Raw genomic sequence first — 72,089 nt, forward strand, 5'->3', positions numbered from 1 at the left:
AGGCGATGCTTTAATAATGGCAGATCCAGGCTCGAACTTCTTAACAATTGTTTTCTCCATAACTGTTGGGCATTTCTTTACTTTGTCTTCAATCTTTGCTGATGATTTAATAATGGAACGTTCGACAGATTTTACCTTTAAGTCTTTCTGAACTATTGTTTTCTTTAAAGCTTCAATATTAACCGATTCTAAATTTGATTCTTTTTCTTGTATTGTTTTCTTTAAAGCTTTAATATTAGCCGATTCTAAATTTTGTTCTTTTTCTTGTATTGTTTTCTTTAAAGCTTCAATATTAACAGATTCTACCTTTTTATCTTTTAAAGCTTCAATATTAACTTTCTTAGATTTTCTTGGTTTCCCTGTAATTTCCTTTTTTCCATTGCTTGTTTTTATATTTTTGCGTTTTCTCTCATTTCGTTCAATTGGTAATTTATTTTTCTTCATTTTTTTCTTTGTAATCGATAATTTTGGCGTTACTCTTTCGTTTTTATCTTTAGTCATTTTGCTTTTTTGATTAACTTTGATTAACTTTTCTTGCTTTTCATTTTTCTTTGAACACTTTTCAGGAATTTCCACACTTTCATTATATTCTAGTTCTTCGGTTTCTTTTCGCACACGCTTGCGTACCTTTCTAACTGGACTTACACTAGTAAGAAGCTTCTCATCACTCTTTTTTGAAGGCTCTTCTTTTAAATTTTTCTTCTTTTTCACATATTGGCGCCCTTTTGCCGTTTTTTTATTTTGTATCTCTTCTTTATACAACTTTTCTGGCATTGAAGACCTAATAAGTGTTTTATTTTTTTTAATAGGTGATATGCGTCCTTTCGTCATTTTTTTAAGTAATCTATCAGCACTTTTTTCTACAGTTTCAACTCTTCTGACTTTTTTACCCATTTCGACACCTTTTCACATACGACCTCACAGACATTTCAAGCGCGACTGACGAAGTAACTCGATTTCCAATCGTTTTCTGGTTTCATTGACTACGCCATAATTTAACAATTTATATTTTTGATCTTTCTTATTGGATTTCCCTATTGCGATTTCTTTCCTTTGCAGGCGATTGCTTGGAAACGACTATACTGCCGAACTTTTCTAACTTTCATTAGTTCTATTTTTTTTACAGATTTTTGTGTATTTAGAATTTCCTATTTAGTATGTCCAAATCAACGGTAGTTGCCTCATACATCTTACTCTTTCTCACCTAAGTATATGATTTATGTGATTCAACTATACTACCAATATCTCCTTTTCGCTGTTTTTTTCGTTGACTGTGTTTCTTTTTTAAATATTTCATTTTAACACTGTTCCTTACATTTAATTATTATTGTTTATATTTGAACATTTTCATTTAAATAATGTTTTTGTTTAAGAATATTATGAAATGCAGAAAGAACTTTTCGTTTAACCTAAAGTAATGTTTATATATGTACGAGTGCATATTATTTTAATACTTACTTACTGCTGTCCTTCTCTCCTTAATGGAGCATAGGGCCTCGAATTTGATGCTTCGATTTCAGTCATCTGGATACTCAAATGTGATACTCAAATGTGAGCCGTAAACCGGTTGCCCCATATAGATATAGTTTCGCTGTGCTTTTTATTTATGTTTGTTACAAGCATATGTAAAGATTAGTCAATGGGTGATAGACTCAAAGATCGCTTTCTTTGTGAGTTATAGAAGGGTTTTTCTGGTCTCCCCTACTTCATGCGACGCTATGATGTTCAAAAAAAACCATTTAGATTAGGTGGTCACATTTCCTCCTCCTTTTTCAACCGGGCTTGGTGTGGGCTACGGAGTAATTAATAGCAATTTTAATAGCATATTTAAAATATATTATATGTACTTTTATTCAAATAGCTACCACCGAAATTATGTAAACAATATTATATTGAAAGTGCTTTGCATAATTGGTCTCAATGATTGCCACAACAAATGTTATTAATCAATGTTGATATTTTCACGAATCTGCGCAAATTACTACGATTAATAACCTAAGGCAGCAGTATATATTATTGGGCTTAAGTATATAAGATTACTAAGCACGGATTTGTGAAGTTACTTTCCGTTCCGTTGTTCATATATGGGCTGATCTTTTTACAAGCGGACAGTTTTCTCCTGATTTCCTCCACTTTTGATGAAATTTTTTTTATGAACTGTCTTTTAAAGAAAAATATCTCCCTCTCAGGAACATATTTTAAATTTTTTTTTTTGAGAGATACAGACCCATTGGTTGTTTAGAATTTGTATTTAAAACTTATTTGGAAATGATCACATCTCAGATTCTGTGACTGATATGCATCAAAACTTTTTATTGTATAAATAACAAATTGAAGTTTTTAGAAGTAATATATAGTATATAACTTTAATTGTTTATATTTAGTTACTATCATTATCATTTTCTTTCAATATACCTACAAATCGAAAATTTTTATTTTTGTTTTCGATTTATCATTAAATTGTGTCAAAAACATAAACCTTCCCCGATGCTATTATTTTTAAAAATATTTAAAAAATAATTATTGATATTGTGTTATTGATATTAAATGTTTGTTTCTGATTCAAATTGATTTGATTTAGAAATTAAAATTCTCAAATTGATATTAGTTTTAGAAGTGTTTTTAATCAAAATTTACCACTAATGTACCACTAAATTTTAGTTAAATTAAGTTTAAAAATTCATATCACGAAAAAGATTTACTTCTTATTTTCAATTATAATCATTCCTAATTAAGTAATCATTAAGTTCTACTTAAAGAATATTTTTTCAAAATAATATTAATTTAGAAGTTTTTTAAAAGAATTTTAAACTTGCATTTCACATACTATATATAGGCACTAAATCAAATTTTGAAATACATGCCATCAACTATAAAGATTTTTAATATTTAATTCGGACTTAGCATTAAGTCCTCCTAGTAAATCCAAAAGTACAAAACTACATGGTATTCTTCATGACGAAGATTAAAATGTTTGTAATTCTTCATACAATTTTATTTTTATTACTATTGTAACGATCATAAAAAAAAATTTACAGCCAAATATATATCGAAATTAGTTATATACCTATATATTCTTTTAATTTATTGAGTTATGTGCAAATGTCTTCAATCAGATCATCATGTAGACTATCACTACTTGACTATCAGTGCTTATATTTTACTCCATTATCTTTCTTTAACTTATTGAGTTAATTCCTAAGATAAAGACAGTGTCGTTATCTTTCTTTAACTTATTGAGTTAATTCCTAAGATAAAGACAGTGTCTGTTGTAAGGAATGACACTTGGTAAGATTCTTGGCAATCTTATTATATATAATTTTTGAATGTTTTAATTTCAATACTTATATTAAAAAGCAAAGTGGCTTGCGAAATGGATCTAAATGAATTATTTTTTAGCAAAATAATACTTTGTAATCTTTTAATGTACTTGAACCATGAGATCGCTGCTCCGCTATCGGGTCGAGTGTTCCCAGTTAAAATGAAGAATGATCAAGAAATTCTAATGAGACTAAGAAAGGGAAACAAATTATTATTGCAATTAAATATAAATTATTTAGTGAGGAATATTAACATATATATTTAATTAATATCAAAGATAACAAAAGAAATATCAAATAGTTATTATCAATGAAAACAAATAGTTTTTATTTCCTTCCAAAAAATTTAATTACTTCTCTTCCATCTAAATAAAAATACGAATAATTTAATAAAATATATTTAATTTAAAATGAATAAATAAAATAATTTGTCTTTGTAGTGCGTTGAAGAATTTTTCACATCAATGACAGAACAGTACAGGAGGAGCTTTATCACATCAGCGAATCTGGGGAGCACCTTTAGGATTGGATTAATTTCTGTACATAGTTTGCGAATGGGCTAGAAATAAAACAAATTAAAATGTAATAATGTATAAGTAATTTCAACAAATATTACATATATTTATTTAGGCTTATGCAGAAATAATGACTCCAACACATATTCAAGAAGATATCATTGTTTGTGCATTACAGCGATTGGATGAGCTTCTGCAGCCTGCAAGGCTACCTACGTATTCGAAATCCGGGGTTGCAGCGTAGAATAAAAACGGCATCAAATACAATAAAGCGTGATATGGTTTTTACAGCTAGTTTTTATACTTACTGAATTCTAATATAATATTTAATATTTCATAAAAAGTTATTTATACAATTTTTATTTAATTTCATGTTCAAATCAAATTTGTAAAAAATGTATATTTGAGATTTACATAATAATGTACTAAAATTTTTGTAAGACGGTCTCTGAATTTGTCTTCTTTGCCATAGTTTCAAAAGTGGTGTTTTTTAATAAGTGTATATCCTAATGAAATTATAAAATGTTGTGTGTTTCATTATATAATATTATAAACGAATTTATCTGGTTTCTGGTTTATGTTTTGGTGGTAACAATTTCCGACCCATATGTTTTGACTGAAAATCATGCCAACTATCAACGCGACTTTGGCGAGATTCTTCATAATTCTTTTGCCATTCTGTTTCATACTCTTGTATATCCTCCTCTTCAATTTCAGCTTCACGTTTTCTTTTCCGATCCTCTTGATCACGTTGTTCAAGTTGTTGTTGTTTTCGTTCCACATCTGCGAAAAGCTTCATAACCATGACATGGAGAGCATGTTTGTAGTTCTCCGGATCATCCTCGGGAATATCCTCAAAACGTTTATGTTCCTTTTTCTGTTTTTTACGCTTCTTTGCAATCTAATATAAAACACACAAGATGTAAATAAATTGCTTTTTTTTTTATATACTATCATTAATTACCATATGATTGGTACGCTCTTTAGCTTCTTCGTAGATGTCCAAACATTTCTTACGTGTGACTTCATTTTCCAATGTTCTCCAAGAACGATTTACAATATCGAACGCCATTCGTGCGCGATCTTTGTTATCTGGATTTCTATCTGGATGAACTAGTTTAGTCATTGTATGATAACGCTTCTTTATGACGTCCATTGTAGCTTCTGGTTCCACTTGCAGTACCTCGAATGGATTGAGATTGAAATAAGTCGAACCTGGTCTTAGTAGATGATCAATTTGTTGAGTAGAAGTTAGTGCAGAATCGCGTTTTTCTATTTCTTTAACCTGTAATATATCCGTATGGAACCCAAATTTCAACATTTTGAACATATATATGTACAAATATATTCATTTATTTATAAATGCAGAATCCGAACGAACTTACTTCAATATAAAATGTATTAAACGATTTTTTTGAAGTAGACATATCATCTGAATTATTCGACATTTTTTAAAAATTTAGTGTTTAATTATTAACTTAGAAAAGTTTTGAAACTTTTATTTGATAGTAGAAAAAAAAATCACTAAATGTTGCAGACGTCAAAATTGGTACAAAAATCAAAACATAAAATCGACACCTCCTTTGTCAAATTTGAGTGACACAGACCTGTCAGTTTAGCTTTATTTAAATAAATATGTAACTCGGTTAAATTGAACGTTTTTCCATAAATGTATATATATATATATTTGATATACATGATTTATGACCTCATCACCTCCGATTTTGCAGACATTTTTTTTTGGTAGCTCATTTTTTTAAGAAAATTATGTGTCTCGGGAAGAAATATTTAAATTTCTATTCTAGGAGATACGGACCCATTGAATTTCAAAACCTTCCATTGTATACCAATTTTTAAATGGTCATATCTTAGGTTATGTTAATGATAACGAATTGAAGTTTTTGCAAATACACATAACTAAAATATAATTATAATTTTATTTTATATAATTTTATTTTGCTTTTTTATTCAGAAAGGTCTTGCAAGACTTAAAAAACGAGGCGATGTAATATGTCCGTATTCCTAACAATTTCGCGTACTTTTACTCTGAAATATCGCCGATTCTCTCTTTGATTTCTAACGTAAAATTTTTAATTGAAGTCAAATCAGAATGTAATCTGCTGCTACATATCTGATAAAACTTTACTCAAATCGTGAATACCGTGAATGTAGTCACAAGTCTTTCACTGTTAAGTATCTGTAAACTCTGCTTGAGTCTAAGAGACGATGCACGATATATATTAAGTTAATCACTAGATTCATACGTTCTACCAATACGTTTAAAACAGCTGATAGCGACAACATATGCTTTTTAACGAAAGTAGGAATTTGAAAATGTGGTGTTGCCACAGCGCAAAATTCAAATATCTGTTAAATAATTTTTATACATAATTAAATCAGGTATCAGTGATCAGCATACTAGATCTGTTCCACAAACTACTCGTAGTAACTTTGAGTAACAGAGAGAGCGTAACATTCCTGTCGTAATTTGAAAATGCTACACAGACTTTACTCGTACATTTTATTTCAAGTAAAATTTGTGTGATGTATGAATCAGCTGTTTTGGTTTGAATTTAAATTTTTGTATTGTTTATTTGCGCAGTACTGGTTTTCTCACCAGATTTTACGAAAAGCTGACACGCGTAGACCATCAAGGTCCATCACAATACCAAAAGAGAGTCTAAAATTTTTTTTTTTAGCGATAGCGTGCATCGCTTTATTAGGATTTCAACAAAAACCTCAGGTATGAACTCTGGTTCTGTAGAACTGACAGCCCCCAAGTATTTTTGTCGAGTTCTCAAGAAAGCCGAGCAGTTACACGGCAGATGCTTCAGCGTTTTCTTTGCATGCGGCTCGTTGCATTTCCTACTGATTTAGTTTGTGCACCAACTAATGTTCTACAGTTCCTTCTTGTGTAACATTCTTGCTGTACTTTTCCTCGTATATGTGTCTACACATAATCCTAGCTATTCTACAGGTGGCTGCGTTTCGCAACCTTTCCTTTACTCTCCTTGTCATGTGCTCGTCCAGAAGTTTATATATTTATTTCAGAGGTACTTCGAGTACTTCCCTCGTTTGTTTCTCTGAAAGTTTTGCGCCAATTTTAGCAATAGCGTTGTCTGTCCAATTTCTCTCTATGCTTTTATCACCAAGAATCCACTACAAACAAAATCTGCGGTTGTAGGCTAGTCTGACTATAGCTTCCTTGCATTCTAGAACATTTTTGGATGATGACCTGTAAGATTTGATTGCCTTAATGACTGCAAACATAACATATATAAAAAAAATTTCTCGAAAGTATATTACTAGATTCCTAAAATGTATGGTAAGTATTGAGGTGATCAATACTCATATAATTTTTGCTGACCGTATATCTCCTTTATATGTTACTTAAAGTCTGCGTAATACTGAAAATACTAATTAATAACATTGGGTTTAAATATATTAAAATTTGATTATTTAAATTCAAATTTCTTAATAATTAAATAATGTTTATGAAGCTGTTTGGTATAAGTGACTGAAGCGGGACACATATGTACGTGATATTTAATGCACGCAAATGGCTGTGTAATTATTACTCATTGAAGGTAATTGCATTGTGAATAAAGTAAATTGTTTAATTTTATTAATAATTACGTTAATTGTCTGCAAAGACCACAAACGCAGTGCGTTAAACATTTTCAGGTAATGGCAAAGCGAAATGAAGCAACTAACCGCAAAATGCTTTGCCTTAGTGATGATTGTAGTTGGCAACGCAAAGCGTGGCAGTGAGTAAATATTTAACAAATTCAAATTTAATTTTAATAAGGAACAGATATTTCAGGTTAAGGCTATACTTATTAAATCAAGAAAATTGTATTTGGATGTAAAAATAATGTTGTCAAAATATTTTTAAATCTTTTTATATGGTATGTCATGTTCTCCAAGGTATTAAGTTACGAACGAGACATTCAGTGACATTTAAGACTCTCTCATTACCATGACGCAAATACATATAACTAAGCAGTTGCCTATAGGACCCACATTATTTAAGAAACTTATACTTAATTGAATTGAAGCAATAAACAAATCTGGAAACTTAATATCTAATCGAGAGTGTGGTTTCAGGCGCAAACTGAGGCCTTCCTAGTGCCTTTTACCTTCTGCACACAAATTTAAATTTTATTCCAAATTTTTTTTATCTCCTTCAAAATATGCTCCTTCTGAAGCGATACACATATGTCAATGCTTAACCCAATCTTCCATACACTTTTCGTAGGCCCGTGCAGGTGTGACTTTTAGTTCCTTCGGCGAATTCTATTTTACCGATTCAATCGACTCAAAACGCTTACCACGGAGGGGCAATTTGAGTTTCAGGAACAGGAAAAAGTCGCACGAATCCAGATCTGGCGAATATGGTGCCTGAGCGATGACAGTGGTGCCGTGTTTGGATGTTTGGTCAAAAAATCGCGTATAACAAGAATTTTCCGTAGTAAAAATCGCTAAATGCACTTGAGGTAGTCTCACAATTATAGCTGCTGTAATTAGTACCATATGTCAAGAAAAAGTGTACCAACATAACAAAAAATTTAATAATATTTTTGAAAAAGGTCTATTACTTAAGGAGTAGTTAACAAACAAAATCCGGATACTTTTTGAGCAGAAGATGCTGATATATGTACTTCAATCTAAGAAGAAAACATGCTACTTACTTGAAGGTGAACCCCAAAGCAGTATACTGAGGCCTTTGGCGAATGCCCAATTTTTAAAGAACACAGAATGTTGTACTTTGTTGTGCTTTTATTAAAAATGCGTTAAAATACACGCTGAACATAATAAATGGAGATTTCTAAATTAGTTAATATGAAATTTTTCACTTTTATTAAAGTGGTTTAATTTAATACTTAAATTGTACAATTAAATTTATTAGTAATAATTTTTATTTAAATTTCAAGATTAGTTGTTAAAAGATTAATCTAAACTTCCGGCAGACGGCTACGCTGCAACCTCAATTTCGAATACGTACAGAGGTAGTCTTAACATTCTGCTGGCTCATCCAATTGCTATATAACACGAACAATATATCTTCTTAGACATGTCTTGGACATACGTAGGCAGTTGCAATATTAACAATGTAATTTGATAAGGACTCAGCTTAGCGTATTAATTAGCGCTCAACACAATCAAACATAAGTAACCTCCCCTTACTATTATTTTACACATATAGTTTCTTAATTATTTATATGTAACAGTAAATAAAAGGAGTAACATTTTTTCAATCTATCCTAATGATAGGACTTATTTCTAACATTTGAATGAAGCTTCAAAAAATATAGTTTTTACCCCGTGGTCGCCCGAGTGCTCAGCCCGTATTTATTTTTATATGTTGTCAGTTACTGGTTACATTCAAAATCATTGACTTTAATAAAATCTGTATTAATCCAAGTGCCGCATCCTAAAATCAATAGGAAATATATAGGAGTAGAGAGAGTAGAGTATGTAGAATTTGTAGCACTTGAATTTTATGTTCCACACAATATTTTCTAAAATCAATTGTTTTTTAGCTCACATAATATAGAATTTAATGCCAAAAAAGCGAACCTTTTTGTATTATGTATTGAAGAGACTGATTTAGACATTTCATAGGATTCACCAAAGTTGTCAAATATCAACACTTAATTGAAGTGCCCAACTTTGCCCGAAGTTGGTAGTTTTTTGATATAATTAACCATAAATTATATATAAAAATAATGTCATTTAGTGAAAGAGAAGTATATGCCATACAAAATAAAGCACGTACTTAGTTAAATGTCAACACATTTTCACTCCTAACAAACCCAACATTTATCTTAAGCAAAAATTTTGTCAGTGTCACATTTTTTGAGTAAAATTTGAAGTTTTAAAACAAAAAACATTGGTCAAATGCTTCAGTTTATATATTATATCCTTGACTATTTTAAACAAAAATTTTTTTTTATTTTTACAAAACATTTTGCATTTCTAAAAACGTTGCTAAATTGCGTTAGTTTCATCATTAATCAGCATTTATTTCGAATGAATTTTCTCCCATGCCTACAAATAAGCAAATTTATACGAGTCACAAAGCCCACTTTAGCCACAATCGATGGCAGTCATTTAAAGTAAATCCCATAGATTACAATCATCACTGGTGGACACGTACACGTGCTGCAATTTTTAAGACACATGCCAATAAATATTCCACATGTCTCACACAATGCTTCATTCTGATGCTGACACTTAACAGTAGAGAACGATATTCGATATGTAAGAGAATATGCTCGTATGTAAGATAGTGTGATAAAGATTAGATGATTTATTAGTTTTGGTAAGGCAAAGAGTCGAGGTTGAAACCTTCTTCTTCTTCTAATTCTTCTGTTCATTTAAATGGACTGCAAAAAGATTGTTTGATATTAAACATTTTTAAAGCAAAATTACTTAGAAACTATTATTGAAATTTTAATTTAGAACATTTATTCAATTGAGGTTATTAAATCAAAACACATGCAGATTACAATTTTAAGGACCTCTGTCTATTTATTTACAATAATACATCTTCATCCACGCAACTGTAGGTTAAATTAGGTTCAAAAGCCGCGTGCTGACAGTTGTTAGCACAACCACTCGGAGGCATATATTGCTCATTGTGTTGCCCTCAAAAATTTTGACAGGACTCTAGTAAGTTGCTGAAGATAATCTTTATTATCCTTGTTAAATCATTTGGTTTTCCAGATGAAGTTAAAGAGATCCGACAAGTATGCTTTCGTTATCTCTTCCAAACCAGTGAAAAAACGATCCCCAAGACATTGAAGTTGCCTTGTCTGCAATCCTGGATAGAGATACAGGAAGTAGTTGATGAATTCTACCTCCTCTTCATTTTGACAAATCCTGCATAATCCACTTGCTGGAGCTCGCCACCATTGGAGCATAGGCGCAATGGAACTGTGTTCCGTTAGTACTCCAGTGAGCACACGAACTGCAGGTTTGCTAAAGCCTAAAAGGCTTTCACGCAACTGTAGCAAGAATTACAAATATAATCTGTCGTTTAAATAAATTATAAAATAGTAAAGACTCCTTCATCCAAAGTTCTTAAACTTTATTTATTGGTAAGTTGAAAACATCGTCCTTATATATGACTTGTACTCATTAAAATCACCTTTTAAAAATGGATAAAGAAGCTTTCAGTTATCAGACCGGAAAGTGTCCAAAGTGATTGGGATGACATTTAAAAATTAGTATTAATCTGTCACAAAGTGCGAACACGATAGTGAAAAGAGAATGATCGACCCGTAAGGGAGATAAAGTAATAGTGAAAAACACAGATAAGCTGTCGGATATATACTCTATGTTTAGGGTGACGTTAACTAAGGTTTTCTAAAAAAGTTATGAAAGTATTCTACCCAATGGAGAAAAAAGGTGAAAGGTATTTGAGAGGTATACTGTCAAATAGAATAAACAAAGATTTCATTTTTGTTTTTCGGTCTTCACTAAACATTAAAATATCATCAATTTAAACGTCAACATCTACTTGTTATTAATTAACCATACTGATCACAAACCATCCCACATATTCAACGTTCTAGATAATAGCAACAAATTTTTTTAATCTTCACTAAACACTACTGAACAAAAGATATCGATAGAATAACTACTTGTTTTAGTAAATCATAATCATATTTAAAAATCTATGTATTCCAAGTTATCACTGTATTAGATAGATATACTTAACATTCTTTAACCCTTATTAAATACTTGAATGATTGCAATTAAGTCGACAATACCTATTCATCAATTAATCCTATTGATGATGTATTTTTATCCTCTCAAGTCGTTTTCCCCCAAGTCATTTCTAGCACCTTATAAATTTAATCACAATATTTCTATTCAATATTTTGAGAGTGTACCTCTATTTTGACTAACTCGAGCTCTCAGATCTGTATTGTATATTCTCTGGTATCAACAGATTACAAATTTACTCTTTAACGTTTTTCTTTCGTAAAATACTAATTTTATATTTGTATTGGATAAACTTTCATATTGTCTTATTCCTCTTCAAACAAGAAGAATGAGCATTATCGGAATGAACTATTAAGAATGATGAAGTCTTTCCAAAATTCTCATAGCTCTGCAGCGGCAATAAAAAGTTTTGGTGAAGAATAATAAGTTATCCACTCTGCCACGGCAATAAGGAAGTGTGACAAACTTCCTTATTATCTTATTTCTATTCAAACAAGAAGAATGAGCATTATCGGGATGAGCTATAAAAAGTGTTGAAGTCTTTCCAAAATCCTCATAGCTCTGCAACGACAATAAAAGCTTAAAGATTAATAAAAAAGGTAAAGATTAATAAATTGTCCTCTCTGTGCCATGGCAATAAGGAGTTGTTAGACTTCCCTATTGCCTTATTCCTCTTTGAGGAAGAAGAATGAGCATTAGCGAGATTTTTTTTCTGATGTTTTCATTGCTTTGTAAATTTAATAAAAATGCAATTACAATACACATTTAATTATTAATACAAGAATATAATAAAATTTAAAGTTCATGTGTTCTGTATTAAATTTCTCCAATTTATTAGATATCCAATTTACACCAATTAAGTACAGCCCAGCATCGTTGATTAGCTATAATTAGATTTTCCTCGTTAATAATAAATAAAATAAATGATTATATTTCCATAGAAATGGTAAACAGCACGAACACATAACATATTGATTGACTTTGTGCTGTTGTATTTATGTCATGTTGTTGTCATTTTTGTTCTGGTATTAATATAAATAGCATTGTGTATCTTTTCATTCTCACTATTTCTATTTCCCAGCATCAAAAATAGCTTTTAATAGTCATAAATTATTTGCATTTGTCATTTAGCCTAAGGTTTGACCTTAGAGATTAACAAGCTGCCTTGTTGTTTTCCGTCTGACTTGACTGGCTGCACACAATCTTACACAATCTTACACAATCTCGCAGCAATTGTTAACAGTTCTTCTAACAAGCGTCTGCGTCTCGCATTGCCTCGCATTGCCTCGCATTGCCTCGCAATGTCGTCCTTTTATCCTGTATTCGGAACTGATGTTTTGATATATACTAATTTCTGAATAGCTTTTGTTACTGTGTTTATTTGTATCTTGTTTTGTTCGCTTGTCAATCAATTTGAACATTTGTCGCCTTGAGGTACTCGTATGCGGGGGTTTCTCGTAATTCCACACAAAAGGATTTTTATTGAAAACAACACAATGGCGAAATATATATACATATGCCGAAATGAAAGAAATAAAAAAAAAACTGAAACTGGGTATTGTTTATTTTTGTATTGTCTTAGTAAATTAATGTATAATTTTTCTCCTATTTGTGTTTTTGTTTATGGCTTAGTGACTTTTACTAGATATTAATAATAGAAAGTATCATAATAAGAAAAATTTTAAGAAATTTTCTATTCACATATGGTCTAAAGGTCATGGAAGATATATAAAGGAACCATAGATAGTATTTCATGCTATGTTTAAATCACAATTAAATAATATGAACTCTTACCTTTGACTTTTTTTCTTCTTTATTTATTGTTAATATTTTATAACACTGTTATGATAATAAACATAAACATACTCATACACTATATAAGTGTGTCAAAACATAACAAAGTATCTTCCAAATATGGTACAATATATTTACGCTTCTATGCAGACTACAACAACAAAATGATGAACAGGAAATGGCAATTAATAAATATCCTGCGCGTTCAGCTGACGTGGAACAGTACAAAGCTTCTGGTTTAATTTGTCATTGGAAATGTATGACTTTTTGGCGGCAATTGGCTTGATAATAAATAGGGCAATGATTAAGTTGTTGGTAAATCGGCATTGGAGAATATATGTATCATAGTAGCAGTCAAATGATTTGATTAATTCATGTATATTAATTATTAATATACAGTTGAGCAGATATAAATTAATGATCCATGAAAGTATATTAATAAAGTATCTCGTTTGTTGCCAAATTGCACAAAAGCCAAAAATCAATATTGAATTTAAAATAAACTGTAATTAAGTGTAAGTGATAAAGAAGCCAAAGAAAAAACTTCTTCATTTACTAAAGTAATTAAATCAGACATGACATATGTGCTGTTTACAAAGCCTCTGATTCAAATGCGCCAACTTTACCCTTCAGCTAAAACTTTTTTTTGTCAAAATTTTTTCAATTAAAAAAAATTTTTTTTTTTTAATTTTAATTTTTTAAAAAGGTTTTTCGAACAGTAGTGAACTACAACAACAAAAATTCATTTCATATTATTTTAATTAATTAAATTTTTGGCTGACCACATAGCTGTTACGAGTATTACAAGAATTATTAAAAATAATTGTTGTTTTTAATTATTCGTAAATAATATTAACAGACCGCAGGTACCAGAAAACGAACTCATGCCCTGCCAAAATTGAAGCGCAGAGTCAGCGCTCCTTAATCAACTGACCCAAAGCCATACTTGACTTTTATGTTCGCACATTTTTCTAAAGTTTTGTTAATTTGCTGTACAAGTGTTATTAACAAATTTACTTAATGTGTTTATATTAGAACGAAATCATAAATAGCATAGAATAATTAAATTAAATAATTACATTTTCATTATTAATTATTAAACTTCAATACTATTCTGTTTGTAGAAGCATTATATTAGAGGTACCTATGTATTATATGTATGTTATGTATCAACGTTTGTAACATATGTGCATAGTGTGTTCTATACGAGTATTAAAAATTATATTTATATATTATTAAATATATATATATATATATATATATATAATATATATTATATATATATATATATATATAATGTATAAATATATTAACAATATTATATGATGTATTAATATCATATAAATATAACAATCTCCATATTGTTATTTATAATCTTATGTTGAGATTTTTTGTACTTAGTACAATTGGGTACTTATACTCTTTCTTAACTGGGGGTTTCTACAGAGTCGCTCTCTTCTCTTTAACTAGTTTATATATTCCTCATAAGCTTAACTGATTATTCGATGACTGATCAAAGATCCGCATACCACCCCGTACGGCTGGTGACTGCTCTGAGATTAGATAGTGCTATGTATGGCAGCTTGTCAGTTTTCGCAAATTTTTCACTTCAGGGTACTGTCCCTTATGTATTTTATTAACCGGGTCTATTCTAGGGTCTCTTAGCATGTCAGGAGATGTACCATAGCACTTTGAAGAGTCTTTAGAGACCCTAACTTTGAACAAGTTGTAGCTTCTGGATAGTAGAGTTGACATATGTTACATATTTCAAATCATATAATAACATATCTTAAATAATATCACGTCACATAGAAATTGATTTGTGTTTCTAAAATGTTCTAGTTAGAGCAATCTAAAGTCAGTTTCTTGATTCAGAAGTAAGCTCTTGAACATTTTAGGTGTAATATTATTCCAAAATAAATATATTAATAAAAGTTCAAAGTCTTTTAAACTATAAAATATATTCCTTCTTAAGCTAAACCACTTTAAAAACCGAACTGTTTTATCTACACAAATTTATTTTGAAAAAATATTTAAAGCAACGAATGAAAAGATCTAAACATATGTGACACAATCTGATTTATCGAATACAGAGTCTTGAAAGAAACCAATTATACAATATTATATTTGACAGTCAAACACATTGAAGTCAATCTTTCTTACTAGAGGTGGGCGCCTTTGCATTTTCACAATAAAAAAAGACATAGCGAATACGAACCATATCCGGATGTTGTACGTGTATTTGGCAACAGTTGTGCTCATCATATCTGGCAAGATAATACTCGGGCTTTTCTATAAATTCACATAATGCGACTGCCTGGAAGGAGTCACCGAATGAACACTTTCCCCAACATGGTGTGCTGGGCGTGTCATTTAATACAAGTAAACTCTGATTATTAAATGGTATGCCATAGTTGCTATTATTTTGGTGCTTATAAACTTTAAATCCTCTTATTAGAATTTCAAATAAATTGCTAGCAGGGCAACCGAAAAAACAAAACTTAGTTGGATATTGAGAGCTTCGGGTTATAAATAATTGTTCTTCAGAATTTTCATTATAGTCTACGTTGAAGATGTACGTGGGCTTAATAACGGTGCGAGTTTCCTTTAAAGTAGCGACCAATTTATCAACCTCTTGGCGAGTTAGTGTTTCAAATGTTGGCATTTTTAATTCAAAGAGGACCCAATAAACTAACAGTATAGATAATTTGTCACTACATTCATCTGGTTCTATCCATTCGCGACGCATCTCACGCAAATGCGGAGTGTTCTGAATCAATACCAATAAATGTTCACGGTTTTTAACAAACTTGGGCAGATATGGTAACATAGGCTTAATATTATCATAGCTTTTAGTCGCGCTTATGAATAGCTCCCATAACGCCTCACATGAACTCAAATCTTTTGTTAGTTTTTGTGTTAACTCGTTACATATTGTGGAAAATTCCTCTGCTGTTTTTACACCATCCTGTGGTTCACATGGTAATTCCTCATGATCTCCGCTCTCGACGACATTTTCTTCCAAATTTTGATTAGATGTATTTTTGTCAGTGTCAGACATTTTCGTAAAATAAATACCAAAAAATAAGACTGTTAACGAAACTGCCTCTACGTACTGAACACGTAGAGTATAATTTGTTGCTTTAAATTGTGAGACAAAATTTTTGAAATCAATTCTGTTATAGAAATTTTTTTATAAAATCTAAAATAAAATCATTTTTCAAGTATATTAACATTAGACAAATAAAATGACTACATACTTTGTTTTGTGAATATAAGTTGTAATTTAACGTCAAATTTTTCAGACGAAAGTGACGATTATATTTAATAGAAACTTAGTATATTTCATAAAGAGGTTCCAAGACAGTAGTTCTCTTGGAATAGTGAAATAGTTGTTTCACGTTGCTTGTGAAAATTGCATATATGTATGTCGATTTTGTTAATTTAACAAATTTAACAAATTTTTTTAATAACTTTTATTTCTATATCTCGAGAAGTAAGCAATATCAAGTTACTTGGTGGAAAAAATTGTTGAAATAGTTAGCTGCTTTCCTAAAATCCGTTTGAAAGTCCTTATGGCCGGAAAATCGAAACCACACCCAAAAACAACTCATAATGGATATTAATTCAGTATGGACAGACGAAGAGTTAATTTCAAATTTAAATAATTGGATTTGAAAATTTCCTCGCTATTAACCAGTTTTCCTTTCAAAATGGATTTCTTATAATAAGAAATGACTTTAAAATTTTAACTCAGTGTTTTCTATATATAAAATCTTTTAAATTATATATAAATATATAAATAAATAAATATTAATATTTTATATACAAATTATTTATAAAATATATAAAATTTATATAAATTTATTTAATAAGTTTTTCGGCGCTAATTGGCCAACTGTTAAAATAATACAAATTTTTAAAATAATTTCAAAAAACATATTTTATTGTCACTAATATTTATAAACATATTTATTCGTACTCTATAAACTGTAGTCGAAATATTGGTAACTATAAAATATATTTTTAAAACTCATTTAAAATGCTGTAATATTTGATCAAGTGACCTATTAGCTCGTTCAAAAATATATAAATACAATTTGACCATTAAAATAGTAAATTATATTTTTTAAATTTTTTTAACAATTTTTAATTAGTTTTTTTTTTAAAACAATATATTTTAGTTTTTTAGTTCTATTTTATTTTTTATTTATTTATTTTTTTTTTTGTAATTTATAAAGATGTTAGTGTTTGTTAATTTATTTTGTTGATTGATTTTCATTTTAGAAAAATATATTACTTTCCATTTAAAAGTGAGAAATTCTAATCAAATTTAGCTTAGCAATGGTTGTTAAGTAACATATTAACAAAATTTAATTAAAAATTAAAATAAGCTTTAAATATAAGTTCAAGTATAGCACTTTAACGAATACCGACGAAACAAGCAATTCTATCAGATTAAGAAATCTGGAGATTAGCAATTGCACACCCTTGGAAATAATTGATTTGTAGACATTTTTTAAAGTTCCGGTAACGTACCCTAAAAGTATGCAAAATTGTACACTTAATACCATTAAAAAAACCAAATTATATTCCAAATTATAAAAAGTAGAATCAATTAAAATTAATATCATAAAAAAATTTTATTTAATTTAATAGTCTTTAATGAAAAATAATAATAAGGTTCATTAAATAAATTTAATTTAATTCACGTAATTATATATAATTAGAACTAACATTCATATTTAACTAAATATTCATATATACAAAAAATATAATTATTATAATTATAACTTTTATTATTATTATTTAAAACTTTAATTTAAATACACTCTTTACTCAGTAACAAAAACTTAATATTCTATCATATATTTTTTCAAAGTTAACACATTTCTTCAATATTAAATAATGTTTTATTATCACAAAAAAAACAAAAAAAATTTTTTTAGATAAACAAAAATATATCAGAATTGCATAGTTTGTATTATCTTTATATTATATTATCAAAAGAAGAACATATCCTACTAATACTCTCCCTCTCCACTCTCCATCTTAAGTGGAGTAAGATATGAACCACTTAAGATATGAAGAAGGCTGCCACACTTACAAAAGCTTAAAAACAGTCAACGATGACTTCCATTTATACAAAAATTATGGTTCGTAATAGTCCACACTTGATAATTATAATAGTTTTTATATGCTTAAAAAAATCAAATACATATAAAATTTTATATGTTACTAAAAATCAAAACGTAGGCAATCAGTTAGGATGACTTCAATGACTCTTCAATTTACACATCATACCATCTCAGTCATGGTTCATAGTATTGATAATTACAATGTAATATACTTGAAAAGAATATATATTATATATATATATTATATTATATATATATTATATTATAATATAATTATATAATTATAATATATAATAATATAATTATATTATAATATATATATATATAATATATATATTATTTTATGGTAGCTATTTCCCTTGAAAATGGAAGATACATAGTTAAATATTTCATAAATAATATAAATCTGTATCATAAAGTCAAGCAGAGTCTATGAAAGAATCATTTAAGTAGGGTTTTTTGTAGGGTACTTTTACGATGTTCACTATTCACTATTCATATTTTGAACCTAATAATGAAAAAATACTAACTTGTCGTTGAAAATTGCTTTATTAAAATATTCTCTTTAATGATTAATTCATTTTTGCATACATTCGAACCATTTGTCAAAGCATTTTTTATAATCTTCTTCAGATGCATTCAAAACATGGTTTTTAAATGCAACAATGGCTTCTTTCGCCGACAAAAATCGTTGTCCATGCAATTTATTCTTGAAGTTCAGGGACACAAAGCAGTTATTGGGTGGAAAACTGGAACCGAAATTAGTACCGCGGATGACCTATTAAATCGTTTTTTTTTAAATATTTAAATAGTGGGTTGTTAGACGAGATGTATGAGTACTTGCATTGTCTTGATCGAGATGTAGAATGATCCAACGGCGCTTGTTTGTTTTCCGTATTTCATTGAAGACTTCCGATAAACAAATGGTTGTATACTCGTACCATTCGAAATTGATCGTTTTACGTTCCTGTAATGGTATAGTTGTTACATGATCAGTTTTTCCGAACTATCTGTTTCGAAGTGCTTCGAGCGCGGACTACTTTTGTTGGATTTGGTTCAACTTGAAAAACCTATACAGTCGAATGTTGTTTACGTTTAATGATTTATGGCTCATACGCATATATCCATGATTCGTGACCTGTTACAATCTTATACTCGTATATGGCATGTCTTTTAAAGCGCTGCCATTTAACTTCTTGAGCATATGTGTGCACGGTGCACCAATCGACATAAGTATCTTTTTGAAATTACTTCAAATGATAGATCTTCCAACGAGAACAAATCTTTCTCACGGCTATATAATCGTGCAATATTTTATATATGCTGGTGGAACTAATGATTAGAATTCCTTCAATCTCATAACGCGGATTTGTCGCATGATATCACAGCATCAATGTGTATCAATTAAAAATAATGTGTTATTTTGAAATAATAATTCTGTTCTGTGACTATTGCAGGTTATTTTTCATGACTGGTAACTAATTTAATAGACCTAATCTCTAGGTCCTTTTAGACAAATAGCATTAGGTAATGCAACTCAACAAAAACTTTATGAAGAAAGTACTATGTATCGTAACTCAGACGGTCTATTGTGATAAATTCGAAATCAGTTAATATTGGCAATTAAAAAAAGAGGAACTTTTAATGACTAATTTTATTTTACAGTGTAATCATATAATAAATTTATTTTTAAAATTATTTTCCTGTAAACAACATATATATATATAAACATATATGCATTATATTATTTAGTTAATTTTTTTTTAATAGCGTGACTACGAGTTCAACCTTTTTTTCTATTTATTATTTTTACTGATTAATTAGTATGCAATTTTTAGTTGCTTATCATTGATTAACTTTTTTCATTAATATATAAAATATTTCATTTTATTATGCATTTCAATATGTATTGATATAAGTTCAAATTGTAGATTTAAGTCGGTCAACACCCTCACCAATCGTATCAACATCTGATTTTATTTTTTGTTGTTCCAATTATAATTTTAAATGATTAGATTGATTTCTTTATTTTATATGAGATATCAAACAATTTAAAAAACATTTTAGCAATATAGACAATGGTAGGATTACGGATAATATTCAATTCGAACCTAAACTTTTCGATCCAATATTTTTTTGACCACTGATAGTTACAACATGTTTTATTCCGATATATGGTATTAAACATTTATTCATATGAACATGTTTGACTGCTCTACCAATAATCTCTTATAGTTTACCGCCAAAATATAATGTTATCAGAATGATACGTTTAAATTTTTCCATCCTGGATAAGGATTCAAATATAGCGCTTATATATGTTAAAATCAGATGTCATTAATAAATATATGCACGAACACTATGTATATCATCAGCTCAAAGATTAAATTAGTTAAAAGCCGGTGTTAGTTCAATTGTGTCATACTTTATAAAGGTTATATGGGTTTACAAGCGGAGCGAATTTTGACGTTATCACCCCCGATTTGGTCAACATTTTTGTTATGCGCTTTTTTTTTAGTATAACAATATTTTTTTGGCCTTTTTTTTGAATGACCATATTGCCAATTCTGTAAGTAATAAAGACTTAAAATTTATTACGTTATGAAGATAATTAATCGAACATAAAATTTTAAAACAAATGAATTTTTTTGTAAGAGTTCAAATAGAAATGAAAAGACAACAACAAAAATTTTAGTTAAGTTATTGAAATTTATTTATGTAAGTATGTTTGTATGTATGTATGTATGTATGTATGTATGTATGTATGTATGTATGTATGTATGTATGTATGTATGTATGTATGTATGTTTGTATGTATGTATGTATGTATGCATGTTTGTATGGATGTATGGATGTATGTATGTATGTATGCACCACCTACAAATAGCCTAAATGAATTTTTTTGTAAGAGTTCAAATAGAAATAAAAAGACAACAACAAAAATTTTAGTTAAGTTATTGTAATTTATTTATGTAAGTATGTATGTATGTATGTTTGTATGTTCGTATGTATGTATGCATGTTTGTATGTATGTATGTTTGTATGTATGTATGTATGCACTACCTACAAATAGCCTAAATGGTATATTTCTTGGTGTCTGATATATACTTAAATAAGCTTAAATAAGTATATATATACTATATATATATCTATATATATATATATATATGTTATATATATATATATATATATATATATATATATATATATATATATATATATATATATTTATATTTAAATATACATATACATTACAAACTCAATTTACAAAAAATTTGAAATACAATTGATTACGAGTGATTAAATCAACAATAATCAAGTAGCGTCAGAGCCAAATATAAACAATAGCAATAAACAATTTAAACAAAGAAAATTAAACTTTGCCCATTTTTTTAATAATTGATTTGCATTATTCATTCAATAAACTATAATTACCGAATGACATAAGATGCCAATAAAATTATTTCATATGAACAATAAAGCAATTAACTAATTCAAAATCATTAATAACCGAGGGGGGAAGTTGCGATCAACAAAATTCAGAATTTTATAATTAGAAAAAGAAAGACTTGTAAAATCTTACAACCTTATGTGTATATATATTATCGATTATAATGCAGTAGAATAAATATTGATTTCGAATACATACAGACATGAACACCCCATCAAAATTGAAAAGGCACTAATTATTGTTGTAAGATAGTACCTATTGTACAATTGACCCCATTATTTCTTATCTGATCTTAATTATCTGCGGGCTTACATTTGAATTAATACCAGTATGACGCATCAGAAACATTTTGATCATCCATACATTCAAGGTTTGAGTACCTTAATTGCAATATTTTTAATATTTTTTATATACAGGGCCTTTGTATAGTAGGCGATTTTTAATATATAACGTCATTCAAATAGCTGGTTATAAATAACATCTATTTATTGTTTATTGCTAGGTAAATCAGTATATATAGATGTACTCACAATAACTGCTAAATATTTTTTACACCGTGTTACACCGTGAGACTATGAGGCTCGATTTTGTCACAATTACTTTGTTAATAAATTAAATAGTCACATTTCCATACAGGCCATCCATATTTGTTCTAAAACGAAAATCGTTTTGTGGCTTTCAGAACAATATCATTAGCATTGATTTATTTTTCCATGTGTTGGTAAACATATTCTGAATGATTGTTGGCGCTAGAATTGCAAAATAATTTTAAAATTTTTTTTAAAATATACAAAATAAAATAGTTTTTATAAATAGTTTTTATAAATCTTATTATAAATTATTGACATGTTACCAAATAAAACATTTACTAGGAGACATACCAATATAGAAAAAGTAAAAACTCAGTTAGTCGGTACATACCGTAAGAAGTTAAGCGAACTTAGGCCAAAGCGAAATACGCAACCAACCATACTTGTGTATTTGATGGGAACGAAATAACCAAAGTTCATTTTAAAATTTATAAACAAATATCTGGAAGACGAAAGGACTATGGAATGGTCAGTGAGCAACCATCGCTACAATTCGATTAATACCAGTGGATTAAAAGCAATATACCCACAATCATGCACTCGTCAGCAATGTCACATTTTGCGTATGGGACATTCAAAGCTTTTTCATTAATATCTTTTGAGTGGCGATCAATCATCAATTTTGTAATAGTACACCATCCATCGACCATTTTGTAATAGCACACCATCCCGAGATCTCATACTTAAGGCAATTACTATTGAAAATGTACTTTGTGATGTATAAATGTATTAAAGCCTGTAATCGAGTCAATGAAATTTAATTTATAATATCCGAGGTAAAAGTCCTGGCAGTTAACGCTCGTATTTCCTATCTTAGTTATAAAATTTCATATTTTGCATTTAATTATAATAAATAAATAAAATGAATAGAGCTAAGTTTTGACAATCACTTCTTTATAGAAACCAAACGCTTTTCATGGAGTATTCTTTGTAGGTCTACATATAGATCGTAGTCGGTCCATGCCCATACCCAAAGAAACTCCAAAGTTCAATTCATTAACTAATAAAGACCAATAGAACCGTAACTATAATTTAAAGAGTTTTTATGGTAATTGAACAGTTATAACTTTCACAATCAGTAACACCAATATTGAGACCGTTGAAAATTTCTACTACCTTGGAAGCACAATAAATACAACCAGAGGCGCAGCCATTAACGTACGAAGCAGAATTAACAAGGCAAGATCTGCACTTGTAAGTCTCAGTAACATTTGGAGCTCAAGCGAATTATCTCCGAAGACTAAGATCAATGTATATAATGCATGTGTCAAATCAATTCTGCTGTGTAGCCCTAAAACATGGCTGGTGAACAATGAAACTTGCCGCCTGCTTGAGTCTTTAACCAATAGATGTCTGCAAAATATATTGAGAATTCGGTAGCCCCATGTGTTGATAACTCACAAAACAAGAAAACATCAACATGCAAATGAAACGACGAAAATACAACTGGCTCGGGTACACATTAAGAAAATCATACGAAAAGGTCTGTCATGCTGCCCTGCAATGGAATCCTCAAGCCAATAGAAGATCCGGTAGGTCTCGTACCACCTGGAGAAAAACAATCCGGCATGAAACTAATAAATCACTTAACGTATTAAGATATTTAGCATTAAGCAGAAGTACCTGCCGATATTATGTAAATAGTCTATGTTCCTGATGGAATATGGCTTTATAATAATAATTAGCTAATAAAATTAAAGCTAACCTGGATATAGAAGCTGTTAAGATTAATTCAATCAAAATGAATATAGGAATTGTCAAATAATTTTATTTTTATAGTTATAAAATCAAAGCGATTACCAAGTTTTACTCTTCACGTATCACTTGAAATATTTAAAGTAGTTAAAAACAAATGTGAATATTTTTAGAGTTATGCAAATTATAAAACGTAGCTAATAGTTTATAAAAAATTAAACTTGACATTGTTAACAGTAAATAATTTAGCATGACATTGGAGCTATACAGCAACTTCAAAATGTGGTCAAAGTTCGCTGGCAGCGTTTCAAAACAAAACCGCGAAGTTCGCATAAAATATTTTCGTTCAATGTGCAGATTCATTTATTTAACAAAACCAGCTCAATCAAGTTATTATAAAAAAAAATTAAAGTTAATTACACCTGTATCTCTGTACATACATACACATATACAATTAATCTACATTACAATAATTATTAAAAATATTCTATCATCATTTAATTTAATATATATGACAGCTATAGAAAAAGATACTTTTACTTCCTCTATTCTCATTCTATTCTCACATATAATTTATTAAAAATTCTCAAAAAGTATTTGTGGAAAAAAATACTACCCACAAAACGACAGATAAGTTTATGGATTAATATGCTAACAAACAGACGGATAAGATTAACTCAATTTAAAGTCGAATTGATCAGAAAAATTATCTTTTCCTAAATTTATATAAAGTAAATTATAATTTTTAATAGCGTTGCAAATATAATATTTACTCATTATAAATATATAATTAATATTTAACTTTGTTTTGCTATTATTTCTTTTAGCTGCTATACTATAAACACTTTTTTTTGTGCAATTATCGCTAATTAAAGTCTGTTAATTGTGAAGTGTAAACATATTATAAATAAAAAATTAAAGTACCTGGCAGTACTTGTTAAATTAAAATGTCAATCGTTATAAATGTCTAATTAATTTAATAACACATAAAAAAATTAATTTGTATAAAAATATTATCATATGTATAAAAAAAATATTGAAGAATAAAACTTAGCATTATAAAATGCATTTGCTTTTCTGTTGATAGTTTATTTGACCAATAAAGTCGAACTTAAGTAACGTGCACACTACGGATTTAAGGAAACTTATTTTTTCATTCTTGATTGTTTACACTATCGAAGGTGGATTAATTCTGACATTTGCTACATAACTTTTAAATTATTTTTATTGAAACTAATACAATATCAACTATTAAAAAATTTCTTCGAGACTTCATAAATATATACACAATATTATACACAAAATATATATATTAATATAGCATTTTTCATTATTTAAATACAACAAAAAACTCTTTAACATATAATTTATCTTTTTCGACTCACAAAAGTTGCTTAACAAATTTTTATATTCGTTTAGTTTAGTATGAAAATTTTTAGAATTTTGAACAGAATTAGTATGGCATGCCAATTATACAAAGAAATATTTAAATTCATTATTAAATAATAATATAATATATATAATTAATAATATACTAAATATTTATAGTATACATAACATACTTGGACTTTCTTCTACTTGGTGTTCTGATTTAAAAATCTTTTTGATGAAGTTCTTCCCTCTCTGCCTTCCTGAAATAGACAAATCAATTAATTATCTAATTATTTATAAATGTTTATATCAACGCATATCTATAATGACTAGACATTATGCTCCCCATCTCTGCGTAAACTAACATAATTATTCTTCGACTACTCCTGCAAAAACTGTTCATATCTATTCCAAACAATGCGACAGTTTCTTCCCCTTTTATTACTAAAAATAATTTTACATGTGTGACTATTATTGATATATTAAATTAATATTAATTAATTACTTAAAATTCAATTTTTAATATTAATTTTTATGTAGTTAATAAAAAACACTAATACAAATATATGTATTACGTATTCACTTATTATTGCTTTACTATCATAATTAAAACACACTATATTGACTTCTGTTTATATATATTGCACTTTTCTTTTACAAACTTATCCATACCTATACGGCTACGGTTGCAAAAAATCTAAAATCCGTAGTGCTCTACTTTAAATGGAAACGCTCTATTGATCATCTCTCTATCTTAATTTAGCTTCATATAGTTTCAATAAATATCTAAGAAAAACTCAAAATATTTACTGTAATAGTATAAAAAAGACCAACTTATAAAAGATTTGTTCGAAAGTAAACAAAATTTTTTGAAGATACGCATTTACAGGGTGTCCATTTATTGGTATTTACCTCTATCGACAATTTAAACCGCCCCTAGTATTCAAATGATTTAACACCATGCGAGTCTTACTTTTAGGAAAATAGGAAAATTGCATTTGCCTATGAAAGGAAAGTGGACCTATGCTTCTTCTAGGAGTTCAAAAGAACTTATTTGTGAAAGAAAAACGATTTTGAATTTAAAAATTATCAAAAAATTTTGTTCATTATCATGAATGATATCCCGGTTAACGATCAAATAGTTTGACACTGAAGTTGCTATATTAGGTGAAATCACTTAAGCAAAAAAAATTATAAGAAGAACCTATTTATAACACTTCTTATATATTTTTAAGAATCTCATTAAAATATCTAGAATTAACCACGAAAATATATTTGCTTCTTATAAATGATAACTCATTAATAATAAGCAAATGTGACCATTAATAGATTCCTCTAATTTTTTCTTAAAATAGATTAATAAGGTTAAGGCTATAACAGTTAGTCCAATTAATCAATTCTCTTAGAACCTATAGGTCCATTGTGATACCACTACATTCCTCTTTTTCTTAGTAGGTTCAGTTAGGTTAAGTCTGTGGCAATCAGTTCAATTGATTAATTTATTTAAATGCTACAGATCCATTGTGATACGACTACTCACCATGGAACCTTTTCATTAAGAAAACTTAATGACCTTTACCGGTCACACTACATTTGATTTCATCATAAAACAGGCCTTTTTTCTATCAACACCAGTGCATTATCAGAATATAGCTTGCCATAGTTAACACCTGTAATGGACATATTCTGATACCACTTGTTGTCATGGGACCTCTTCATCAAGATAACTATGTTACCAACACCTGCCGTACCCCATTTAAAAACTATTTAGTGCCAAATCTTGATAGATAACTAAGTATAGTTGATGATCATCAAATGTTTTTGAAGCTCATCAGCCTTTGCAATAAACGCTATTTTTTTTTTCTTGTTTTTGAATGCGTGATAGACAAGTATATCACTTTCTTCGCTCTGAAGTTGTTTGTAGTGTTAGCAATTTAAATTATCCATCATTTAAAAAGTTCATTAAATCATTATTTAGCATCAAATTTGGTAGCAAAACTGAGCTCAAACAGCAACAGCAACAGCAACAACAACAACAGTCGTGATATGATCACAATACAAAAATAAACTTGTCTTAAATTGTTGTTGCATTGCCATAAGCAATGTTGTTGTTGTTCTTGCTTTCTTGTTTTATTTGAGTCGCTACACAATTGCGTTTAACTGCTGTACACAGTTTACTTAAGATTTTACACATACACATACACACACACACATATATATATGTATGAAAAGTGTGAGTGGCGAAAGCACAGCAACAGGTATGCGAAAGCTCGTACAGCATTTAGCAAAGCTAGTTTTTGTTTGACTATTTGCGCTTAAACAACGCCGCCAAATAGTTCAGCATTTGAAACTTGTCGCGAAAGAAATGTGTTGAAATGAAAAATATATGCGCTTCAATATATTATTTGAAAAAATTTTAAATAATTTTAAAAAGTTTGCTAAAATTTGAAAAACAAAAAACGAAAAATGTTTTTTAAAATATAAAATAAAACTAAAATTATATTTAGCTTATTTATTTATGGAACAAATTTTGCCGGTTCCGCAAGAGTAAAAGTTTAAAATGTTTATAAATTAACACATTTCGAAAAATGAAAAAAAAAATAATAATAATTAAACAATGCTAATACCGCAACAAATAAGTTATTAATCATTTAGTAGTTTTTTTTTTGTTAAGACAAAAATAAACAAAAATAATTATACGAATTAAAAAAATTTGAAAAAAAAAAACATTATGTGCAACTTTAGATTGCATTTAAAAACTATAATTTTTAATTTAATTTTAAATAAATGTTGAAATAGTTTTTTCTTCTTTTTTACTTTTTTAAATCAAACACAAAAAGCCCGCGTGAATAAATGAATGATTCAATGAATAGCAACAATAACAGAATGTAAAGCGGTTTTAATGTGTAAGGCAAATAATGTGTACAAACGTTTAACAGCACATGTGCGCTCACAGCTGATTGCTAAAAAAATTTTTGCAATGAAAACAAAAGCAATGCACGTCAATTACTGCAATGAGCAACAACAATTATAATTTAACAGAAATAACAATAATAACAGCAACAACAATAATAACAGCAACAACAACAACAGCAACACGAACAAGACGAACAACAAGTGTAAGTGAAGCTAATCGCATATCAGTTAAGCAGTTAAGTAACGCTAGTTTAAGCATTACAACTAAAACAAAATATAAACAACAGTCATAATAACATTAGCCGAAAACTAACGAAAACTAACGAAAACCTCCGAAATGAATTCAAATAATTTTGTGCAGCAACAACAGTCAGCACAAAAACAAAATTAAAAAAAATAGCAAGCAAAAAACAAAAACAAAAACAACAACAAAAACTTAGTCTCTGTTAAAGAAATGCGAAATTAATACATGTATTTAATGTAGTGCACATACATATGTATATATGATTCAATAAAATAACTCAACAGCACAACAACAACAGCAATTAAATAAAATCACAACAACAAGTGAAAAAAATGAAATATAATATTGATCAACAAAGCGAACCCCTTTACAGCAATCATAACAGTATTTGCATTGCTCTGATATTCAAACCTCAGTCCAGCTAAAGTAGGTCAGCTGCGTGGACGCGTTAGGCACACTAAGCTGAAGCACTAGATTTTTATTTTAACATACAAAAGTATTTGTTTATTTTGAAATATAAAAAAATTGTTTTAAAAGAAAAAAACAATTTACGAAATAATTAAAGAACCTTTTGCATTAAATGTCAATTCTTTTGACACTTCAAAATCAAAAAACAAAAAAAAAAAATTATTATTATATTTTTATAGAAACATACCAACGTAACTGAATATAACAGAAATAAATACAAAAACAATATTAGGTTTAACACAAAATTAAACTGTACGCCCTTACTCTTTAAGGGCAAAAATTTTAAAAATATAAATTAACATTTAATTAATTTAATTAAGAAATACAAATACAATAAGTGTGTTTAAGTGAATGTTATATACACGATTTGACAAGTGGCAGCATCATCAGTGTTCTCGAAATGGCAAGACTCTTTAACATTCGCCCTTTGGCAGTTTTCTGGACATTCACTCTATTGTTTATGGGCATGCAAAGGATACAAGCCGATATCACAGTGAGTTTTCTAAAATACTATAAAATAAAATCTTATAAAATAAGATCTTAAAACATATATTTTTAAGTATATAGTATGTGAAAAAACAAACTATAAAGAAAATTTGAATATAGAGAAAGAACTGTAACTGTTATTTATTTAAAATAGAGTGAAAAATAATAATTCACATAGCTGAAATCCACCAAAGCTAACAAAATTACTGAATGCAATCCTTTATAGTTATAATAATCAACTTTTAAAATTTCCCAAATACAAATGGTGTTTGGAGCATGTAATTTTTAACATTCGATGTGTTAAATCGAATGTTAAAATATTCGAAAACATATGATTTCCTTAATTTAAGGCACTATGAACACTTTCGAAATTAACTTAATTTCATTTTTACGAAATTAAGAAAATTTAGCCATATGTTGTTGTTGTTGCGATTTGAGTTAGTCCTTTTGCACACTTCAACTCTATTGTGGCTGGGGGGCTTATCTCTGCCCCGCACTAAACTTTAGCTATACTAGAAACATTATTATTTATTTATTTTCCGAACATAGTATTAAATAAGTGGATATTTTCAACTTTTTCTGATATTAATATCTCTACGGAATTTTAGTCTACAATGAGTATGAATTTAGTAAATAATTCCTTAGTCCTAAAACGAAGAAAATAGTTTCGGAAGTGGAAACATTCTTTTTTAATATTTTCACTTTATACTAAGATATTGTATAATGGATAGAATAGTCTAGAAAAATCGTAACGAAAAAATTATCTCGAAAAAACCCCTTGACAAATGCCGGTGATACCTCAAAAATACTTCAGTTAAATAATTTAAGTCACATACTTAATTTTACTCTATTAAATATCCTTTAATTGAATTCACGACATGTTTATATATATAAATGTTTTCGTAAATATACAGTACAGGGTTGTTTAAAATATTCATTTTTTTTTTTCATTAATTTTAATAATTTTTTTTTTCAAATTTAGTTTTGTTTATTTATCGCATATCAATATTTTTTTGAAAACAATTTTTAATATATCACATGCAGTCCATAATCGTCCTGTGAAGTAAGCTACCTTCAATCAATACATATATAACTATTGTTAATAATACTTGTATTATTCTTTATTTGTACTTGCACCAGTTATCTAATATGTGATATAAGTATACTTCGATATGATATTAGAATATTAAAATATAATATGCGGTAGTTATATACTTATATGAATTAAATATTAGAATACTAATATATCATATTAGAATACTAATATATGATATTAGAATACTAATATATAATATATTAAAATACTAATATCGAACATTAGAATACGAATATATTAGATTGTTCGGAAAGTAATTTCGTTTTTTCCCGACAGAGAATGTAATTGTAATTACTTTTTTGCCAGCAAAGACCAAAAATTTTATGAGCGTGGAATTATGCTACTACCAGAAAGATGGCAAAAGGTGTTGGACCAGAACGGCCAATATATAATTTAATAAAGTATTTCTTTATTGTACGAAAATTATCTTTTATTTCCACAAAAAAAACTAAATTACTTCCCGAACAACCTAATAGAACATTATATTTCTAGTAAAAATAACCTGATATTACATAGATGGTAGTTGTATACTAAACAGAACTTAAGATTAGTAGTGATAATCTAATATCATATAGATGATTGTAGTTTCATTAATTAATCAAGTTGATTAGGTTTTAGTTCATTAAAATTAAAATCGAATAAACGACCTATATTATTTATATCGAACAAATTGTAAGGAATAATTTTAGTTTTTAATATTGACTCAATAACCTAGCGATTGCACATTTTTCACTTCTATAATTTCCTGAGATTTTCTTTAGCCCTATTTATAAAATAAATATAGACGATAGAATAAAGACGATGACGCAGATATAGTTTTAATCGTATAATAAAAAATATTAAATGTTGAAATATTCAACAAAAAAAAGGAACCTATAGCCTATATATATATAAAAACCAATGTAAAATAAAATAGTTAGCAAGAGTATATTCAGTTAAAAACCATTGTTCAATTTTAATTCTAATCTATTTGGACCGCAAAATTTAATAGCTTCCATGTTGCTAATATCACAAAATTTTTAGATTTCCTTGGATATGTAGAGACAACTCATTTGTCTATCTAAATACTTAGTTCATTTCGAAATATTGACAATAATTTAAGCGAAATATGTTTCAATTAGTATATAAAATTAGAATAGGCCAGTATATGATGCAATGTTTTGATTTTGATAGTACCAGTGTGTTATTAGTATACTATGTAAGCTAGGGTTTTTATTTCTAATACGAAAAAACCAGATTTCATCTGCAATGTAAACAGATTTCTCCTGAAATCTGAATAGTTTACACTTGAAATATGAGCAATTTTCAGCTTATTTAATCGATATTTCATTTGAAATATCATACTATAGAATTTACTATAGTATGAATATTATTCTGATACTTTTATTTTAGCAAAACTCTTCAAAATTTAGAAAAAAGGAATAAAGCATAAATATTGTTGTTCTTTGACTAAAACTAAAAAAATTTTAAAACAAAAATTACTCATTTTGGTTACCCACGTACTCCTTTTTTGTTACGTGTAGTCACAATTTATCCAACAAACTTTTTTTCACTTAGATCGTGATATACTTTGTAGACAGCTTTCACCTTATTAAAGTATATATAATATCCTACTTAATACTATTAACAATTTCTCTTTGTTCTTTGTTAAGCTATATTTTCATGATATATCTATTTTGTCAAAAGAATATATTTAAAAACTTCTAAACACATTAAAGTAACTAAAACAATAACAATCGTCATAATTCTTTTTATTATAATTTTTTTAATCAGAAAAGTTTTCGAAACTTCTCGTCCGACCATTCTGTATACTTTTTCACTTTTTCTTTGTTCTGAAAACTCCAGGTTCTGGAGTTTTATCACTGCTACGGGCTCATAACCATAGAATGGTTACAAAGCCATGCCCTCAGTACATTGTTCAATGACAATACCTGGACAGAAGTGGTAACATATGGTTAGAATGAACCGGGCAATTTCATTCTTTCTCTTGACCATAATTATTTATACATTTATATATTATTTATATATATAGAGTGACCCAATTGAACTGTTATTCATTTTAAACTGCTAACACTTTTCAATTGGTGGCAACAATATGTTCATATTTTATATTTGTGTCTCATATGTTTTATTGAAAATCTGTTCGTGATAAAATTGAAACACTATACTATATATAATAGTGCTATATTCGAACAGTCAACCATATTTAGCTAGAATTCTTAAACACCTTACTATGGTATAAACAAATAGTTTATATTTTAAATCAACGCAAGTTATAACAAAAAAAAAATCAGATTCTCTTTTCATCCACCCAGCAAAAATAGAAGTTAAAGTTTCAATTGAAAGAAATCTGAATTGTTTTAATGGGCCGTTTTTCTATGAATTAATAAAAATTTTTCAAGCTCACATTTGTGTAGTATTAGAATTACTTGTTGACCGCTTTATAGTCATAATTCACGTTAAAACATATCATATATTAGAATTCAATTCGAAATCAATTTGAAATCAATTCTAAATCAATTCTAAATCAATTCAAAATCAATTCGAAATAAATTCAGAATAAATTCCAAATCAATACGAAATAAATTCAAAACATATAAAAAAAGATTTATTTTTTCCTGACTAATTCAAATAATAAGTATATTAAAAATATACAAAGTTCTGGAAAGTTGCAGTTCAATTGGGTCACCCTGTGAAAATATGTACAACTATATTCCCTAGATGTTAACGAATCATTAAGCAATTAACTCAGTTCATTTTTATAAAATATATGTTCAATTCAAATAAATTCCCATTTGTGTAGTATTAGAATTACTTGGCCGCCGCTTTATAGTCATAATTCGCGTTGAAAATATGTCATATATTAGAAATCAATTCAAAATCAATTCGAAATCAATTCGAAATCAATTCGAAATAAATTCGAAATCAATTCGAAATAAATAAAAAATCAATTCGAAATAAATAAAAAAATTAATTTTTTTTTGACTAATTCAAATAATGAGTATATTAAAAATATACAAAGTTCTGGAAAGTTGCAGTTCAATTGGGCCACCCAGTGAAAATAAGTACAATTTATTTACACTGGGTGTGAATAAATTATATTAAGCAATGAACTCAGTTTAATTTTTAAAAAATGTATGTGTAATTCAAATAAATTTTAATAAAGACTTACCTATAAATTCATTCTTACAAGACTGTAAGCTTTGAAACCTGTTAAAACACATACGCTCTTTGGTACCCAAAATCTTCATTCAAAATTCATAAAGTTATTCCCCTTTGCGCCTACTCCATTCACAAAATTTCGAATATTAATGATTTCGAAAAACGAATCTTATAAATCTTTTTTTTTTTTTGTTAATTTAATTTATATGTAAAATTCAACAAATTAAAATTTAAATCAATTAATTTTTTTTTTTCATTTTATTTTGTTGGGTAAACGTCAAATATGGAATGACCTTGAATAAAATATGAAATAACTTAAGCTTTTTATTATTGAACTTTCTTCAAAACTAAGGAATTACTCATGTACATAGAAAAAAAAAATATATATACAAAAAAAAAAATTTATGTATATACAAAGAAAAATAAAAATATTTATTTAAAAGCTGATTGCGTGTGGGAAAATTATCAAAATTTTTGTTTTTATTTTTATTAATTGAATAAAGTTTGTATTCAATTGATAAGCAAATTAAATAAATTCGAAGAACTAAAATATCGAACCACAATTTTCGATACCATAAAATCATTTCCTATATTGTGTGAGATAATATAAAGCTCTCTGACAACCTATGTTCGCATGCCTACTAACAAAGTACATGTCTGATTAATTATATTCGACGGTACATAGTATATAGTAAGCAGACGTCACACGAGCTAAAGTTTAAAATTATAACCACTTGTGACTTGCAATTAAATCTAGAAGCTAGAAGCTAGAAGCTCGAAGACTTTATACTCAACATAAAACAAGCACGCGTATTAGTACATACGTATACACAAACTGATCGGACGGACTTCTCATACACACCCCTTCGCACAATCGTGGTATTTAGTGTTTATATGCCAACAACCTCAAGCGAATATTTAATAAATATTTTTAGTACACTGAACTATGATATGTAAATGATATACGCTAATTTAAATAACAACATCGTGGCTCTATACTAATCATCGCATTGTAAATATACTACGGAACGGCTTTTCTAAGGGGTTTCGCAGCTTTATTAACGAGCAATCTAAACTTAGAAAAACTTGAACTTTATACTTTGCCAATGTTAAGACACACTTGATAAGTTTGAATTCGACCTATTGAATAATTTAACAATTTAAATAATTTTATATAATTTAATATTATTAAATAATACACATATATTACATTACATTAAAATTATTTTAATTAAATTTAAACATATTTAAAATAACGAAATTCAGTATAACTTTTGCTGCTCAAGACCCAAAATTAAAGTAAAAAAGAGCTTTAATCACCTAGAAGAAAGCCCCAGTTCAACTTATATTATAAAAGTAAATCTATTATAAATATACCCTCTCTAGTTAGAACTAAAAGACCAGCTAAACAAATACTTAGGGAAAAAAACCTTTATGTATTGTATATCTGACTCTAAGTATAGAACGAGCTGAATCGAAAAATATTACCACTGATAATACAGTTGATATAGAGAGTATGATCAGGACTTTGATTAATTATTTTATAATCAAAAAACATTATCACTAGTAATACAGTTGATATAGCGGTGATATAGAGTATGATCAGGACTTTTATTAATTATTTTACAATCGAAAAACATTACCACTAGAAATACAATTGACATAGCTATCAAACTAGTTATTTGTTAATATAACAATCTTCAACAAAAAGGATTAAGCTATTAATTAATTATATAACGAAATATCTTTAGTACATCATTGACAATATAGTTATGTCTAATATAAAAAAATATAGTCTCTCTAGAACGTAATGAGATTTCTCGTCACATTCTGATTCAATCTTGCCATGATTAAATCATTTGGTATATATGCCAACTTGAATTATAATAACATAATTTTAATATAAAACTAATTGTTTATTTATTATTTATTATTGACATTTTCAAAAATATAAATTGAAGAACTTTGTCTAATCACAAGAGATTTTCAATTACTTTCTTTCTTTACTACTTTCTTTTTATGATTTGTTTATCAATTGACATTTGTTCTGCTATAGTTATAGTTAGTGTTACAGTTGTTTGTTGCTGATCGTTCTACCAAGTTCCTAAAATTTGTCTCAAGCATCTATTTATAAAGGTTTGTAGCTTGTATATGATGGCAACTGTTATAAAACCATGTTTTTACGGAAAACGGTTTCTTTTGGAACCGTAGTATTAAATTCTATATATTAACAAATTTTAAAGAAAAACTTGAAATTATCATACATAAACCCATAAATTAGAAAACCAGTACAACATCCAAACTTACTCAGAGCTATAAGTAATATATGAAAATCTCTAAAGTCTCTATATTACTGTGCGAATTTCTTTTACATATTCCTAAAAATCATGATAAATTCTAGTTTACCTGGGTGCCCTGATTTGACAACGAATATTGGTATTTTTCTAAGTCCATGAACGAATATTGAAAATAAATGAGCAGGCATCATAATAATACCTGATATAGATTATCCTATACAGCATAAAGACATATGATTAGAGTTGACAAGAGTGCGGAAGATCTGTAATTTTTTAATATTTTTGATTGATACATTTACAGTATATCGGTAGCAGAAGTACATGCCCAGAGTTTGAAGTTTTTTAATTTCGCTGAAACGAAGATGAAATCAAGATTTTTGCAAAATTAAGATGTATCTGAACATAATATTAATGAGATACATATACATAATAGTTTTTTCAATATCCCTTTGACTGTGCTTAAATACTTCTTCTAAAATCTAGTTCTAATATAATTTTTTAAAAGACAATTTCAAATTTTAACAAAAATTATTCAAATCTTTAGGGTTCCAAATTATGCTACGGCTTACTTTATTCTAGAAATAATTCAAGATAATTTATAAAAAAGATCTCTATAAAGATCTCAATAAAACAATAATATAACCAACATTTCATTAACAATTTGCAATCTAAAAACGAAATAAAAAACCCCACATATATAATAATCGGTTTGGTTCAAGTTTATTGATAACTAGTATAATCAGTAGCTGCTTTGGTCTCAAAGTCTTCTCTTTTATATGTTACATATGCGCATAATTTTAGTTGAACTGAAATCGCTTTCCAGAACAATACATACTAGAGTATATAAAACTAATGCTAGTATTTACATATACAATTGCTTTATACGTGCTAAATTTCGCTGCTTGCAAGGTCGTCATCAGTAAGATTATCGGGAAGAATTTGTGCGATTATAATTTTAATTCGCGTGTTTATGAATTTCAGCACTCCTACGCAGCAGCTTTTCTTTAAAATTTAAGTACAAAGATTATATAGGAGATTGCAGCAAAATAGTAATCAAGCATTACTTTTCATACACTCTTAAGCCCGCTCTTTTATATTCTTCAATATTTTCCACAATCAAACAATATTAAATTATTTTATATTGTTTTATTAAAGGTGACGTCTCCGAATCAAAATAAATGAGCTTTCTTTTTGGTTTGTTAGGCAGACTGGCACAAAATAATAAATTGTACCGAGCAGCTCAATAAAACTACCACCTCTTTCGAACTGCATTGAACACCTGACATTCGACAAAAAAGATCTATTAAGTTCTATAACATACTTGAACTGCAAAATTTTCCTTGTTTATGAACTCTCTATAAGGGTAAACACCTTGTCGTGCTCAAGAACTTCATTGAACCCTATAATTGAAACCAGCGGACAATGGAACATTTACTCTAACATAAAACCATATTAGCATTCTAATCAAAAATTGTATGTGCTTTGACAAAAAATCTATTTCAAATAGAAAATGGGCTAAAAGTAAGGAAATATTTAAATCTAAAAAAAATTTTTTAACTATTTCGGATATTGTCAAACATTCATTACATGCCCGTATATAGTTTTCAGAGTGCTGACGCCTGCTTCAACTTAGTTCGCACAATCAAGGATTACATATAGAAAAAGTATATTGCATGTTGTCTTGCAGTCTCAGTAATATGAGTGAATCGTTAAAAAACACCCCGACTTATCACACAAAAAACGATCTAACTGACACATTAATTAAATGAGAAAGTTCTATACTTTATTTTGATCGCACAATAAGTTCATCGTCTATATTGCACGATAGAATAAAGAGGATGACTCGGATATAGTTTTAGTAATATTAATTTACGTTAGATCGTAATCCTAATGATGACTCTCAAGGAGAGTCAAAATATAAAGTATTATAAAAAAAATTAAACGTTGAATTATTTAACAAAAAAAGGGACCTATAGCTGAATTAAAAAATATATTGAAATTAAATATACCCCTATGGGTTATAACAAAATATAAGTCCATAATATTAAGAGTTTCATAATAGTGCGAAAATATTAGTTTTATTGAAGACTTCAAGAAATCCCAATCCCACAGTCAAGATATATTTACTTGTCATTTTTTGTTTTTGTTTTTGCACTTATCAGTGACCATATATTATATACATATGTATATCAAATTTCTTCAATTAATTTGAACTAGACCTGTCCGCACCTGCATGTCTGACTGTTTCTATACATACGTGTATCTTAATTTTTGACTTAACCAATTAAAAGTGCTAACGTTATCTTTTTTGTGCAAATGACTTCAGCAATTCTTGGAAATCATTCGATTATATCATATATCTGCTATATAAGCTTAACGATTAAAAACAATATATGTTCTGTTTTACATTGTTTCCATCTTTAGAGCCATAAATGACGTATAAGAATAAAACATTATAATAACAGCTTTAATTAGTCTTCAACAAGATCAACTACTTCATTATGTTTAATTCAAACAAGTCTATTTGTTAGATACAACTTATGAAATCTCTTCAACTTACCAACTGGCTATTGAAAATAATATATTATTATTATATTTAACTGTCACTTATCGCAGAGAAGAACGAATACATAGTATGTAATTTAGTAGTCCACAAAGTAAACATGATTCTTTAGACTCTTCTCATAATAATCATGCAATGAAGTACATATGTAATTAAAAAAGATACAATAAAGATAAAATAAGCATAGAATAAAGATACAATAAACATAGAATAAACATAGAATAAACATAGAATAAACATAGAATTAACATGAAATGAAGATATAATAAAATTATTAGAAAAAAATTTGTATTGACATTTTGAGCATTTGAAAGCTTAATTTGTTTAAAACTTTCAATCTCGCATACAGGCCTTTATGGATATAGTAATATATTAGTTTAATTGGAAAAACATTGCTGTAATAACCGATTAATTGGATACTGTTGGTATTCATGAAATTAATTATCAAATTTAAATATTCACGCCAGAATGTCAACCTTTGAGAACATCCTGATGGCAGAAGGGGAGAGTAGTTCTTGACCCAGTAACCTTGTCCTGATCTAGATCAAACCTGGAGAGAATGTGACTGGAAAGAAAATAAAATACTAACACCGAATAATTTACCTTATATGACTTTATGGAGCTGCAATGTGAAGTACTGTATGTAATACAAATAGTAACACAATTTAACGACAGCAGTTAAAAGTGCTGCGTTCAATCACCAATCTGCAGCTTAGTGAATATCAAATTATGCTATGCATTAATTAAAGAAAGTAACGCATTTATAACTTGATTAATAGAACTTTTGGAGGTATATTTAACTTTATGTTTAAATACAATTTTTTGCTACATTTTTAAGAATGTAGCCTTTAAATAATGGTTTATAAAATTAAGTATATTTCTAGCTACTTGTGGCTACTAAACAGTTGTATTTAATAGCGACGTCTATTATACTATTAGTTGTATTTGTGTGGCGATATCTTTATATGCTAAGAATCATTCAAAATCTTTAAAAATGCTGATTTTTACATAAATTTTTTTAATCTCTTTATTAGATGGTTCATAGAGAACCTCTCAATATATATTTGTGTGATCTGCTACACTTTTCTAAACACTTGTTGTACATGTTAAGTAGATTAGACATAACAATTTTTTAAAACTATTTATATATATATAGAACTAAGGAAATCTATCATATACTCTATGCTTATGTTAATGCAGTCTAAATAAACATATATTAGAAAATCGGTTGGCACTCATATTATATATTTTTCTAATGGACACCAAAGTTAGCTTTAAAACTTAAGTTACTAATTTAAAAATAAGTAATTAAAAGCATTAAGTTTTCTATATAGAACGCTGAGAGAGAGAGATTTTACATTTTCTATTATCTGTATGTTAGCTATATTAGATTTAAATTTTGCACTACATAGAGGAGGCTTCTGAAGAAATTCTGACCATTCTTTTCTATAATTAAGTTATAATAAAAATATATAATATAATACAATAATAAAATAATAATAATGATAGTACAAACATATCGCCAACGTAGCCACAATTATGTGGTCATAAAATTTTCACAGTACCTCAGTGAAGGATCTTCCTTATGTGTAGACGATACGATCGAAAATCCTGACCACTCTTTTCTATTATCAAATTATAATAAAAAAATATGTTTATGTTAATGCTCATTTTTGTGCTGATATTACAAACATATTATCACCTTACATACAATTGTGAAAGAACTCTTATGCAGTTGTCAATAGATGAATTCACTGCAAATCCTTTGGAATGGATCTTGTATATGAGATCATATTGCGATTAGAAGAAGTCATATTTCTATAATGAAAGACCCTTGTTAGAGAAAAACTCTCTTTATAAATAAGTTTTTATGAGAAAAATATTTATGTATCGACAAAGTCAAAACCTAACTTACACTTTTGTCAAAGAATTTTAGAAAGAAATTATAGAAATACACTGAGAAAAATTATTATAATAAATATACATATATCATAGTCATAAACTTGGCTAAGAACTCATTGAGAACTTAATATTTATGTGAATACACAAAAATCGCTAAATATAAACAACTATATACTGGCAAGTATATATATATATATATCTACTGATCGCGTTAAAAGCTTTATCTTAACTTTAACAGCGCGATAGCAGGCAAACTTATAATTGCAAAAGTGTGGACGTATAATTTTGGACTTTGCCACCAAAAAATTTTTTCCCAATATTTATAATTTTATTATTGGATGTCTAAACATTATTGTTGTTGGCTATTAATCATGTATTTAATTTCTTACTTTTTGTTTGTTTTTTTTTTTTTTTTTTTTTTTGTTTTTTTTTTGTTTTTTTTTTTTTTGTTAATTTATTAATAACACAAAAAAGCTTTACACTGAACTTTAATACTTTTACGTATGTGTCGCAATGTATGTATTTTATTTTGTTTTTTTTTTCTCCATTTATGTGGGTACTTTTGCATTTTATTTTGTTTTTGTTTTTGTTTTTGCAGAGGTGGAAAAGGTGGATAAGGTGGCTATACGGGCATGCAATTGCTTTTTTATTGTAATTAAATGAATTATCTGTATTGTAATTTTTGTTTTTTTTTTTGTTTAATTATAATGTCTAATAATATTCAGGTAAAATCATTAATAAATACAGGTTATTACATACATACTTGTGTTTTCGCAATGCATACTGCATACAGACTGCATGATTTATATATTTTGTTTGTAAGTATGTAAGTACGTACGTGCCCACTTAGTTTTATTATAATCATTGTTTTATAAATGATTTATTGACATGGTCAATAGCGCTACCCATCCATTCTCTTAACTACTCTAAACGTTAGACCTCTTAATCTGTTTATTTAAATTTTCATTAGTTTTTCTTTATCATCAATTTATTTTTTTTTTAGTTTTTTTTCACTTTTCTATTAAAATGATTGAGGGTTGATAATGACGTGCATACTTATTAGTAATTTAATATTTAATAGGATTTGCTTTTTTCAAAAAATAAATAATATTTCCTTTTTTTGCTTTAATTACATTCAATGGAGATTACAGTTAAAAAATATAAATAATAAATTCAATGATTAGTACTTAAATTTCCAACAAAATTATTTCCTACTTTTACAAAAAAAAAATATTTCACAGCTGGTTTTAAATTTCGTTCTAAAATAATAAAATAACAAAATAGCAAGTGAATTTGTTAATGAACTTTTACAGCAAATTAACAAAAAAAACTTTCAGCTCCAACATACAAGTCGAGTACGACTTTGGATCAGTTGGTTAATGAACACTGACTCTGAGCTTCAAATTTGGCAGCGCACGAGTTAAATCCTTAGTACTTGCAGTTTCATAAAAAATATATTTATGAATAATTAAATATAATTAATAGTGCTAAGATCACTGCTGATAAGTATTTGACAATACTCGAAACAGCTGTGTGGTCAGTCAAAAATTCAATTAATTGAAATAATATAAAAAGAGTTTTTGTTGTTGTAGTTCACTACTTTTCAAAATTTCTCTAACAAAATGTAATACATAGTTCCTATAAAGTTAAATAATTACTATCGTCATAATATTAACTGCCCTTCAATTAGGTTAGGTTAGGTTATACTGACGATCCTAAGGATATCCACTTAGGCCTATAGATTCATTGTGCTATCGTATTATTGAAAACCCAAGGTTTTAAACCAACTAGAACCTTTGACAAAGCTTATGATGCTATCCAAAGGGAGGTCTTAAAGTCCCTAAAGTATTCAGGCGGCGCCTCGCATGTGCCGGACAGAAACAAAGCAGGTGTGAGACACTTTCATCGTCCTCACCACCAATCACCTTTCAACAGGTATAGTTGAAAGGGATATTTAGTCGCCTAGCATGGTTACCTAGAATACAATGACTTATAAGTAAATCTACTGCAAGACTGATATCTCTATGAGGCATCTCAATGAGAGAGTTTGTTTTTCTTTTATTGGTGTATGGCCAAATTCTATACAGATGTCTGCAAATCGTAAAGTCTTCCCATCTTTTTTTACAAATGTTGGCACAGGAAGAACTTAGTACCATTTTGCATGATGTCAACGATATGCCCAGTTTAAGTGTTCCAAGTGGTTTCTTAAAACATTCAAAATTACAATTTAAAAAAAAAATATTGAAAACATCCTCCTCTGCAACATTTACTAAAATAATTGAATTAGAAAATGTTCTCATTAAGTAAAATTAGAACTTTCTTGTTGATTTTCACTAATCCATTTGCAATTGAAAATTTAGTATTTTATATTATCCATTTAAATGAATTTTATACATACAAACAAAATTTTATAGCATATAAAACAACATCATTGTTATTGTAAAATATTAGATATATTAGGTATATACTTTTAACATGAATGCTCTAAGTTATTCTTAAGCAACCAGAAGTTGTTCTATTGGAGCATTCACATCAGAAGAATACATCTATTATTAAGAAAATCATCAGACAAAACACGAAAAGAACACAACTAACACCGAGCCTAACAACTAAAGTCTCGTACTGCTTAAAAATTTCTGTAGAAAACCTAATAAATTTATATACAATAGTCGAACCATTATAATGGATTGACAGACAAACATAAATTTTGGGGAAATAAAAAATTACTTATGTGTATGATTTGAAGTTGAAGTCGAAATACTACAAATTGGAGCAAATTTGGTGCATTCATAGCTCACATATTATATTGTAATATTATGAGATGAAATATGGTAAACTTACATATATCAAATATTGTTGAATTAATTTTTACAGATCTCATATATCTATCAAGATCTTGTATTATCACAATGGATGTAAACAAAATATTTATTTTATCTATTAATAAACTATTTGTTTTTTTTTTGTAGGCACGCACCCCTATTAATTAGAGATATTATAATACCAGAAGTTAGAATATAATACACCTATATTCTTAATTATTTAATTATTTCTTGAGCATTGTTTCCCGAAAACGCTGATTTCAGTAGACGGATGGACTTTAGTAGAGTCAGCTATTCTGAACATTGATATATTTTTGTAATATACTATATGTTGATATTATTTACTTTTTGAAACTTTAAAACTTTTATTTTAAAATTTCTTTTTTAAATGCAGTAAATTGTATGCAGGTTTTGTACATCTATGTATATAGTATTTTGGAACAATATATTTCACACCTCAGCTTCAACTTGTCCAACTGTGATGTGACATCATACAATTTATCATACTCTCCAAGAGTACTAAACTGCCTATAAAATCTATTATGCTATACAAATTCACTAATTCAGATGAATTGAATTAATTATATGATTTAAACAATAGATTATGATCATTTTTTACTAGTAATATGAAAGTCCTTGCTCATAATACTTTAGATAAATCAATTCGTTTAATAAAATCTGGTATTTACATAGATGATACTAAATTCCTATTAATTAGCAAGTGGCAGATTATTTAATTACACATTGCAAATATAGTGATTGAAATCCCAAAAAAAGGGTTTTTAACTTCTACAAATATTTAAATAAATATATATATATAGGTATATCTTATATATATAATTCTTCTGTACGTGTGTTGACAGTGAACTCCTCCTAAACGGCTGAACCGATTTTGATGAAATTTTTTGTGGGTGTTCAAGTGGATTCAAGGAAGGTTTAGATTCACAATTTGGCCCACTGGATAATGTCTTTTTAATTAATTTTTTATTTTTTGGCTTCCATACACATTTATATTAGAAATTTAAAATTTATTCATGCTTACTTTGATTTGTTTAAAAAGTTTAAAATTTTTAAAATGAATCATAAAACTGCCGTTGCATTAAATGTCTAATATAAATGTATATGGATACCAAAAAACTGTATAATAATTAAAAAACCGTTATCCAGTGGACCAAATTGTGAATCTAAATTATCGTTGAATTCACTTGAACACACACAAAAAAAAAGAATTATATATATAAAAATATAAATAACGTACAAAAAATAATGCCACGTCTTCGTGGACGAGGAGGAAATATTGGTCGACGGAGTCGGAATTCACAATTACTCTAGAACCGTCGGTTAAATAGATCGGCAGAAAACAATGAAAATGTAAAAAACCAGGATACAATCACACGTACTAATGAAAGTCAAGAGCAACGCAACGAACGCCAGGAAAATTAATTGCAAGGGGAAACAAAGTTCGCTGGGTCAGCTAGTATATATATATATATATATATATAGTTGGATTAACTCCGACGCTACAACGACAACTCCAACTACAAAAAACAGATATATATATAGACTGTATTTCTTCATTGGATAATGTCCTATTAGTATAGTTTATCAATATTTACTTTGGAACCTTGAAACTATCCATTACGTGGAAAGGTTCATTGAACTAGCAGGCATTGAACTTGAAATTTCTTTTGTCTACATAAGCAAGTTTATATATTTTCTAAAAACTAAATGATATAACCTTATCTTCGAATTACAATTATTCAAAAAAAAAAAAATTAAGTTCTCAATATTACAAAATTATTACATTATAATATCTGACTATATAACCTATTACATATACCATATTTTAAAATGAAAGTTTTTATATAAAAAAACTAGTATATGTAAAAAAATTATAATTAGACGAAAAAGATAATACTTTACACAAATCAATCTTAATTAACTTATACACCACCACAGAGAAACAGCTAAAATATCTAAAATAAAATCGGTTCTAATGAAATACTGGATGTTAGAACGACATGAAACTGAAACTGCCCTATCAAAACTTATGTATATCGTGTTTACCGATCGAGGAAGATACACAGCAGCATCCAGTTCCAAGCTTAAGCTTGGATGACCCATAATGTTTTTCTTGGCTAACTGAAGAGGATTCGATCTTTCTTTTATTTCACCTATACATCACAAACCAAGTCAAAATCATATTCTATTTGGATCAATATCTAATATTGCAACAACAGTTAGGTTTAGGTTTCTTATTTTAGGCTCACCACACAACAGTTAGGTTAGCTAAACTAACTGACTCTCTATGTCAGTAATAACTCCTTATGTTGCTTATAAAGCGTGTTAATGTAGATTGGAAGCTATGAGGTAACCAATATTTGGTTATGAAAGCATGACAGTGACAATCTCCAGCCGGAATTGGAGAACCTGTATTATTAATATTATTATTATAGACAAAGCATTAATAAACTATTTTATTTAATATTTTATATTTGCCCATTTTTTTCAGGCTCGTATTATTGAAACACACAACTATCCAGTAGAAGAGCACACAGTCCACACACCAGATCACTATATACTCACCATATATCGTATACCATACTCACCGAAGCGGATGGATTCCACAAATAATAGCAGACCAGTTGTATTTTTACAACATGGTATACTCAGTGCATCGGATGACTGGATACTTAATGGTCCCGAAACTTCAATTGCTTTTATGTTTGCAGATGAAGGTAGGTTTCATATGAAAAATTATTTACTTATTTAATACAGATTTAATAAACATTTTGATTATAGGATATGATGTTTGGTTGGGAAATGCCCGTGGTAACTTTTATTCTCGCCAGCATAAGCATTTAGATCCAGCCTCCTCAGACTTTTGGAATTTTAGTTGGCATGAAATAGGTGTTTACGATCTCGCCTCCATGATAGATTATGCTTTAATAGCATCGAATGCTACATCTATGCACTTTGTTGCACATTCTCAAGGCACAACAACATTTTTCGTGCTAATGTCTTCCCAGCCAGCCTACAATGAAAAAATCAAAACCGTACATTTGCTGGCGCCAGTTGCTTTTATGCGGAATCACTCTTTCATGCTATCGAAGCTGGGGCGCATATTCTTGGGTTATCCTTCATTTCTAAGCTGGATATTTAGCGGTATACAAATAGGGCCAAACTCAAGAATACCCAGACTAGTTTGTGAATATGTATGTTCCCCAGATTCGATGCTGAAATTCTTATGCGTTGGAATATTGGATTTCATTGGTGGTTGGGGTACGAAGCATTTGAATCATGTAAGTAGATTAATAAAATATCTTATGAAATATGATGTGATAATATACATTTCTTTCAAAATAGACGCTTCTAACAGATGTTTGTTTAACTCATCCCTCCGGAGCTTCAACAACACAAATTATACATTTCCTACAGTTACACAACTCTGGTGATTTTCGACAATTCGATCATGGCACTGAATTGAACTTGAAGTACTATCAGCAAGAAACACCTCCATCCTATGAAATCCATCAAATAAGGAATTGTGTTAATCTTTATTATAGCGAAAATGACTACATGTCAGCCGTAGGAGACGTGGAACATTTGGCGTCGTTGCTACCATGTGCGGAGCTACATCGTATACCTTACGAAGACTGGAACCACTATGACTTTTTGTGGTCAAATAACGTTAAAGAAGTGATAAATAATAGAATTATTGATAAGATAAGAAGACATGAATTAGAAAATCTGCAAGATTTTTAAAACTGATGGACTTAAAATGTTAGTTTAAGATTTCTATATTAAGCAAATGCTTTATGTATATATACATATATACATAAATGAAGGTGATCTAGTTATATATTAAAACATTAAACAACATTCAAGTATATAAGAAGCTTTACAACACAAATTTTATGCCAAATTTAATTTAAGATAAAACGATACTCATAGGGAAAATGATAATGCGGCAACTGTATAAATACAACGACTCTACACACAATATTACAAAGAGAACCGGACTTCAAGGAATTATTTACATATATTTTGTAATAAATTAATTTTAGGTGTTAAATTGTATATAAATTAATTAGAATGATAAATTATGAATAATAGAAATTATTGTTGAAACCGATGACTTTTATTTTTACAGACATGACTTCCTTATACTAATTTAAATTGTTAATTTTCATTTGTCGATCCAGTAGTTCTACATTCTTGGGACATCATGTTGGATTTGCGAAAAATAAAGCTCTAATGGAAATTATAAGTAGCACTTCATCATTGTTAAAGAAATTATATACAACGAGTTGTCTTGCTAAAAAAAATATGTAAATAGAGGAAGTGATTCAATTAGAAGGGTTCAAACATTAATGAAGAAACAGCAACAAGCATTTTTTAATTAATTTATTGAAATTTAACTGACCATACAACACTGTTTCGTGTATTGTCAAATACTCATCATCAGTGATCTTAGCAACTATTCGAATTTTTATTTAATTAGTTTAGAGTCTGTATACTGTCCCTGTATTATTAAACGTAGCATACTATGCCTTGATGGCATAACACTACGGTGTTTATACAATGGAATTGCCTTGATAATTTCGCCGGTACTAAATGAAGAAATATGTGTTAGACATAACGTCCAACTTGTTGCGATGAGATGACTATCTAAAATCTCTGTTTATATGTGGGTTGTAGCACTCGGCAGTGAATACGGAAACTCCATGCCGAATGTAAACTGAACATTCTTCCCGCGTAAGTTTGGGTACTAACCACAGCCACTAAGACTCCGACTTCAACTGGTCAGCACAGCTGAAGCTGCGTGCCACTGACCCGCATAGTGCCGGATTTACACCTTCGGTCAAGTGGCGCAAGTGCAAACCTCACTCACGTCCATTCACACTTCTAACACAAGTGCCGGCATAGCACCGGGATTTTAGTCACCTCTAACGACCGGCGTGCCTTACCTCGGGAATATTCTAACCCCTTCAATGAATAGGGTTTTATAGTCCTTATGTAATTTGTTGGACTGGAGGTGCTAAGCTTAACACTCGTGCCTGTTAAATTAGAAATGATAACTAATCGTGTTATTCCACAAGTAGCCAAGGCTTACTATCCACTTGACTTGCTTTTTAATAGAGTTAATTTTTTTTCGGGTAGTTTAATATAACAATATAGAGAATCTGTTAAAAGTCTCTTTATAAGGATTTCTAAAGTTTTACATTTGCTGATGCCTTTTTAAGAGAACAATTTCATTTAATTTTAAACTAATCTAATATTTATCCAGCAAGTATAACATAATGAGATATAATATATATGTATCCTATCAGTGAACTAAGAGCTATAGCGCGTGATAGAAATACAAAACAAATATAAAAATATTGCGTTGTGCACAGTGGCTTTCAAAGACTTACAATATGCTTTAAAATTACAGTTTGAGAGCTATACTTGGATTAATGTGTTTAAAATGTTTTTAGTATTAATTTTTTCAAAACAGTTTTAGGTGTGTTGCAGATCAACAGACTTCTTTTGTTCAAAAATGCTTAATGAGTTGTAACCAAATAAACTAGCTAAGGGAGCCAATTGCAATACAATATCATTTTTATTAAGTGCTATTCACATTGGCACATTTGTTTTATTCAAACACTTCTTTTGTTTCTAAAGAAGCAAGTATATTATGAAAAATATTTACAGTTTAAAAGCCACTGGTAGTCACCTTTTTGACATATTATGATAACAAAATCTACATTATAGTTGCAATATTTGAATTTGATTATTATATACAACAACCAAATTTATTTCTATCATTTTTAATAAAAATACTCAGTTTGAACACCCATATTGAAAAATTGTTATAATTTCATTAATAGCAATAAGTAAATGGCTGTTTGAACGGAATATTAAATGTAAAATATATTGAATATCAATAAAGAATTATTTAAATAAACGCTTTAATTTTCAAGTACTATTTGGAAACATGCCGATATAAGCCGTCATTTTTTCTTTCAGAGTTGTAAAAAAACGGCATTAAGTCTTGTTGAAAAAAGTTGTCATCACTTTTAAAATATGTGAAATGCTTATGTGCAATATGTGAAATACTTATTTTTTTGACATATGTTTTTTTGTTGTATTGTATAGAATATAAAATATATGTATTGTAAGCACTAAAAACAATTTAATTTAAATAAAATAAAATAAATATTAGAAGGGCAATGGTTAGCATTTTTATTTTATGTAATTTATTTATTTTATTAATTAATTTATTTATTTATTTAAAATTTTTAGTAAATGAAATGCTTATATGATTTTAACGAATGACGGGAAGTCTGCAACATAGTTCCAATGAACATTTACAATTTGGCTGCACTAAAATTTAAGACGTGAAAATTTTTGCGTATGAAACCTAACTCTGAAGATTTTAAGAGCGTTGTTGTTGTTTCATATATTTTTATTTTTTTGTTACTCTGTGAGATTAAATGACAGCTATAGTTGTAAATTTTATTTAGAAAACTTAATACTAAGTATTTATTTTTTCATTTACAAATAATTTATAATCGAATATTATCGATCGATAAGATAAGCCCAATAAGCCCGCTCAAACAAATTATTATAAATAATTTAATAACTGAATAATATTGAAATTTAACAATTAAAAATAAAAATATGATTAATTAATTCAATTATTCTACAGCTGGTTTATGATTTCGTACTAATATAAACATAGCAAGTGAATTTGTTAATAAAACTTCCACAACCAATTAACAAAACTCTGGAAATATATGCGAACATAAAAGTCAAGTACGCTTTTGGGCATCAAATTTGACACGGCACGAGTTCGATTCCTGATACTTGCAGTCTCAAAAAATTATTTAGGAAATTAAATATAAAAAATGAATCCAAAACCACTATTGGCATTTGACAATACTCGAAACAGTATTTTGTTGTTGTAGTTCACTACTGTTCGAAAAATCTCTTTATCAATAATTTATATCTTGTATAAATAAAATAAATAAAATAAATAAATAATAAACAATTAAATTCTATCTGAATATTTATATAAAAGTTTGAACAAAAACTGATGTTTTTTAAATATTTCTACTAGTTGCTGTTAGCATATCTTGCTGTTTGAGTATTCTAATTTACTTCGAAAATATTTGAGTTGGCAATGCGCTTTTAAGAAAAAACACTCAGTCAATATTGCCCCACAATCGCCTGCGATGCAGTGAGAGAAAAAGTTGTAAGCAAATTATTTTTGCAGATTATTCTAAAATCGTGACATTTGTTACATATATTGCCAGCCATCTTTCATTTATATTATTAATCTAAAGTTGTGCCGATTTTTTCATTATACATTTTTATGTGCATTAAATTAAAATTATTATGCGTGCGTTACGCGTTAATGAATATTTGACAAATTTTTTAAGTGTAGCATTATAAAATCGGAAAATAATATTAATAATTTTTCACAGTGCGTTTTTTTCTGTTTTGTTTCTTTCGTTATCACAAACATTTCAGCACAAATGCGGTGAACTTAAGTAAATAGCAGTTTTGTTGTGAAAAAATAAATGTAAATAATGAAATGCATATCTAAAAATGCATTTAAAAATTTATTAAAATATATAATTATTGCAATTTCGTTGTAAACAATAACGAATTTACTTTGTGAGTTCGAAATGGACTACATATTTACATAAATGTAATTGTTGAATTTCCAACGACAACATAAATGTGAAATCCTTTATAAACGTGAAAATAATAGTATTTAATGTTTAATAAATTAATTTACTAATGTAAGCAATACTTTCTTTTATGTCTTTTTTATCTGTGTTTTTTTTTACTACTTGTTTTTATGTTCGAAACGAAGAAGAAGCAGCAGAGTAAACAATAAAGAAGATCAAGTGTCAGCCGGTGCTTAGATGTTGTACTTATGACAATCAGTCACTTTTTTATTTAATGTTTAAATTGAAATTATATCGAAAAAGGTAATTTGATATGGGTTATGTTTTACTAAAGCAATAATATTGCAATATTGCAATAATATTTAACATATAAACTATAATATATATAAACACAACTTGCAGTGTTTTTGCGTATTTTAATAACTAAAATTCTTTGATTTTCGCTATAATATGAAAAAATCAATTAATTTGAAATTATTTACAGGTACAATGTCCAGTTCAGACGCTGAACTCAACCCAGACTCTGAGATCGATGCTAAGACGCTGACTAAGTCCGCCAAATTATCATCTCAATTAGTGGAAATTACGACAGATGGTGTACCTAAATTGCATTGTCCTGTTTGCAGTAAGGGCTTATCCTCTCTCAATGGTTATGTCAATCATGTAAAAAAACATGAACCACCTGGTGGCTTCAATTGCCGTTACTGTGATGAACGCTTCTGCACAACGGAAGCGTTGAAACAGCATCGCGACGAGAAGCATATTACCATAGGTTGCCGCATATGTGCGGACACAACGTTCTCCAGTGAAAGTGCATATCGGGAACACATTACCAATGTGCATAATGGAATTGATCGTCAAATGTATAAGTGTGACAAATGTGACGCAGAATATAAAACTATCATACCATTTCATCGTCATATGGAAACACAATGTGGTACAATAAGACCACATAAATGTGAGCAGTGTTCGCATTCCTTCATCTCAAAATATAACCTGAAGCAGCATCAGTTGTCACATTCAGGTGAACATAATTTCTGCTGCAGCTATTGTGGCAAGAGTTTCAAACAAAAAGGTGGACTAGTAGAACACGAACGTTCCCATACTGGTGAAAAGCCGTACAAATGTGATGTAAATAAAAATATATATAATCATATACAATATTCGCTCGAAAACGCTTAAGGCCTTGTAGTTCACGCTTTACAAATGTTTTACAAATGTTTTATAAATATGAAGAAAAAAGTGTTTGAGCGATCATTGTATATGTCAATTAACTCTTGGCATTGTAATAGTTGTACACTTTTTAACTTGCAGGTTTGTGGAAAAGCGTTTGCTCATCGTGAAAGCTTGGTTACACATTCCTCCATACATACTGGCGTGCGTTTAGTAGAATGTAAATGTTGTCAAACAAGATTTTCGTGCTACTCAAATTTACTTAAACATCGACGTGCCCGTCCAGAAACATGTGGCTTACCTAAGTATGATTCCGCGAAAAGGCGTGGATACACTCATCGTGTAAGAAGTAAGTGACAATAACAATTAACTGCGCTATGTAGAGTTAAACACTCCCTGCAATGTATAGTAAATTGAGTTTTCAATATAGTTTAAGCTTTATTAGTATAATAGAAACTAAAGTCAAACTTCCATAATTTAAACTACCCTTTTGCCAAAAAAGATCCGACTTATGGAGACTTCAAGTTAAAGAATTTTTTAGTGATTATATTTAATTTGCTATCTAAACCCTGTTGCACTCTAGTTAGTTCGAGTTATAGAAAATTCGAGTTATAGGAGTTTGACTGCATATTGGGACTTTTAGTATTTCAATGTTCGAGCTGCTCAAAAATGTTCGCACACCTTATGATGCTCTAGCAATTGCTGTTATAAAACAAAATTATAATAGAATGGGAGATATAAATGAAGGATATTTTTGTAAGTTCAGGCATTGTCAAAAAAACCCCCCTTTGATTTCTTATTTTGTGATACTCAGTGATACACTTTGTTTGTGCTCAAGTGACATTTCATGTACAAGGCTGTCACTCCAACGTAATCTTACCTACTACATAAAAATGTTTAATAAACTTCTCTCTATTTAAAGTTATAGATTTGATAGAATTTTTTATAAATTTTAAATCAGGAAATCTGTAGCTAAGTGGTAGGAAGAATTTGCCACTACGTTTCTATTCAACATGACAACTTCAACAAAAATCATTTGCGTTACTTTTATGGCTTTTATGGATAGTACATTTAGGCGGTCTCATTTAGGCACGTGTTCATTTATATTATATTGTAAACACTTTGTTGTTATTGTAACCCGCCGGGACCTGCTTGTGGAGTCCCTTTGGGAGGTGTTAAACGGTACTTGGTCGTCGTAGGAGACAAGTGGCTCCGGGACGTAGACCCGACCGTTCTTCGAACCATATTGTAAACATTGTACTTATCGGTTTGTTTTTTCATTTTTTTTACAATTTTACTGTTGACTGACATACTCTCCCAGGTATTGTTTGGTAGACACTGGTCTCTTTAATTTAACTGCATTATAATTTGTTCAATGTCAGTATAAGTTATAAGTCTACACATTCTCTGACTGTTTGGTCTTGGACTGCCGGGGCAACGTTTTGGGTCTGGAACTCCTTTTCCCGTTGAATATCAGAAAGTTCTCAACAATGAACATTTTGTCTTTGCTACGGAAGACTGCATGGCTACTGTTTATTTTTTAAAAAGTAAAATTTGTAAGATCAAACCTTTAAAAGATGACTTTTAAGAATTCCAGTGGTTATAACTGGTTAGAAGATGAGCATATGATGTTTTTACTGACAATAAATTTTAGAATCACATTTGTTATGATTGTGGCACTGAAGTGGAAAAATTAAAAAATCTTTCGTGCACCTGTCCTCACCGACCTGACAGAAGGATTTATCCATGTTTATGGATTTGTCAGGTTGGTCATTTTTTCCAGCATTCTCTGTAAGCTGACCATTGCGGTCCTTTTGGGATTCTTCTGGTGTGCGAACGAACAACACTAATTTATGGTAGCACTGTCTGCCATTATTACAAGTGAGTTTTGATGTAAAGTGCGACTTAATCTAACCTCACCTAACCTAATCTAACTGGCAACAAATGTACTAAGGCACTTTATAGTTCTTGTAATCGTAGCTTCCTTGGGAAATACTGCAGAAATCTAAAGGAGTCTAGTACGTTGTTTTGTTATCTTTCAGTCTTAGTGTCTGTTTACCGTATAATTCTCTGAATTGGTTTAGTGTTGGGATTCAGTAAGCTGTATCAGTGGTATGTTTTATAAAACCGGTACTAGGTACTGCCAAAACTAACGCTTTTAGGCAAAATTTTCAAAGGTTCAGTTTATGGTTCGAGTCAAATTAAAAATGGCGTATTCATATGAAGCCCAAAAAGTCTCTGAAAAAGGCTACCTTTCATTAAATTCATATAAATTTTACGCATTATACATGTTTAAAAATTTTTAATTATTATATATGTTTTAGTTCCACCAAATGCTAATCCAACATCAGAAATTAAAGTTCGTAGTAAAAATAAAATACTGAAACCTGAAGAAAAAGCTAAGAATGATAAAATCGTTACTGACAGACAAACGAAGCATAAAAAGGTATCCACTAAAGGGAGAAAAAACTTGCAAAAAGACCGACATAAAAATTCCAAAGGAGATGTGGATGAAGTGGAGACAACTGCTGTCAGTCTTCGAGGTAGAAAGAGAAAAAAACGCAAAGCAGATACTACTGAAGAAAGCGTCAATGATACTAATTTAGAATCAGAAATAAATAATTCCATATTACAAAGTTCTAGTCTCAAGGAAAACGGTACATCAACGGAAATTACATTAATTGAAGTGAAACCCGTTTGGAACTACAGTGACAGTGAAGACGATTTTGAAATGTCTAATACGATATTTTCTGATGGTAGTGAACTAGAACATCCGCTTGATTTGCCAATAAAACAAGAAGATAACGAAGAAAATAGTTCCATACCTTACGAATGTTCTGATGAACAAGAATTCATAGATATAAGTGTTAAAGAAGAAGATGTTAATAGTATATTCAACCAAAAAGATAAGTTATTGGATTATCTGTTAAACGAAGATATGTCGGATATGGAAGAAGCAAAAAAATACTCGACTATAAAATCAACGAAAGGAAATCGACAGAAAACAGATGTCATACTACAGGAGACTGAAATGATACTAGTAGACGACCCCATAAATTCTGTCATTGGACAAGATGTGCTTGACACAAACTATGTAATTACTTACTATCTATGACACATATATATATATATTAATATATACATTTTTTTTTTTAGATGAATGAGTGTAAAATTATGTTGGAAGATATAACAAAGCTTTACCCGCAACTTAAACAAGAGAATTGCATTAATATCAAAGACAATATAGTACAAACAAACGAAAATGTTATTATTTCCGAAGACAAGGAAGAAGATATTATTTCTGAACAGACTGATGTACCCATCAAAAAACGCCGGAAACGTGCTATTACTGAAAATAAGACAGCCGCGGAACATAAACGTAGTGCAAAAATTACTACCAGAGAGCTGAAAGCACGTATGAGAATGTTGAAAAAGGACCAAAAAACTTGGCAATGCATGTATTGCATAAAAATGTATCATATGCGGAAACCATTTGAGAAGCATTTGCGTGAGAACCATAAGCGTCCAAAGGAAGAAGTGAGCGAAATATTTAAAGCAGATAATGTCTCTACAGTCACCGATGAAGTTTACAATTGCCGTTTCTGCAATAAAATGTACTTAGTGGAGAAGCGTTTAAAGTCACACGAAAAACTGCATGGTTAGTAATAATGATATTCCTGAATAATAAACTATATTTAAAGTATTAATTATGTTTCCGTAGGTGAAAATGGCGAACTGATCTTTAAATGTCCATGTTATTGTACGATATACTTTGCTACTAAAGAGGAAGCAACAGCACATGCACAATCGGAACATCGGGAAATGCTTTATTGCGATCTTTGTAAAAGATTCTATACCGCACACGATAGTTTTAAGAATCACATGAGAAATCATCATTCGGGCAAAGTGCAACGTTGTTTGCAAAGAAATTTGGTTTGTGAAAAATGTGGCAAGAAATTTTCTGGTCGCACATCATTAACTGATCATGTACGTTCGGATTGTGGTCGCGTGCCACTCTATCCTTGTACGGTTTGTGGAAAACATTTAACCACAGCGGGTATATTAAAAACGCATATGCTTTTGCATAGCTCCGATTCACCATATCAATGCGAACAATGTGGAAAGACTTTTAAGGTTAAGGCACAGTATAATGTTCATTTGAAGAGACACACGGATGTAAAACCCTATAAGTGCCATGTACGTATAGTTGTTATATATAAGTATATTTATAATATCCATACAATATGTATGTATATAACAATTTGTAAATATGTTTAAATGTATAAAGTGGCTTTGTATTGAAGCGGTTTTTCGCTGAAGTATGCTACGTTAGCAGTCTGATTGTATGTGAAAATATGAACCTACCAATCTTTTTTATATTCAATTGCATTACTTATGCATTTTGTTAGATTCTTTCAAATATTTTTATCGTGCGTTAAGGAAACTTATTCATGTCTTGTATCAAGGATCATATAAATTTGACGTCGATAGTCAATTCAAGAGATAATGACGTCGTGAATTGTTACACTGCAGTTTTATTACCTATTCTAATCCTACCCAACTCCGCCATTGCTATCTCTTCCTACCATTTATGCCAAATTTATTATCATTCTATGTGCTTGTTTTCTAAGTTTCATTGTGCATTCCGACAACAATATATAATATAGATTCTTTAATTCTAATAAGTATTACATGTTAAGTACTTGTAGGCAGATATATTCATGGGTGTACGCAGACCAGCGACATTTGAGAATTTCCCCTTTATAAACATTTGTGAGCAAAAATCAAAACAAAAGGTTGCCTGTTATTATACATGCACTTATTACCGATCTATTACATTGTTTAGAGACGACCATAACTTCATAGATTTACTTTTCATTATTACAATTTTTGATGTGCGCTTTTAAGGATATGAGCTATAAGGTCTTTAGCTACGGCCATGGGATATTGCTTATCTATAACAAAGTTCAGTATAGCTTTTTCTTGTTCTCCCGGGTTTGTCTTTCAAAAATTTAAAAAATTATAGATGGAATCATAACCGCATAAATTTATTTTCTTCATTAAATTTTATGGGGCAGCCTTTTGGCGAGATGAGCTGTCTTTAGCTATGTCTATTATTATATTCGCAGTCTACGATACGAGTTCGGCGTAGCTTTTTTTTTTGTCTTTTCTTTTTTATTTTACAAAAATTAAGTTAATTATAATAAATTAGACAAATAAATAAAATGAATTTACTAAATATCCTTAAACACCTATTAGTCTTTGCTTGGAAACCTGTCAGCCAGTTTCAGTCATCCTTTATTGTTGTCGACTGTTTTAGTAAATATTAGTAAACATTGCTATGGATTTGAATTTGTATTATTATTTAATTTTTATAAAATTCTTATACATTATCACGCTCAATTGAAAAAATTCTTATGTCTTTTTTTTTCTTTAATTTTACAGCTTTGTCCTAAGGAGTATCCATACCGTGAAAGTTTGCTAACGCATATGACGATACACACTGGTATTAGACGTTTTATGTGTCAAGGCTGTGGTAAACGCTTCACTTGTATATCGAATCTCCAGGCTCATCGTAAAGTTTTTGCTGAAACTTGTGGTACCTTACCTTTAAACACAAAAGCAACGCACTATATGGGCGTGAAAAAAGGAAATTTGTTGCTGGGCACTAAGCCGCAAGCAGGACTCGATTATGTTGAAACAAATACGCTTATTGCTAAAAACGTTATACGAGACATACCACCTTTACAACCAATCACCAATTTTTCAACATATGTTGAATCCGGCAAAACAGATATTCCTGCTGATAAAAATTGTGTACGTGATATTCCGCCTTTGCAACCCATCAGCACTTATTCAATGGCAACAACAAGTCCTACAAATAATTCGCAAACAAATTCAAATTATAGTTTATTGAACAAATTTGATGAATCGCATTCATCGTCATTTCAATGATAAACTCAATAAAATTCTAATAGCCTATTCACACAGCACAAGTAATTGTAATGTTGATTGCAATCTTGCTCATTCGGTTTGGTAATCTGTTTCGGTTCGGTAATTTCGTTCGGTTCGTTTATTCGTTCGTTCGTTAAAAGATCAAATCAGGATTACTTCAACCAAAATACGATTACATCGTATGTTGTATAAAAGCAAATCACAATTAAATTCGTAATTTATAATATTACAATTCTGTAGTAATGTTGTGACTAGAAAAACAATAAAATTATAATTAAAATTATAATCTAAATTAGATTTACTTGTGCTGCGTAAATGGGCTATAATTTTACTGCCAACCTTCTATTATACTTTTCATTCCAATGTAATTCTTTACTATAGATAACTTCTATAAAAAATTATACTTAAAACACCTGTTCAGTTCAATTTTGTAAAAACTCAGTGCGAATCATCAAATTTATATTATAAATATAAGTTATAATTATTATAATTATTATTTACAATTAAAGATTTGTTCTAATTGTATCTTAAAGACATATTAAATATGTACAGAAACATAATTCATATAAAAATCGAACAAATTTTTTATAAAATTTTTTGTATTTTTTATTTTTTTTAGAGATATTTTTATATGGGTCCTACATTATTTTTATGATCCTCAAGAAGGCAGTAATAGTTCTATAAAAACTATTATACACAATTCAAGTTTATTGTACTATCACGTATTCTATAACATCGTATTTATAATATGCAAAGACTTGGAAATAAGTTTTTAGTTATATTTGGGAACTACGTTACTTAGACCCGTGGCCAGAAATTTAATTTGGTGGAGGTTTTCAGGATAACTTTAGTAGTTTAAAAATTTTTTTAGCTTATGCATTATGTGTAACCAAAATTCTTTGATTCATTGGTGGGGTTTTGGCTTTAGCCCCTCAAGTTCTATGTCTAGGTGTCTAATGATACATCTCAATAATTAGCCTTAATTTGTAAATATAAACTGTAATTATATAAAATAAAGGAGGTGTATAATCTTTCGATGGAGAATAATCGGCACTTGAGTGTTCGTATAGATCAATTGCTCGGAGTCAAAGAACCATCCCCTCCTGCAGTCAACAACTTAGCCATACCCTACTTTCTCTGGTCGTCCTTGTGCCCCAGTCTTCATGTAATATCATCTACGCCTAGGTCGTTTGTCTTGACAAATTTTAAGATAACTTAATAGGCAATAATTGCCTGGGCTTGGAGATATTGATAATTGTCGTAGCATGTACCTTCTGTAAATTCGTTCATAATACTGGTGTCAGTCAACACTTTTACTCTATTCTTTGTGCGGTTACTTCAGAAGTACCACTAGGATTCATAGTCTATAGTATTGCTTCATTCTGTAACGACACAAGTTTTTCTTCGTTATAATTTGCTGGGGTGTACGCAACCATTGTCCAGCTTCGCCTTGATAAATTGATATTTATAGGAACAGAACTTCTCAAAAAAAAAAAAACACAAGAAGAATATTTATATATAATATTATATATTTCTAAATTTTTATTTATATCTTTTGATTTATATACGAGTAAAATATTTATGTAGATTTAATGTAAGTTGAAAATCGATGCAAATTTCCATCCTTACCATTCTAAACTTCAATTTACTCTTTTACCGTAGTCCATTATTCGATCTTTTTGACATCCATAAAACAGAGATTCGCGGCACATTTATTCTTCCATAATTCTATATTTTGATACACCTAACATAAGTGTGCATATAAAACGTTATTATAATTTCAAATAGTGTTTGTTGTTTTTTAGATCTTTTATTAGATTTCCGTGTCAATATCAATAATCTTATCAGCTTCATGTTATGAGTCTTGATAAGTGGTATCCTTTGTAGAAGTATCAGCTGTGACGTGATCGTTGCGTTTGTACGAGTTTCTTTTTTCTTATATATACTATTTATTTAAATTTTTATTTATTTTTATTGTATTGTACTTTTGCCCTCCATACTAGAGATTTCTCCTTGACTATTTGTCTTTTTGAATTCTGGTGTCTTTTTCTAGTAATGAAGATGACCTTCCTAAAATATCTTGTTATGTCATGTATGTCAATGTAGATATGATATTGTCTGCATATAATGATAGGCTGTTTTTGGTTTCTTTAGAGATGTACGATGTTCAGACACTTTACGATAGTAGATGCATCTGCATCCTGCATCCATTTCCCTTACTAAAAATAATTGTGTTTCTATCTTCACACTTGATTTTTTTTTTCGGAAAACTTGCTAAGATGTTAGCAGTTTCAGTGAAATTCCCAGTTTCTTTCCAATTTAATAATTAAATTAGCGTTTCCTGCATGCTTTCTAAAATTTATCTAATATATACATTATATTTATGATTAGAACATCGTATGCAGTAGACTCTGTGAAAAGTCTAAAGAATATGCAGTAATACTCATATAAAGGAACTTCAAGTTCTCAGCTATTCTAATTAAATATGTCCATAGCAATTATTTTTTTAGATACACGAGATATGGAAGAGGTCTGGAAAAGTCTGAAGAATATGTAGTAATACTCATATAAAGGAACTTCAAGTTCTCAGCTATTCTGATTAACTATGTTTATTCTATGGCAATCATTTTTTCAGATACACGAGATATTGAAGAGGCCTGAAAAAGTCTGAAGAATATGCAGTAATACACTTATATAGGAACTTCAAGTTCTCAGCTGTTTTGATTAAATATGTTTATTCTATAGCAATCATTTTTTCAGATACACAAGACATGAAAGAGCATCAGGTGGTGAACTGATTTTTTTAAAAACAGTGAGTTTAATAAAAATAACTTAACTAAGACAACCAAACAGATGAAACATATATAGTCTATAAAAAATCAATCAAAAATGATAATAACTTACACGAGTTCATAAACCGTTATATTCATTAAAATCTATTGAAATTTTGCCGATGAGAGCTCAAAATTTTGTCAGATAATGATATCTTTGCAGATTGAATATTTCGAAACATTAGATCTATATAAAAATGATAAACTCACACAAATTAAATGCCTTTTTTCAGGGAATGGCTAATTGAGATGTTCAAAAATGATATATAAATAGGAATATATCTGTTCTCTTTATTAGACGGAAATCATTTGTTGTAATTGTTATAATACGACGAGAGCAATATATTGGGCTTAATTATTCGTGTTAAAAGGCAAACCCATAACATTGGTCCAATCGTATTTGGAACCGTTTCAGAAAATGTTGAAAGTCATATTATAGAATTTAAGTTTATTAAAAAGTTAAAGCTGATTTCGAAAATAGTAACATTTAAATAATTCTGCTCTTTCTTAAAAATTGGCTAAATCCTTGATAGAAGTATTGATATGCAAATAGAGCCACTAGAATGTAGACTTGTTATATCGGCAAATTCAATAGATTTAAGTCTGACTCGGAAAACTATTATATTAATCAATATAGACATAATTTGCAGTTTACCTATAAATTAATGTGTGTTATACGATAATAGGGACGGACAGACGGCCAAGAACAAAATGCAATGTTTAACTAAAGAAAACAACTTTCTTATGTTATGTGTGGATGATTACTCCAATTCACAATGTAAACGTATAGTGATGATAAATATTTATACTGTTGTGTTTAATATCCAACTTTCCAAAATTTGATAACAATTATTGTCCAATACCTTCTTACCGAAATGCGATGGTCGATCTGTTTGCTATAGCTCTTGCGGCGATATTCTGGTTATATACATTGGTGTAATTTTTTTTTGGCATCGAGTTTGGAAAAAAATCAAAAGATATTCTATAAAGATAACCCATACCATCGGAATTATTGATACGTATTCGCTCCACACCTTCAACACAGAAACCAGGGCAGGTGGATAAATCACTTGTCGTGCATTGCTCAGTTTGAATACTATAGCTTTCTTCAGTTTTGACAATGTTTGATGTTCCAAAAATAATATTATTGTAAATGTTTCACACTTCACCGCTTATTACCACCACATTCATAATGGAAGAGAGACTGGTGTTACCGATTAGCGTTTATAGATATTCTCTAGTATCTAGAAATCTTATGCGCACTTGTATTATGTAGTCTGTACATTGGCAAAATGGTAGTTAGAAATACTTATTAGTCAGAACCGACGTAGGTATTAATGGAAATATTCATATACCTAGTAAAAAATTACTTCTTACCTTCTTTTATATTCTCACTATTATTATTCTGTTGAAATAAAGTAAAACTTAAGTATTTGTGGTACTTTAATGGATCGTATCATACATTAAACTTTCCGTAGTTGTCTAACTTTAATATTGGTTTATAAATATTAGAACAAACACCTGTCTACTCGACTCAAAAAACTATCCCTAAAATCAATAAATTAAAGTACGAGCTATCATAACAACAAACCAGTTTATTAGATATAGCTTTCTTGACTGTTTGGCTCTTCTTCTACTTAAAAAAATTCTGTATTGAATGGGCAGTTTACTTTACTGACTTTTCGAAAATATAATGATAGATGCAATAAATACGTGTTTTTTTATTTATATTAATAGAACTTATTGAAGAATCTAGTAAGATAGTATCACTATCCAACAAAATAACTAATGGAATCCTGCACTGCCAAGGAATTGACTTAATTTAATTCAACCATATATATGGTACATAAAGAAAAATCTGGGGCAAAAATAAATGAAGGGTCTCAAGTGTTCAATAATAGCGCTAGGCTAACCTAGATTTTTTGGAAAGATAAATGACCGCACTGACTCTAGCAAAATCTATAAACAGGAATTTCGATACGCATTAAATATTTAACAATTACATTAAACTACGAACTACATGAATTTAACTGAAAATATACAATTTATATAGAAAAGTTCATATAAACATAATGAGAATTGTAATTTATATGTAAACTAATATGTTTACGAAAAAAATTTTCTCATCAATTTCTGTCTTAAAAATTCAGAATCGAAAAAAAGTTCTAAAAGAAAATTTCCTAAGCAATCATTTATACAATATAATATGTATCATAGGCTATGTTTCTCAAATTAACTCTCTTGATAAGTGGGTGTTCCGATAACAGCTTTATCAATAAATAGTACTTGTTCAAAAAATTAAAATGAATTTTGCTCTTCTTCTGGCGCAAAATCAAAAAATTAATATCCAACTTTTATTCTTTTAAATAAATGTATAAAAAATATTATAGTAAACTTCTACTGTATATGAGTCATTCTTTTACATATCGGACGGATTTTGACAAACGTCCCATTTGGGTGAAAATTTTTATAAGCGCTTTTCATAAAATAAGAAGACCCGAATCTCGGAAAAAAATTTAAAATTTTTTTTTTAGGAGATATGGATCCATAGTCTTTTTTTAATGATGTTTCTGAGAAGTCACCACGCATTTCACAAATGCTACAAAGAAGCATATGATAACTGTAGTTAAAAAAATTGCTTCAGATCCAATAAGTCATCCATCGCTAGGAAAAGATGTTACCGATGCGGTTTTAAAATTTTACTAATGTGATGAGATCCAATAAGTCATCCATCGCTAGGAAAAGATGTTACCGATGCGGTTTTAAAATTTTACTAATGTGATGAAAACAAATAATAAGCTTTATTATAAATGAGTATTGGGCTATCAGTCAGATTTTGTAATTTGGTTTAATAAAAAATTTTTCTTATTATTTTACTTATTTAATATTTATTTCCGACGTTTCGGTTTTTTAAAACCATCATCAGGGAAAAAATTTTAAAACAACTGAATAGAATAAAATTTTTATATAAAAAATATTTTTGACAAATGTTTTAAATAATTACAACGGAGAAAATACAATCAGTTTATCTTAAGAATGATTTTTCTAGCAATGCACAGTAAACAACAGAAATATTTTCTATATCTCGCCGCAAATTATATGTGGGTTTAGTCATTATATGTAAGGACTCTAGGGTAAGACGTCGAGACAAGGAAGGTTCAGTATCAATGACTTTCACTGAAGTAAAATCTGGGTAATGATTTACATCAAGAAAGTGTGAGACTAAAGCTGATTGTTTATCCGGATTAATTTGTTTTAGACTATTTTTATGTTGACTTATTCTTTTATGTAATTGATTTTTTGTTTGGCCAATATAGCAGAGTTCACATTTTTGACCATTATTATCAGTTCCAGTGCATGGAATTTCATAGATGCAATTAATAATGTTGTTCGTTTCAATACGATCTTTCAGTTTGGTATATATAGTTGTTTGAATTTGTGCAAATGGTTTAAAGGATATTCTTAAATTGTCTACTTTCCTTTCGATAATCTTAGCAATTTTAACTGATAGGTCATTAATATATATCATCGATCTTCTAATCATAGGAATTTGTATACTCTGCTCATGGTGATTAGTTCTTGAAAGTTGAAAATGTTGACGTACTCGATGTAGTTGACTAACAATCATTTTGCGAGGATAGTTATTATCAGACAAAATGTTGAAAGCTTTATTAATGTTAGTAACGTAAAATTCTTTGTCACTTATAGAAAAAATGCGGAAAAAAAGGTTGTAAATCACATTCATTTTTTGTTGTCGTGGGTGGTGTGATAAATAGTTAAGAATTTTACCTGAGAATACATCTTTCTGGTACCAGTCAATTGCTAGTTCTCGATTATTTTTCTTAGATATTAATAAATCTAGGTAGGGAAGTTTTCCATTAAATTCATGTTCAACAGTGAATTGTATGCGATTGTGTATGAAGTCAGCATATATGAAATGGAAAACAAATAATGCTGAGGAAAAAAGTTTGCGTATCCATAAAAATTGATGTAAAAAGGACACAAATGCAAAAATGGCGGCTACTCTAAGTAATCTGGAGAAGCTGCATACTCTTTTTAAACTCAACCATCCGGACCTTGAATATAGTGTTTCTTAATTTGCATCTTCACGACCCCAGCAAGGCGTACTTGCAGGAGCAAGAGGCACACTTTTAGTTTGTGAGTGTTAGATGAAGAGCGGATCAATGACTGTAAAGATTGCATACATCGTATGATTTGCAGTATTTCATATCACAGTATGTTTTTTAGAAACTTGCGCCAATATCCTGAAACTGTGAACCAGCTACTTCTGAAGATATTTTTTGACATCATTGAAACTGTTACATATAAACAATAAGTTCGTCACGACAGAATCACCTTAAGAACTTTGACATCTCCAATAGACGAATAGTTCGGATAATGTAGAGGTTGTAAAGTTCTTGGGTTATGAAAAGAAAAACGCGTCGCTTTGAGTGTCCAAATAAGACTGATTTTTATTAATTTTTATTCTTAAGTCTAACATCGTTTCTTAATACTAATTTCCAATAGAATCTTATGTATTGATTCTATTGGTTAATACTTATAATACTTGCGTCTAATTGGTTAACCGAAATTAGACGTATATAATATTCTTACAGACATAACTTATCAATAAATGGTGTACTATTAACTAATGCAAGTGTTCCACATATGGTTTTACTTGAAACCGTTTATTCTATTGACACAGTTTTGACTTATGCATATTGCACATATGGTGCAATGTGCGGCTCAGTTATTTGTCATCAAAGTAATGACAAGATAAAGGCTCATATTACCTGACAATAGTTTGTCATAAATTTTATCAAAATAGAACTGTGTCAATGTTTACTTTAAAATATTTGGAACAATTGAATGTTTTGTGATATGTGTGGTCTCATACCCATATCACATTACAAGGTAATGTAGAACTAATCAATTTTTTAATTCATCAAAATAAGGAAAATCTTAACAAGGCGTTTCATGATGAAACTTTTTTAAATTAGTACCTACCTTTAAATTAGTACCTAACAGTACTGGCACAGAAACCAGTACTATTTAAATATTGATGCTGAAGACCATCAATATTTAACTATTGTGTTAAAACTTGTAAATCTATTAGAACTTTTGATTGTCAGTATTATAGTATTTATAAACCTTTATTTTAACTATATAACGACTGTATAAAGAAGATCCCCAGAAGTTGAGAACTACACACTTTTCGTTAAACACACCGGACCTCATAAATCTAAACACTTTATTTACAGTGACAGATGTCATACGGAAAGGCTTAATAAACTAATCAAATACGATAATCAAATCTTTGAATATTTTATTTTTTTGACATCCAATTTTATAAAATAAGTTTTATAAGACGAATCACGACTCTCAGCGGCTACACCAACCTATACCCATCAGAAAATGTAGCATTTTAATATGATAATATATGGGAGCTATAATTTACCGAATAATTGGGTTTTTAAATCTAGTTTAAGCAATTTAACCTTAAAATTTCTTGTTTATTTTTGAGTCATTATATATATATATAGATCAAGTTGCAATGTTTTGGAATTGTATAATATCCATTTATTTATAATAGAAAGAAAAATAAACAAAAAAATTTTCATTCCTTTTTAAATCTTATCCCATGCTCTTTCACTTTAGCTTTCTTTTAGACAAATTACAATAACATACTTAAAGTTAAAATATTTATAATTTTCATCCTATGATTGTAAAATTTACAAATATTTTATCAATTATATTCAACAAATTACTAGAGAGAAAAAATGCCCATATTTACTTAATATAGTATATATAATACAAAATAAATTATATATATAAATTTATGTTTATTAATACTAAAAAAAATTAGATCATTACATTTGCTGTCTTACATTTTAAATAATAAAAGAAAGTTAAAAGATAAAAAAAACATTGATACATTATAGAAAATTATTTATAGTTATATTGTCTATATAAATTTCAACATACAGGAATTAATAAAATTTAAACCATTATATTACATATATTACATATAAGAAATTTCGATCTGTTACGTATGGCTTTCATATAATCCATTTCTGAAGAGACCAACTGCCAACTGCTTTCCAAAACAACTGCTTTTCCAATTTATTTCTTTAGATATAATATGCTCACAAAAAACTAGTTCACTGCAGAGCTGGACTTTTCTTTGAAACCATTTATAATTACCATATTTATTATTATATTAATATAATCATGTTACAAAACATGATTATATTTGGAAGAAATATCGATACTAACTTTTAATGCATATATATTCGATTTTTATCACAAAGCAAAATAGAATACATAGCAACTAGTAAGTCATAATTCTTTATTTTTTCTTTTTTTACTATATTTATATAAATTTTTACTATATTTATATATACTAGACTCTAGGTTCTAAAACTAAATTCATTTCCATTGTAAGTTCGAAGCAATGGCGTAACGTGGGGGGTTTAACATGCCCGGGTGCCACCAGCAGAATGGCGCCTACTGATCACAAAACATTTGATGCTCAGGGCGCCAATTATGCTCATGACATCATTATAGTCGTTTTCTACAATTTTACGTTCAAAACCGCGTCTCAAAACAGCTTTTGTGTGCATATAAATATAGTATATTGTATATTGAAGTTGCAATTTTTACTATTAATTAACTATTTATATATCTTGTATTATTTAATCAAATTTATCTTTCATACATAGTTAATAGGTTTCAAATATTACATTTGCGGTCATGAAAAATATGTCCATTAAAATATTACTTTGTGCCGTAATTTATTGCATTATTTTTTTGCTTCCATTTAAATCCTACTTCTTAGACGAGTATATATTCTTTTCGGATTCACGTCCACATAGATATACACCAATTTGTAATTTGGTGCTAGTTTAAACGGAAAGCTGCTTTAGAATATCGACCCACAGGCATGTTCCCACGCAGTCGCAAGCGTCGAACAGCTTCACGTAGATATTTCGGTGTTAGCGCACCCGTTTCTCCACCTGTTTCCATAACATCTAGTGCTTTAATAGAAAGAAAAAAGTGTTAAATTCATATAAAAAATGAAAATTATATATACAAATATTATAAATAATTGTTTTTAAAATAAAAATTATTTTTGACCTATGACAAGAAATCTTTATCAAATGGAAATGGAATGGAAAGTTAATATTTTTTTCTGACCATATAGCTATTTCGGATACTACTAATTGCCTATTATTAGTGTTATTGGAAAATATCTACGCCAGGAATAGATAGATATCAAAATATCAGGAATTGAACTCTGTCAAATTTGAACCTTGGACTGTGCAGTAATCTTGCAGTTACTGCTTTATATACTAGAACTAATCCATGGATCACAGCTATATAAGTTAACTTAATAATTGTAAATAGTTTTTTTTTTATTAGTTTTTTTTTTAGTTTTTAACATTATTGTTTGTATAATATATGTCTGCATATTTATTCTTGATCACTTGAGTTCTGCAAATGTGTTTAAAGAGTTTCACCTAACAGGTCTGCTTCACAAGGTACTCGTAATAAAACTCGAGTAAAATACAACTCAGTTGGAAAAGTCGTCTTCGAAGACGTTGCCTTCAAGACGCTCTTTCATACTGTGTCCACATATTTAGGCAAATTTGCAAAAGAATTGCTTATAACATGAATGTAAAAAATCTCTCTGTTCCTTACTCGCTCATTTGTAGTGTTCACCGCAACCTATGTCGCTGTGCCTTTATTTTTTTCAATCAAATGCGTTCGCTTTGTATGACATGGATGCATCCAGTCTTCGGTACATGTATGCAAAATGTCTCTGAGGACATTTGGATGATTTGTTCGAAAATGTCTTCGAAGACCGTCATACATTTGGATCGATCGGTCTTCAGACGTGTATCCATGTCGTCAAGACATCTTCGACGACGGAAATAAAGTACAAACTAAGGGCGTAGCACAAATAAAATGCCAGTTTTTAATAGATGATGAATATGTTGATGGGGTATAGTACGGGAATTTTATAATTAAGGATTAAAAAGGCTCTGCGAGATGCCAAAATGACTTTTGAATACCTTCTTGCCATACTTCGAAAAAACAGCTTGTATGTAATTGTTTACATATACTCGTTTTCTATTTCCTTTATATAATAATAAATTTATCAATTCTAAATCATCGTCAGAGTCACTATCTCGAAGTATACTAATAACTTTATATTCTGGCTGTGCTGTATTACTTAGTTCACTTAGAAAGTATTTATGTTTTTTGATGCAACAATTCGAAAATTTAAATTCAAACTAAAACAGCTGAAGCACAGATCAATTTCATGGGCTGATGTGATATCACAATCTGGTTTCACAAAGAGCTGAGATGATGCTATGATCTTTGCGGAATCCACTACGTTTGTAGGGAGAGAGGTGAATGTGCTGCGATATACTATGTTTTACGTTCAGAGACTCCAGAACTTTGGCTACTGGAGATAACAGCGACATTGGTTCATGAGATTTAAACAGGGAATTATTCTGACAGTCTTCCATATTATTGAGACGATGTGAGAATTGATAGAACTGTTTAGAATGTGAATTGGACGGAGAGGCTAATGGCTCAGTGATGCTTAAGCATGAGCAACGTACACATCTGGGAGAACACTATGATGTTTGACTTTGAACAATAAGCAATTAACTTTTTATTACATATATTGTTCATTTAGTGACCAATTGACACAGGCGGTGTAGGATCTTTGGTTTCAGACGTAACTAAGTCTATGTCCTTAAGGAACTTTTCTTTTTAGTTGCTTACAACCACTCTTCTCTCGTACAGTATACAACAGTTATAAAGAATGAAGAAGTTTTAAAGATTTCTAAATACAGAACGGAAAATAGCAATATCTACAGCGTAACTGTGTCATATAAATAACAAACTTAGTTTTGGCTTTATCAAAACTTTAATATCCTTTTAGAAGAAATGGTTTACTATTTATTCATATTCACATTATTCTAGCTGTATTTATACATTATTGATGAGATATTCAAGTCATATAGTTAATTATACATTTAAGTTATTGCAATTCATGCTAGATGTGGTGAACAATAATTGGCTGTGTGAAAAGACGAGTAACTTCGGAACGTAGACCATCAATAAATTGGTATAGATGCTCCGAGATATAATCTACTTACGTTATCCATTTGGTCACTAGACAGACATTTACATAAACAGACAGACACACAAAAAAACAGACGAACGTTAAACATATTTAACGCAACACTTATTAAATAATATATAACTAATATTGGTTTATAAATACAAAGTGGGAAAAAATGATTGACAACCTTCTTCTACAATTTCACCAACGAAAACCTTAGCAATGCCTGACATGGCTATGACAACGTTCTGTGACACAGAGCAGCCGGTAATGGTTTGCATCAAACGTTTCACAGCGGCTTTTGGAAACGCGGATCGTCGGTACATTTCATAGCGATCTAATTGATCTTCTGTAAAATTAGATACCAGCACTCTGTAAAAGTTTACAATATTTTATTACAAAATGTGTACATATTTAATTGCTTTGTTTGTATATAAATTAGATTTATATATTTAACTCACTGCATGCGTTCACGTTCCTCCTCTTCCATTTCTTTACGTGTTTTTTGTTTTTTCGCGGGAGGCTCTTCAGTATCGCCATCAATTTTATCTTCCTTCAAATCAAAACTAATATCCAGGCCGTCATTATCGGCGTCTCTATTTTCATCATTCAACTTGGAGTTTTCATCTTGACTACTTTTATTTAAATCAAACAAACGTAGCTCATCATCTTCAACTTCTTCGTTATTAGCACTTTGTGTTGGAAAAAGTATATCATCCATTTAAATATTAAATTACACTACAAAATATAACTACTTTTATCAAAAATAGCGAGAAACTCTCGTCATAATTTGCATTCTTTTTTGCATCCTCCATGGCAGAGTTGCATTTTATCTATAATTCCAAATTGTTATACCAAATAGAAAATGGTTGGATGTTCACGAAAATCTAAGTTTTTTTTTCGTGTAGTTGGAAAACATCGAGGGTCTCAGTGTTTGAAACATGAACCCACAAAAAAAATTCTTTCGAATGCAAAATGGACACACAAAATGGAAAACTCTTTAGAAAATAAAGGGCTTAGTATATAGACAACATATATATTTAAAACATGATATGAACGATGTTGCATGTATGCAAATCAAGTATGCGTGCCACAAAATCGTGCTGTGTATATTTAAGTAAACATACCCAATTTCAGTTTACTGGCATGTATGCGTTTAAATTAAAAATTTTCAATTATTTGTTAAGTCTCTACACATGTCTGCATGTGTATAACGAAGTCTGCAGAGTTTTCTCTTTGTTTGACAATTTTGATGAGCATCGACGAGCAAAGATTGTGGAAAAAAATTATTAATTAGTGACAAAAAGAAAAAGAATACTTCAAAATGAAGTATGGTTATTATGTTTCAAAGTGTATAGCAAAACGTACACTTGGTATACATACTTGGTGTGCAGACATGTAGCATCGTCTATAGCATATTTAAGAGATATGTTATGATTGCAGTTACAGTCAAAAATAAAACTCACAAATCATCTGATTCTGGTTTTATTTGTTTTGTTGTATAAAAAAGTAAAAAAATACCAAGATAAAGTAAAAATCAGAATTTAGAAGTAAAAAAAACTTAATCCTTTATTTAATTTTTAATTTCTATCAAGATATCTTCACTAATTATTTTGTAAATTTTTCAAATTTAAATTTTTTTGCAATACTTTATAATAATAAAAATTAACTGTAGACCGTATACCAAAAAAATTATGACACCTCATGTTGTAATATATCGTTAATTTGATAATGTGGTGATG

General features: G+C 29.0%; 6 protein-coding genes across 7 annotated transcripts in view; 2 read left to right on the forward strand and 4 right to left on the reverse strand.

Moving 5' to 3' along the window:
• Positions 1-1,083, reverse strand: part of LOC119662558 (eukaryotic translation initiation factor 5B-like) — a 2,830-nt gene extending 1,747 nt beyond the window's left edge. The window contains exon 1 of the mRNA XM_038072196.1: positions 1-1,083. This exon is cut by the window's left edge and continues 37 nt beyond it. Coding sequence (XP_037928124.1) covers positions 1-894 — 894 coding nt within the window. The 5' untranslated portion in view covers positions 895-1,083.
• A 3,179-nt stretch (positions 1,084-4,262) lies between these two features.
• Positions 4,263-5,316, reverse strand: LOC119689660 (dnaJ homolog subfamily C member 8-like). The gene is made up of 3 exons (XM_038104538.1): positions 5,221-5,316; positions 4,800-5,120; positions 4,263-4,736 (listed from the first exon to the last, which is right to left on the reverse strand). Exons 1-3 carry the CDS (start codon positions 5,281-5,283, stop codon positions 4,395-4,397), a joined length of 726 nt encoding a protein of 241 aa, XP_037960466.1. The 5' UTR covers positions 5,284-5,316; the 3' UTR covers positions 4,263-4,394.
• A 10,196-nt stretch (positions 5,317-15,512) lies between these two features.
• On the reverse strand, positions 15,513-16,424 carry LOC119688401. Its single transcript, XM_038103080.1, has one exon. The coding sequence runs from the start codon at positions 16,422-16,424 to the stop codon at positions 15,513-15,515; it is 912 nt and encodes a 303-aa protein (XP_037959008.1).
• Positions 16,425-29,436: 13,012 nt separating this feature from the next.
• On the forward strand, positions 29,437-47,639 carry LOC119690165 (lipase 3). The gene is made up of 4 exons (XM_038105162.1): positions 29,437-29,729; positions 46,077-46,302; positions 46,367-46,866; positions 46,931-47,639. The coding sequence occupies exons 1-4, from the start codon at positions 29,637-29,639 to the stop codon at positions 47,327-47,329; spliced, it is 1,218 nt and encodes a 405-aa protein (XP_037961090.1). The 5' UTR covers positions 29,437-29,636; the 3' UTR covers positions 47,330-47,639.
• A 3,385-nt stretch (positions 47,640-51,024) lies between these two features.
• On the forward strand, positions 51,025-58,814 carry LOC119689841 (zinc finger protein 709). 2 transcript variants are annotated; one of them, XM_038104758.1, is made up of 8 exons: positions 51,025-51,102; positions 51,432-51,549; positions 51,731-52,377; positions 52,561-52,768; positions 54,744-55,513; positions 55,576-56,077; positions 56,141-56,616; positions 57,865-58,814. In XM_038104758.1, the coding sequence occupies exons 3-8, from the start codon at positions 51,736-51,738 to the stop codon at positions 58,372-58,374; spliced, it is 3,108 nt and encodes a 1,035-aa protein (XP_037960686.1). In that variant the 5' UTR covers positions 51,025-51,102; positions 51,432-51,549; positions 51,731-51,735; the 3' UTR covers positions 58,375-58,814. The 2 variants fall into 2 exon arrangements, with proteins under 2 accessions (XP_037960686.1, XP_037960685.1); XM_038104757.1 differs by having other exon boundaries at positions 51,034-51,134.
• An 8,224-nt stretch (positions 58,815-67,038) lies between these two features.
• On the reverse strand, positions 67,039-71,186 carry LOC119689842 (transcription initiation factor TFIID subunit 11). Its single transcript, XM_038104760.1, has 3 exons — positions 70,809-71,186; positions 70,535-70,719; positions 67,039-68,242 (listed from the first exon to the last, which is right to left on the reverse strand). The coding sequence occupies exons 1-3, from the start codon at positions 71,066-71,068 to the stop codon at positions 68,106-68,108; spliced, it is 582 nt and encodes a 193-aa protein (XP_037960688.1). The 5' UTR covers positions 71,069-71,186; the 3' UTR covers positions 67,039-68,105.
• Between the last annotated feature and the right edge of the window lie 903 nt (positions 71,187-72,089).

The sequence above is a fragment of the Teleopsis dalmanni genome, chromosome X, assembly GCF_002237135.1.
Source record: "Teleopsis dalmanni isolate 2A chromosome X, ASM223713v2, whole genome shotgun sequence".
In the NCBI taxonomy this organism is placed as follows: domain Eukaryota; kingdom Metazoa; phylum Arthropoda; class Insecta; order Diptera; family Diopsidae; genus Teleopsis; species Teleopsis dalmanni.

Bases quoted from the DNA above. Each gene is read 5' to 3' on its own strand.
- LOC119689660 (XM_038104538.1), bottom strand. From the start codon at position 5,283: ATGTCGAATAATTCAGATGATATGTCTACTTCAAAAAAATCGTTTAAT. The intron at 5,121-5,220 runs GTAAGTTCGTTC...GATATATTACAG, and splicing joins TTAATACATTTTATATTGAA to GTTAAAGAAATAGAAAAACG. The intron at 4,737-4,799 runs GTAATTAATGAT...GTTTTATATTAG, and splicing joins AAGAGCGTACCAATCATATG to ATTGCAAAGAAGCGTAAAAA.
- LOC119688401 (XM_038103080.1), bottom strand. From the start codon at position 16,424: ATGTCTGACACTGACAAAAATACATCTAATCAAAATTTGGAAGAAAAT.
- LOC119690165 (XM_038105162.1), top strand. From the start codon at position 29,637: ATGGCAAGACTCTTTAACATTCGCCCTTTGGCAGTTTTCTGGACATTC. The intron at 29,730-46,076 runs GTGAGTTTTCTA...CATTTTTTTCAG, and splicing joins GGATACAAGCCGATATCACA to GCTCGTATTATTGAAACACA. The intron at 46,867-46,930 runs GTAAGTAGATTA...CTTTCAAAATAG, and splicing joins GTACGAAGCATTTGAATCAT to ACGCTTCTAACAGATGTTTG.
- LOC119689841 (XM_038104758.1), top strand. From the start codon at position 51,736: ATGTCCAGTTCAGACGCTGAACTCAACCCAGACTCTGAGATCGATGCT. The intron at 52,378-52,560 runs GTAAATAAAAAT...TTTAACTTGCAG, and splicing joins AAAAGCCGTACAAATGTGAT to GTTTGTGGAAAAGCGTTTGC. The intron at 56,078-56,140 runs GTTAGTAATAAT...ATGTTTCCGTAG, and splicing joins GTCACACGAAAAACTGCATG to GTGAAAATGGCGAACTGATC.
- LOC119689842 (XM_038104760.1), bottom strand. From the start codon at position 71,068: ATGGATGATATACTTTTTCCAACACAAAGTGCTAATAACGAAGAAGTT. The intron at 70,720-70,808 runs GTGAGTTAAATA...AAACTTTTACAG, and splicing joins GAGGAACGTGAACGCATGCA to AGTGCTGGTATCTAATTTTA. The intron at 68,243-70,534 runs GTTGTCAATCAT...TTTCTATTAAAG, and splicing joins TGGTGAAATTGTAGAAGAAG to CACTAGATGTTATGGAAACA.